This window comes from Notothenia rossii (assembly GCF_949606895.1).
Source record: "Notothenia rossii genome assembly, chromosome: 4".
Taxonomy (NCBI): Eukaryota; Metazoa; Chordata; class Actinopteri; order Perciformes; family Nototheniidae; genus Notothenia; species Notothenia rossii.
The window spans coordinates 74,942,740-75,014,828 of NC_136902.1; the positions used below are offsets into that span (position 1 = coordinate 74,942,740).

Genomic DNA, 72,089 nt, shown 5'->3' on the forward strand with positions numbered 1-72,089 from the left:
GATAAAGCTGTCAGAGAATGTACACTGGATGTTGGAGATAGAGTTCTGGTTCGTAATCTCCGGCTGAGAAACAAACATAAATTGGCAGATCGTTGGGAACCTACAGTTTATGTAGTTAACAGTCGGATGGGACACTTACCTGTTTACTCTGTGAAACCTGAAAGGGAGGAAGGAGCAAACCGGACTTTACACAGAGACCTTCTACTACCTTGTGGATTTCTTCCTGAGACTGAAAAAAAGGAAGAAAAGACCAAAAGTAGTTCCAAGAAACCCAGAACAAGACAGCAAAGTGCCATCCAACAGGATGAGGAACCGTCTGCTTCAGACACCGACAATGATGACAGCTGGTACACTATACCAGATGTCCTTGACAGGAGGTTTGTCAAAGTGTATCAAGTACCAAAACGCAACCGAGTAGCCTACCTGTCACAGGCGGAAACATGAATAGACCTTCGAACTCTCACCCATTCTGTGTCGATGCGAGTTCAGTTCCAGAAGCATTAATACAAAATGAGGGTCATCACTTTGAAAGAGAAAGTTGTTTGAGTGTGCATGACTCACCAGAAAGGGAGGATGAAGAGGGTAACATCTGTGATGAAACATCTGTCATACGAGCAGATGAGCACCCAAAGACACCAACACTCAATGAAACAGAAAACTTGGATCCACAAATCATTCCTGAAATGGAAATTCAAAACTTACCTGGAGACCTACTTGATGTTCCTTCAGCTGGAGCCAGTTCAGAACCTGTAGAAGTAATTCCTGCTGAACTGGAAGCTGCGGATTTCCCTTCTGTGGAAGATTTAACAAACCCAGACGAGGCAACTGTTCATGAGGAGATGGAGTCAAGTCAAGGAAAGACAGAGGAACAAACAAAAGCAAATAATCCTGTCAGGAGATCACTCAGACAACGTGAGCCGTCACGTCGGTTCCATTATCCTGAGCTTGGAAATCCACTAGTTTCTGTTGTTACTTCCTTGTTTCAAGGATTGAGTACTGCCATTGTTAACTCTCTTAATGATCGTAACAGTACAGATTGGTTTACAGACATTCCTAATGCGGTTACAGAACCAGTTACCCATGAGCCCTTTAAGCATGCACAGGGGCGTGCATATATTTAAGGGGAGAGGGTGTAACCCAGTGGATAAACCAAGGTTACAAGGTTAACAAAGCTTATTGCTTCATAATGCAATCATGATTGCAGTTGGACTAAAATCCGCCAAGTCCCGCCTCCTCACTCAGGTTAGTGAGGGCACGTTGAAGACGTGTGTGTGAGGGAGCAGCGTCACGCTGGAAGAACGGAGACACTTTTGATGATGATATGCAAAAAACAGCGCAAATTGAGAGTTACCGGGGCAGCGGTGGACCAATCTCAGGCTTTTGCTGGAGGTTGGAGCTGCTTTGGAAAGCGGGAGTTTTCATTGTTTTATTTTCCTCGGCTGGGTTTTTTATGATACCCTTGGATTGTGGATTCTGGATTTTCTGGATTCTGGATTGTGGACTCTGTATTTTCTCCCTGATGAGGGGAATTGCGAGCTACCAATGACAACCTGAATACCTCATCTTTCAAGTACCAGTGGTAGGATTTTGAGAAGACCTTACAGGAACTGATCAAAGAACTATTTTCTTTTGGGGGTTTATTTTTATTTTATTTGGGGTGCACCCAAGTGTCAAGCGCTTTATTTAGAAGAATGTTGTTTATTCCTGTGCCAATATATATATTTTTTCCTTTATAAAATCTCAGTATTCACTTCATTCACTCTGGTGTTCGACTTCATTTATTACCCATCCTTTAAGAACCTGGAATACTGGTCCAGTTTTCAGACACCTGACAGACTGGTTACATAACATTTCACAATTTTTAAAGAGAGATATGTGTAATTTAGGATTAAATTGACCATTGAAACAATTCAGCAAAGTTATTGTGAATTTTGGATATCAAGTGTTTGGGATTTTGACACATGTTTTTTTTATGTGAATTTAATTGGTTCACATAAAGCCTAAAGAGAAGCTGTTCCTTATTATGCAGACCATATATTTGAATTGCAGTCATCTTGTAGTCTATCACGTATTAAATTTAAATCTTAAAGTTTTAACATTAACACCGATGTCTGTGTGCAGCATCGACTCCCATGAACTGCGCTTCTCACGTGCAATGGTCTTCGCCATCGAGCAGATTAATAACAGCACAGAGCTGCTTCCGGAGATCAAGCTTGGTTATGAGATCTACGACTCATGTGCCTCGGTGTCTGTGGCGATGCATGTTGCATTTCAGCTTTCAGGGGGACTAGACCCAGTGTTTAACACCGGTGACAAATGTTTAAAGTCTGGTATGGTGATGGCCGTTGTTGGTGCGTCTGCATCCACGTCTACCATCAGTATGTCACGCATCATCGGGCCCTTCAACATACCTCAAGTAAATATTAAGAATTTATTGCAAACTGTTTTTGAGTCCATTACTTGTTTTGCCTCTGTCCCGTTAAATAACTGTTGTTTTCTTTAGGTGAGCCACTTTGCCACGTGTGCATGCCTGTCTGATAAGCAGCAGTACCCGAGTTTCTTCAGAACAATCCCGAGTGATCAATTCCAGGCTGACGCGCTGGCCAAGCTGGTAAAACACTTTGGCTGGACTTGGATAGGTGCTGTCCGGTCGGATTCTGACTATGGCAACAATGGCATGGCATCTTTCCTGCATGCAGCACGTAAAGAGGGGATCTGTGTGGAATACTCAGAGTCTTTCTCTCGGACCCACCCACGTAGCCGGATCCAGAGAGTAGCTGATGTTATCCGCAGGTTTCTATATCACTGATTCTCCTTTAATTCCTTGTACTGACACTGAACTTCTGCACAGAAAAACCAAAACAAGTTCTAAAAGTGATGGAACATGTTTTTATTACAACAGGAAATGTGCCAATATATCTGTTGCTCATCTCTTATGTTTTGTTTTTCTTCATACTTATGACTTACATTGTTATAAAAGACAATATTAGTCTTATATTATAACTATTGTTTTTGTATGTCATTGAACGTCCCTCCAGTTCAACGGCTAAGGTTGTTGTTGCATTTATTTCCCCAGGAAATATGAAAATATTGTTGGAGGAGCTGTCACGCAAGCCTTCTCCACCTCGCCAGTGGATAGGTAGTGAGTCCTGGGTAACCGACCAAGACATGCTGAGGTTCAGCTTCCTTGCTGGAGCCATCGGATTTGGCATTGAAAAATCTGTCATCCCAGGTCTGAGGGACTTCTTGCTGGATCTCTCTCTGTCTAAAGTGGCTGACTCCCCATTGCTCACCATGTTCTGGGAGGAAGCATTCAACTGCAGGCTGGTAAAAAGTGAGAAAGTTGTACCAATATTAAACATACATGATACTCACGGTAGTGTCTTGATTGTGTTAGTTTTTTTATTTTCTGTTTATTTTCCCTGAATTGATCAGCCTGTTAAAGACCAAACCCCATATTTTGACTGAAAGGGATATCTAATATTGTTAATAAAATACATGAGGCGGACATAAGGTGCATCTCGGTGATTGATCTCACAATGTGATGTTCAGGTCAAGTTTATTAACAATGCTGTCTAATATATTGTAAATAACATACATGTAAATTATTCTACTTAGGCTATTATGCAGTGATTCTAGAATGTTTATTTGTTTAGATGAAAGCTATTTATTCCTCAATGCACAACAATTTAGGGAAAGTCTACCTTCAAAAATGGTGATAAAACAAATGCTGGAAAAAAAAATCACGCTCTAGAATATGTTTATCCAAAACATATAGTGCAGAGTCAAAATGTATGTAAAAAAAAATATATATATATCAATTGTGGAATATATTTGTTGACAGGTTACAGTCATTGTAAAATAAAGAAGATGAACTGTAAACAGGAATGTAGTAAATGTATGCTTTATGAGAAGTAATATATAGATGGTATATGTACATACATAATGTAGGTGCGTCAAAGAGTAAGTACAACTATTTAAATGTAGCGGGACAGTATCAAAATCATGACTTCAAGAGTTCAGCAGTCTTATTGCGTGTTGAATCAAGCTGTGTAGGCCTGTTAGTGTGTTACCGTCTACCAGACATCAAAGGGCAGAATGTTTATTTCTAGTGTGATAAGGGTCTCTGATGATCCTTTACTGCTGGTTCTAGTGTCCATCATGCATCATTATAAAAGTCAGTATTAAATGAAAAGAGGACATATTTTGCCTTATATAATTGTAAGTATTTGTCTGATGACTGATTTGTGTGAGTGTGAGCTGCTAAAATAAACTAATAACGTAAAAAACTGATAGACATGTCCGCAAAACGTGATGTAAATCCTGCAATGCTTGTTTGGCAGGTTAAATAACACAATACTAACATAAGAATGAATGAATGTAATCATCATGGCTAAAAACACCTCCCTCTGTCTCTGTGTTTTTAGGTGAAGCCACAGACAGGAGTGTGTGTGATGGAACTGAAGATATAAAGACGCTCCAGAACTCATACACTGACACATCTCAACTTCGAATCACTAACATGGTGTACAAGGCTGTCTATGCAATAGTGTATGCCATTCATAACGCAGTGTGTCAGAAAACAGATTATACTACAAAGTGTGATAAATTCACTAAGCTAGAGTCCAAAGAGGTCAGTAAAAATAATGATGTTCTTTTAAGCTGCACGTCTATGCTATCAAATGAATGCTAATTTTATTGTAAATGATCTCTTTATCCCTTCACTATCTTCCTTTACTTCATCCCTAGGTTCTTAATCAGCTGAAAAAAGTAAATTTTTCCCAAAATGGTTATGATGTGTCATTTGATGCCAACGGGGATCCTGTGGCCACATCTGAGCATGTAAACTGGCAAAGAAATGAGAGTGGCAGCATTGAGTTGGTGACTGTGGGGCGATACGATTCATCACTGCTGGTGGGCCAGGAGTTCCTTATCAGGTGACTACACAGGACTAATCAAAGAAACAAGAGACAGGTGAGGAGGGAGGAGAAAACACAGAGGCACAAGGTGAACACAATCAGAAAATCAAAGACAGATCTAGACAAGACAAAACACAACACAGACAGATCGTGACATTACCCCCCCCCCCCCCCCCCCCCCCCCCCCCCCCCCCCCCCCCCCCCCCCCCCCTCAGGACTGATCCCAGACGTCCCTAAACACAAAAAGTCCAAAACATCCAGCAGGGTGGGTGGAGGGGGACCACCGGATGAGGGGACTCGGGCGGACAGCCTGGGGGCAAAGCAGAAGCCGAGAAGGGGGACTCGGGCGGACGGCCCGGGCAAAGCAGAGGCCGAGAAGGGGGACACGGTTGGACGGCCCGGGGGCAAAGCAGAGGCAGAGAAGGGGGACTCGGGCGGACGGCCCAGGGGCAAGGTAGAGGCCAAGAAGGGGGACTTGTGCGGATGGCCCGGGGGAACAGCAACAGAGCAGGGAAGTCCGTGGCGGGGAAACTCAGAGGGCCGAAAACAGGGGTGAAGGCCTCGTCGGGGAAAGTCAGGGGGCCGGGCGCGAGGACGGGCAAGAAGGCGGCGACGGGACAGCTCCAGAGGACGGGCAGGGAGACAGCGTAGGCCGCGATGGGGCCCTTCCGGGGTCAGCTGGATCGCCGGAGCAGGAGCACAGGGATCGGGAGCACTGGGAGCTGGAGATGGCGGAACCCCCGGTGGTACAGGCACAGACAGGACCGTGGACAGAGCATGGGCTGGTGTCAGTGGGACCCTGGACGGAGGTCAGAAGGAGGTCTACCGCCGTCAGATACCTCCGAAGAGGGCTCAGGGGCTGAGAGCAGCAGACAAGACCCCAACGATACCTCTTGTTCAGGGCCGGTTGACACTACTGAGGAGGGGGCAGGGGCCGTGGACTCAACTTGTTTTCCCCGGTGCACCGTACAAGTTAGACGGCCAATATGGTCCCCGGGCCCCCGCTAATCATGTTTTTGTTATGTCTACTGTGTATACAGTTTTTGTAAAAATCATGTGATAATTAAATAAATAATAAAACATACATATAACCTTGAAGGTTCCCAGGGGCAGATAAAGTGCCACTTTCCATCTTCCTGGAGGTATCAGACTATTTAAACAATGTTTACCCAGGATTCAGGCACCTTCCCTGGCTTGTAAAGTGCGGTGATGAGCCCTGGTAGTATCAGACTATTTTAAACAACTTTTCCCCGCCTTTCAAACACTTATTCCTGGGTTTTATTCTGTCATTTTGCACAATATCATTTAACATTGACCCTATCCTGAAAATGTACATATTTTGTGCATTACTGAGAGGTTCAATGCTAAATGATATTGTGCAAAATAACAGGCTAAAACTCTCTTCCAGACGTTTAAAAACACTTTTCCCGACCATTTAAACATGATGTCCAATTGAAGCCCATTGAGCCCTGGTAGTATCAGACTATTTAAAGGGTTACCAGGAGCATGAGAATATCCTCCACAGAAGGGGTGGTGGTGCCGTGAAGAAGGCTGAATATGGATGCTGATGGGCTGACAGAAAAGCACCACAACACCCACCTCCTTTAAGTATTACCAGGGGCATGAGAACATCCTCCACAGGAGGGGGGGGGGGGGGGGGGGGGGGGGTGGTGCTGTGAAGAAGGCCGAATATTGATGCCGATGGGCGGATGGTAAAGCACCGCAAAATCCATCCCCCTTTTAGGGTTACCAGGGGCATGAGGTTCTGGAGGGTGTGAACATCTGTGTTTAATCGGTGGGGGAGTGCTTAAGTCCGGGGGCCCGGGGACTCACGGTGTGCAAGGTTATGGAAGTGCGCATTTAAGGGAGACAGGCTGGAGGTCATTAGTCCGTCCTTTGGGGCTCTGTGAGGGGCCACAGAGAGGTGGTGTTCCCGGTCTCTGTCCTGGAGGTGTGAAATAAGCAGAGTGCCCATGTGAGGGAGACATGCTGGAGGTCATTAGTCCGTCCTTTGGTGGTCTGTGAGCCGCCACAGAGAGGTGGTTTTCCAGGTCTCTTTCCTGGAGGTGTGAAATAACCAAAGTGCCCAAGTTATGGAGGCATGCTGGAGATCATTAGTCCGTCCTTTGATGCACTATTCCCCGCCTTTCAAACACTTTTCCTGGGTTTTAGCCTGCCATTCTGCACGATATCATTTAACATTGACCATATCCTGAAAATGTACATATTCTGTGCATTTCCCGACCATTTAAACATTATTTCTGGCTTGTAAAGTACAGTGATGAGCCCTGGTAGTATCAGACTATTTCAAACAACTTTTCCCCTCATTTCAAACACTTATTCCTGAAAAAGATTAAATGTTGTACTTTCACACACGTGTCTTCGCTTCAACCTCAACAAACTCTCTCCTGTACCATCTGTATGAGGCACTATTTTCGGATACTTTTTGTTCATTTTCACCCCTTTTTCCCTGGTTCTCAAACAAATGACTCTGAAAAATTTAGACTCTGGAGGAATGCAAGGGGAGTTGACAGGGGACTCTACCCGCATTATGAGGCACTAATTTTGGATACTTTTTTACATTTTCCGCACAGCCTGCTCTCTGGGTTCACGGGTTCACTCTACCTCTATTCACACCACTTTTCCCAACGTTGCAAACCCTTTTCCTGGGTAAAATTAGGTCAGTCACTTTGGGTAACCGCACCACTCTCGGACGTCTCCCGAGACTGGACGTCCATTGCCTCTAAATAGGGTTAGGATCTGGTGACAGCGGGACCTCTGACTGAACAGGATTCGGAGCTGGCAGTACCCCCGGCGAGACAGGTGATGGCGGGACCCCCAAAAGGTCAGGGCACAGAGTTGGCAGAACTCCCAGCGGAACACCCAACGAAACAGGACATGGGGTTGGCAGGACCCTCGATGAAACAGGTGTCGGCTGGACCCACAACGAAACAGGACATGGAGTTGGCAGGACCCCCGGCAGAACAGTAGTCGGCGGGACCCCCAACAGGACAGGACAAAGAGTTGGTAGGACCCTCAGCGGAACCCCCAACGAAGCAGGACAAGGAGTTGGCAGGACCCCCGGCGAGACAGGTGATGGCGGGACCCCCAACGGAACAGGACACAGAGTTGGCAGGACCCCCAGCGGAACCCCCAACGGACCAGGACATTGGGTTGGCAGGACCCCCGGCAGAACAGTAGTCGGCGGGACCCCCAACGTGACAGGACACAGAATTGGCAGGACCCTCAGTGGAACCATCAACTAAACAGGACAAGGAGTTGGCAGGACCCCAGGCAAGACAGGTGACGGCGGGACCCCCAACGGAACAGGACACAGAGTTGGGACTTGAGAAGGGACTAGAGAAGGGAAATGAGAAGGGATTTGAGAAGGGACTTGAGAGGGGATTTGAGAGGGGACTTGAGAAGGGGCTAGAGAAGGGACTAGAGAAGGGACTTGAGAGGGGATTTGAGAAGGGACTAGAGAAGGGACTTGAGAAGGGACTAGAGAAGAGACTTGAATAGGGACTTGAATTGGGACTAGAGAAGGGACTTGAGATGGGACTGGAGAAGGGACTGGAGAAGGGACTGGAGATGGGACTAGAGGAGGGACTAGAGGAGGGACTTGAGAAGGGACTTGAGTAGGGACTTGAGTAGGGACTAGAGTAGGGACTAGAGGAGGGAACATGGCTGCTGGGGCCGGAACCAGGGCCTGAACCATGTCTTCTGGGGCTGGGACCATGGCTGCTGGGGCCGGGACCATGCCTGCTGGGGCCTGAACCAGGGCATGAACCATGGCTGCTGGGGCCGGTACTGGAGCCGGGACCATTGCTGCTGGGGCCGGTACTGGAGCCGGAACCATGGCTGCTGGGGCCTGTACTGGAGCCCAAAGCATGGCTTCTGGGGCTCGAGCTTCTAGCCTGGACTTGCGACTCCTTCTCTTAGGAGCCTTTTGGAGGCTCCGTGGACCTCCAAAAGCCAGACGAGTACCCGTGAATGGATCCTGGACAGGAGCAGCAAATGGGGAAGAAGCAGGGGCTACCTCCAGACAGAAAACACGAGAAGTATGGTGTCAGGTTGGGAATTGGGAGGCGGGGGGCTAGCATGCCTGGGGCTAGCAGGCTGGGAATCACATGTCGGGAGGAAGTCCATAATCTAGCCAGGTAAGAACTTCACTAAACATGGCTTCTCTGTTGCCATCTGGTGATGAATGAATAGGTAGAACTATGTAACTCCATCTCAAATGGATCATCTGCTGGGTTCATCTTTGGTGAGATCCTTCTGTCAGGGTAGAGCGAAGCAGGCAGGACCCAAATGCAGATTTCCAGAAAATACCTTTATTTCAAGGTTAAATAGTAACAAACAGAACTCTTCCCTGTGAACACAGTCAAAGACAAACAAGGATCTCACAAAGACTAACAGGAAAAAACTAACCTAAATGCACACAGGACTAATCAAAGAAACAAGAGACAGGTGAGGAGGGAGGAGAAAACACAGGGGCACAAGGTGAACACAATCAGGAAAACAAAGACAGAGACAAGACAAAACACAACACAGACAGATCGTAACATTAACATTTCCAAAAAAATATTAAATACTGCATAATCGTAAGAAAAGCTGTCTGAATTGCTATAACATTATTGCCATTATTTTGAATATTATTATTATTATATTTAAAATATAACCATTTTCAAAGATTGCATCTTTTGGGACACAGCATACCAACTGAAACATTTACAATACTCAGCTGTGAATAAGCCATAAGCATACGCACCATTATAAAATGCACATCAGCTTTACAATATGATGTAGCTACCAGTAAGTGTTGGGTCTGGGTTTGTTTGGTTTAAAATACATCTGATGTTTCTGAATCATCTGAGTCTAAAAGGCAACAATTAAAAATAAAATGCAATTGTTCAAATGGAATTTCATTAAGTGAATTTTGTATCATCCTTTAATGTAAATTAATGTAATGTAATTACATGCTCAAAAGTAACCTGGAATTGTTCCAGTCTTAGTAATAGACACTTAAAAACCTTTGAATACTATTGTTTGAAATGAATTTAATAATTAATCACATTATTAACAGTCAATCTCCAAACACATATCACACGAGCCGTCCGTAGTCTTCACCTATGCAATTGTTTTTCGTTGTGATTGATTAAACCAAATATTTATGGGCCTTTATAGGGTCAGTATGTACACTACAATTTGCCAGAGCTCCTGCCTGGCTGCTTATTTGTTCCTTATTTAGCCTGGTTTTTCCAGTTGTTTTGAATGTTCCCAAAAGTGTGATGGGAAGTAAAGAACTATATTAAGAGAGAGGTTTGTTGAAAGAAGAAGAGACTGTAACAGTGTAACAGAGAAACAAAGGAGTTTGGGAATACTGTAGATCAAGTGAGAGGTGTTGCATCTATCTTACCTCAGTGTGTGAAACTGGCGGACAGTGAGACTTTGGCCCTGCAGTCGGGAGGGGATGTTGTGATTGGAGGGCTGTTCCCTCTGCATTTTGTGGCTCTTGCTGAAAATCATATACTGATCCTAGAAAAACATAAAACATGTACAGTACATTGGCCATTTAAGGACATGTCTGGCTTGTCAGGGGAAGTTCTGCTGTGATGGCTTTAGATTAGGATATTTGGGCATCCATCCAAACAGCATGACTTTCTCAATGATGATTATTTGAAGAAAATGTACATATAAAATATAAAATAAAAGAAATACATCTTGTCAGCGCTGGGCATGGGCATGCTCTCTCTCTAATAGCAAAGTGACGTATGGTAGAAGGAGGGAAGTGTCTGAAAAACATTATAAACCAGTGAGAACACACAGTACAGTTTGCCCACTTGGTGACAGTTGATGATGGAGATGTCTCTTATTGGTCTGATACTGTTTATAGCTTTGTGTGAGCTGAAGTCAGTTCTTGTTCTGAATAGTTTTGGGGATGGTGTGAAACAAGCGGCTGGGCTTACAGGTGATAGGACTGCTGCTGTGCTTAGCACTAATGCTTCATCTGTGACATGTAAGCTACAAGGTACCACTCGTCAACCTGCATTCTCTATGGACGGTGACTATGTTATTGGGGGTGTTTTCTCCTTTCACTATTACATGCACACAGTGAAGCATAACTACACCACCATGCCCGAGCCACTAAGCTGTGCAGGAGGTTAGTACAGGGAGATTTTGGCTAGAATGTGGGCATATACAGTATATTGATGTGTATATTGTGAATTTGTGTTGCAATGTACTGTAAAAATAATAATCATTTATAAATCTTTTAGTTTCTTACATAATGTGGATTTATTTTTTCCATTTCATAAAAGGCAATAGTTTAACTGATGTATACATACTTAACCATTTGTTGAATGGAGATATGTGAAACTGATGATTTATTGGACCATTGCATCAATTCCTCAAAGTTATTGTGAATATGGGATATATAAAAAACTGTTTGGGTTTTTGACAGATGAAATTCCCATAAAGCCTACAGAGATGCTATTCGTTATTATCCAGACCATATCTTTGAATTTCATTCATCTTGTAGTCTATCACGTATTATTTTTAAATCTTAAAGTTTTCACATTAACACCGATCTCTGTGTGCAGCATCAACACCCGTGGACTGCGCTTCTCACGTGCAATGGTCTTCGCCATCGAGCAGATTAACAACAGCACGGAGCTGCTTCCGGGCATCAAGCTTGGTTATGAGATCTATGACTCATGTTCCTCGGTGTCCGTGGCGGTGAATGTTGCATTTCAGCTTTCAGGGGGACTGGACCCGGTGTTTAACACCAGCGACAAATGCTCGAAGTCTGGTATGGTGATGGGCATCGTTGGAGCGTCTGGGTCCACGCGTTCCATCAGTATGTCGCACATCATCGGGCCCTTCAACATACCTCAAGTAAATATTAAGAATTGATTGCAAACTGTGTTTGAGTCCATTACTTGTTTTGCCTCTGTCCCGTTAAATAACTGTTGTTTTCTTTAGGTGAGCTACTTTGCCACGTGTGCATGCCTGTCTGACAAGCAGCAGTACCCGAGTTTCTTCAGAACAATCCCGAGTGATCAATTCCAGGCTGACGCGCTGGCCAAGCTGGTAAAGCACTTTGGCTGGACTTGGATAGGTGCTGTCCGGGCGGATTCTGACTATGGCAACAATGGCATGGCGTCTTTCCTGCATGCAGCACGTAAAGAGGGGATCTGTGTGGAATACTCAGAGTCTTTCTATCGGACCCACCCACGTAGCCGGATCCAGAGAGTAGCTGACGTTATCCGCAGGTTTCTATATCACTGATTCTCCTTTAGTTCCCTGTGCTGACACTGACCTTCTGCACAGAAAAACCAAAACAAGTTCTAAAAGTGATGGAACATGTTTTTATTACAACAGGAAATGTGCCAATATATCTGTTTATCATCTCTCATGTTTTGTTTTTCTTCATACTTAAGACAATATTTTATAAAAGACAATATTAGTCTTATATTATAACTATTATTTGTATATCTCATTGAATGTCCCTCCAGGTCAACGGCTAAGGTTGTTGTGGCATTTATTTCCACTGCTGATATGAAGATTTTGCTGGAGGAACTGTCACGCAAACCTTCTCCACCTCGCCAGTGGATAGGTAGCGAGGCCTGGGTAACCGACCCAGACATGCTGAGGTTCAGCTTCTGTGCTGGAGCCATCGGATTTGGCATTGAAAAATCTGTCATCCCAGGTCTGAGGGACTTCCTGCTGGATCTCTCTCTGTCTAAAGTGGCTGACTCCCCATTGCTTACCATGTTCTGGGAGGAAGCATTTAACTGCAGGCTGGTAAAAAGTGAGAAAGTTGTGCCAATTTTAAACATACATGATACTCACGGTAGTGTCTTGATTGTGTTAGTTTTTTTATTTTCTGTTTATTTTCCCTGAATTGATCAGCCTGTTAAAGACCAAACCCCATATTTTGACTGAAAGGGATATCTAATATTTGTAATGAAATACATGAGGCGGACATAAGGTGCATCTCGGTGATTTATCTCACAATGTGATGTTCAGGTCATGTTTATTTACAATGCTGTCTAATATATTGTAAATAACATACATGTACATTATTCTACTTAGGCTATTATGCATTGATTCCAGACTGTTTATTTTTTTTGTTGAAAGCTATTTATTCCTCAATGCACAACAATTTAGGGAAAGTCTCCCTTCAAAAATGGTCATAAAATAAATACTGAAAAAAAATCACGCTCTAGGATATGGTTATCCAAAACATATAGTGCAGAGTTGAAATATATGTACAAAATATATATACATAAATTGTGGAATATATTTGTTGACAGGTTAGTCATTGTAAAATAAAGAAGATCATTTTAAAAAGGAATGTAGTAAATATATGCTTTATGAGAAGTAATACACTGTATTACATTACATGTTACTTGTTAGACGCTTTTATCCAAAGCGACTTACAAACGGTATGTGTACATACATAATGTTGGTGATTTAAAGTACAAGTATTTAAATGTAGAGGGACAGTATCAAAGTCCTGACTTCAAGAGTTCAGCAGTCTTATTGCGAGTTGAATCAAGCTGTGTTGGCCTGTTAGTGTGTTACCGTCCACCAGACGGCAGAGGGCAAAACGTTTATTTCTAGTGTGATAAGGGTCTCTGATGATCCTGTACTAATGGTTCTAGTGTCCATCATGCATCATTATAACAGGGCAAGTCAGTATTCAATAAAAGGAAAACATATTTTGCCTTATACAATAAGTATTTGTCTGATGACTAATTTGTGTAAATATGAGCTGCTAAAATAAACTAATAACGTAAAAAACAGATAAACATGTCCGCAAGACAGTGATTTGAAACGTGATGTAAATCCTGTAATGCTTGTTGGGCAGGTTAAATAACACAATACACACATAAGAATGAATGAATGTAATCATCATGGCTAAAAACACCTCCCTCTGTCTCTGTATTTTTAGGTGAAGCCACAGACAGGAGTGTGTGTGATGGAACTGAAGATATAAAGACGCTCCAGAGCTCATACACTGACACATCTCAACTTCGAGTCACTAACATGGCGTACAAGGCTGTCTATGCAATAGCGCATGCCATTCATAACGCAGTGTGTCACAAAACAGATTCTACTACACAGTGTGATAAGTTCACTAAGCTAGAGGCCAAAGAGGTCAGTAAAATAATGATGTTCTTTTAAGCTGCATGTCTATGTTATCAAATGAATGCTCATTTTATTTTAATTGATCTCTTTATCCCCTTCACTATCTTCCTTTAATTCATCCCCAGGTTCTTAATCAGCTGAAAAAAGTGAATTTTTCCCAAAATGGTTATGATGTGTCATTTGATGCCAACGGGGATCCTGTGGCCACATATGAGCTGGTAAACTGGCAAAGAAATGAGAGTGGCAGCATTGAGTTGGTGACTGTGGGGCGATACGATTCATCACTGCCGGTGGGCCAGGAGTTCCTTATCAACAGGAACTTCACCTGGGTGGAGGGTGGAACACAGGTGAGGGGCCCCAAAGCAATAGTTTAACATGCTACATTTTCATATCATCACGTTTACTTACTTAAAATAGATGAATTCCAAAACAGAAATGTAAAAGACACAAAGAAGAAAAAAACATGAATCTATCCTTTTATATTTTAGCTTCAGAGCACACCTGTCTACATGTGAGTTAATTTGTATATGACAGGTGCCTGTGTCAGTGTGCACTGACAGCTGTCCTTCAGGAACTCGTAAAGTGCTTCAGAAAGGAAAACCCATCTGCTGTTATGACTGTACACCGTGTCCCGAGGGAGAGATAAGCAATGCTACAGGTATTTGTTTTTCTAATGTATGTTTACAACATAAAATATTAATTCTAACTGCTTAAAGCTCTTTTCTTTTTTTCAGATTCCTTTGATTGTTTCCCTTGCCCCAAGGAATTCTGGCCTAATGCAGAGAGAGATACGTGTCTTCCCAAACCTGTAGAGTTTCTTTCCTTCAACGAGCCCCTTGGAATCGTCTTGGCTGCTTTTTCAATCGGTGGTGCCTGTCTCACCATTATAACAGCGGCTGTGTTCTATCGTCACAGGAGCTCACCAATTGTCAGGGCCAACAACTCTGAGCTGAGCTTCTTGCTGCTCTTCTCCCTGACTCTATGTTTCTTATGTTCATTAACGTTCATTGGAGCACCCTCGGAGTGGTCCTGCATGCTGCGCCACACAGCGTTTGGGATCACATTCGTCCTCTGCATGTCTTGTGTTCTTGGAAAAACTATTGTAGTTCTGACGGCCTTCAGAGCTACACTACCAGGTAGTAATTTGATGAAATGGTTTGGGCCTTCACAGCAAAGATTGACTGTAGTGTCTTTCACGTTTATTCAAGTTTTGATATGTACTATTTGGTTAGTTCTTAGTCCCCCCTTTCCGATGAAAAACCTCACGACATACAAGGAGAGAATCATCCTGGAGTGTGCATTAGGATCAGCTTTGGGGTTCTGGGCTGTACTTGGGTATATAGGCTTACTGGCTGTCTTTTGCTTTGTGTTAGCTGTCCTAGCTCGGAAACTACCTAATAACTTTAATGAAGCCAAGCTTATCACATTCAGCATGTTGATATTCTGTGCAGTCTGGATCACATTTATCCCAGCATATGTCAGCTCTCCTGGGAAATTTACTGTGGCTGTGGAGATATTTGCCATTCTGGCCTCCAGTTTTGGACTAATTACGTGTATATTCGCTCCAAAATGTTTTATTATTTTGTTTAAGCCAGAGAAAAACACCAAGAAACATTTAATGGGCAGGGGTTTGTAAAAAATATAGATGGCTTTATAAAGCCTATATACTGTGCACATTCAAATATGCTTTTCTTTGTTGATTTAAATATTCATATTGGAGTTTCTTTTATGCTCAATATTTTACTCATTGTAATTGAATTGTGAATTTACTAATAATACCCTATTTTACAATACATTTTTATCAATTACTGAAAATATCAAATAAAGTGAATAAATAAAGTCAACATTCAGACCGTGTTTGGTACTTGATAAACATTTCCCAAAAAATATTAAATACTGCATAATCGTAAGAAAAGCTGGCTGAATTGCTATAACATTATTGCCAAACAGGAAAATATAACATCCCATAGTCCACAAATCCTTTTTTTTTTATATTCTTATTATTATATTTAAAATATAACCATTTTCATAGATTGCATCTTTTGGGACACAGAACACCAACTGAAACACATACAATCTTCAGCTGTGAATCAGCCATAAGCATACACACCATTATAACATGAACATTACCTTTACAATATGATATAGCTACCAGCAAGTGTTGGGTCTGGGTTTGTTTGGTCTAAAATACATCTGATGTTTCTGAATCATCTGTGTCTTAAAACGCAACAATCAAAAATAAAATGCAATTGTTCAAATGAAATTTCATTAAGTATATTTTTTTATCATCCTTTAATGTATATTCTCAAAAGTAACCTGGAATTGTTCCAGTCTTAGTAATAGACACTTAAAAATCTTTGAATACTATTGTTTGAAATTAATTTAATAATTAATCCAACACAGTCTCACTCCCTGAACGTCCAGGAGCGACGCTTGGTCAGGGTCCTATGGCGTGCAGTTGTGACGCACCGAGTCTCCTTCAGCTTCATAAACGGACGCAAAGAGCTTTCAACTGATTGCAATGTATTCCCATCGGCGGCGGTATTTGACGCTCAGGGAAGGACCGCATCGGTCCATGTCGGCGGCATTTAAAGGCAATGTGATGCTGCCAGTCGGCAGCAGACAGAACAGTTTGTGGCTGGGGTGATGGCTGCTTTCTTTAAGGTTAACCTGGTATTATTACTCCACTACATTTATTTTAGTTGCTTTACATATTTGAATTAATGATGTGACATATAAACAACCCTTAAATCAGACTTTAGTTACACCTGTGTAAAATTCAGTAAAGGTGATTGTTGAGTGCAAACAATCAGGCGAGATATTTGATAGTTGGTGCTTGAGAAGACAAAAAATGTATCTGCAGATCCCTATAAAGCATATTCATTACTCGTTATTTTCTAATCGTTCATCAAAAACTGTATATAATGGCTATTTTGCACATCCCTTTCAAGATTTCCAAAGGTTTATTGACATATCATATACACAACTACGGTGTAGTTATGCAAGGATGACAAACTCGGGTCCTAGGTTCCTCAAAAAGACATCTATCAATATGTGTGTACTTCCACCATTAAACTGTCATATTCTGCATATTTATTATTCTATCTACATACATCTTATAAGAGTATAATACTATGTGTAATATCGGTTAAAATAAGTGCTTCAACATAGTTAACATTGTAGGAAAGTTGATTGTCAAGTCCCAAAACAAACCATGCAATATATGAAACGTTAAGTACTTTGTCAGGCTTAATATTTATCAGATACCCCCAAAGCTTTTTGCTTACATGTATTTAAAAGAAGACCTTAACCTAAAGTATTATTTAATATTTAAATAAAGCCTAATTAGTTTGTCTGTTCTGCACATCCTCCTATTAATATATTTGTACATCCGGTACTAAACTGCTTTATTCTAGATATAATTTACAGTATCTTCTTGATATTTTCTATTCTATATTACTATCATTGACCTTCTACTTTCCTCCTATTTTGTATGTACTGTTAATATTGAAATGTTTTAATAAAATAAACCACATTCAAAAGTGCTTTACAAAAATGAAAGGCATTAAGAAAAAGGCATTTTAAACAGTCATTAAAAAGCAACACAATCTACCTACATTGCAATTACTCTAAATGTGTAATAACTTGCTTTAACCAGTAGGTGGTTTGGGTTAAAAAGCTGTCAAGTTTACATTGTTAACAAAATAAAATGTACTGCTGTTTCCGGTTTAGTTTACGACGGATATATTTTGTTATTGTTTTGATATTTGTAACACAAAAGCGTTTGAAAAAACCTTCAGCATCACAGAAAATATGTTCTTAACATGACCCAGTGGTCTATAGTCCAGCAGGAAGGGCCCTCAGATTTTGAGATACCCCTACTCGAGGTAGAACAAATGACAACAATGATTTTTCTTATCTTTAGGGTCTCCCATTAATGAAATTGATTGTTGTCAAATTTTATTTTGGGGGAAAAAATGTTTTTGGGGTTGTTCTTTAGAACTACCCCAATCCCTGAAAAAAAGCCAAATTAGACCAGGCCGAATATGGGAAAGGTGACATGAAAGGCCATAACTTGAGAATGATCACTCTTTTCCTCTTCAGATTTGCTGAGGTATGAACCAGGTGGATGTCCTACATCACCAAATAGTCAGACAAATATTTAACAAAAAAAATACTGAATTATAGTCCTGTAAACTTAGCTTTAGTTTAGACGGAAATTGTACTTTTTGGTGATAGGAACATAGGACTCCATCACTTTTCTCTCATTTAACAGAAAAACAGAAATCCCTAAAATATATACCATTACTGAATTGTCTAGGGTGCTATTGAACACTAACCAGTAGTTGTATGGAAATATCTGGTACAGTCCTATTGCAAATTAGATTTATTTTGACATAGGCCTACCTCTACTCTGATACAGTCAAATTCCGAATGGGGGATAAGTGGCATAATAGCCTATAAGTTAAGAATGCTCACTCTGATGGTCATTATATTTGGAGAGGGAAATACCAGGTGGCTGAACTACATCACCAAATAGTCAGAATAAGAGTAACCCAATACAATAAAGTGTATTAGTTCTAAATTGCAAGCCTCTAAAACATATGTGTAAATAGTACAGGTTTTATTGAAACTGGAACCTTAATTCAAAGTACAGTATACAATTCATCAAATAATTCAGTGAGAGGTCAAGTATATAGATACTAGAATATAATGTTAAATGTCAGGTTCCTCAGAAACGTTAGGGGAAACATTTTGATATTCTGTCAATGTGTCCCCTGGTTGAATGGCCCCATCTCCGACAATCCACCCCTTGTCAACAGGACTCCATAACAAGGGTTTGGATTCGGGCTGTGACACCATCGCTGTCTGAAACATTGCTCTTTGTACATGTTGTTGAAATGCATCCTCTGTTGGCGGCAGATTTTCCGAGGCTGCATCTGTTGTTGATGCAACTATGAACCTCAGTTCATCCAAGTTTGTGCGCATCAGTCCAATTTCCTTTTTTCCATATAGCAGAAGCGCCAATTCTCTTGTGACTGGCAAAGACTCTTCCAAGCTGGCAGAGAGTGCAAAATGGGCCAGATCTTTGAGCTCGCTGAGATGGGTCTTGAGTTTGGTGAATGCTGTTGTCTTTCCTATTCTGTACAAACTACTTGTTGTGCCACAGCCAGTGAGTGCATGACATGCTGGTAGATATCATTGTAGTTGCCGCCCAGCTTCAGGACCATCTCCAACTAAACGGCCTCTTTGAGAAATTCCAGTCCGGTTTGCGTTCCGCCCACAGCACTGAAACAGCTCTGGTCAGGGTCACAAACGACCTGCTGATGGCGGCTGACACTGGTTCCCCATCTCTCCTCATCCTACTGGATCTGACTGCAGCATTCAACACTGTCGACCATAACATCCTCCTTCAGAGCCTCAAACACACCATCAAACTCTCTGACTCCGCCCTGAGCTGGCTCCAGTCCTACCTGTCTGGAAGAACAGAGTACGTCTCCTTGGGAGGTGCGAGGTCCCAGACACACCCTGTCACCCGTGGTGCCCCTCAAGGGTCGTTCCTCGGGCCCACTCTGTTCACCCATTACACTCTGCCCCTTGGCCGTGTCATCAGCAAGCATGGAATATCATTCCATTGCTACGCTGATGACACTTAGCTATATATAAAGACAGACCCTATCCTACATGCATCCTCACTGTCACCATCATCATCACCGTTCCCATCAACATCCTTTAACACCTGCCTTGAGGAGATAAAGGCTTGGATGCAGCAAAACTTCCTGCAGCTAAATAGCTCCAAAACAGAGGCTATTTTAGTTTGCACACCAAACCAGGTCCAGCCATCCCCCATAACCCACATCACCTTTTCTGGCCAAAACATGCCCCTCTCCACAGCAGTTACCAACCTGGGTGTAAGATTTGACCGACATCTGACCTTTGACAGCCACATCAAACACCTGTGCAAAACCTCCTACTCCCACCTCAGGAACATTGCAAAACTCCTGTCAGATGCTGAACAACTGGTCCATGCCTTCGTTTCATCAAGGCTTGACTATTGTAACGCTCTCCTCATCGGGACTCCTAGCGGTAGAAGCTCCAATACTTACAGAACAGTGCCGCTAGGATCCTGATGAGGGTGAGAAAGTACAACCACATCACACCCGTTGTTCATTCCCTCCACCGGCTTCCTGTCTCATTCAGGATTGAATACAAGATCTCACTGCTCACCCATCAGTGCATCCACGGGAATGCTCCATCATACCTAAAATAACTACTCACATCACAAACCTCCACACGCAACCTCCGTTCCACAACAAACAATCTGCTTCACCCCCCCCCGAGAACCAAACTCCGCACAATGGGAGATCGGGCTTTCTGTGCAGCTGCTCCTCACCTGTGGAATTCCCTCCCAGACCACCTGAGGACTCCACAGACCACTGAAGCCTTTAAGAAAGGCCTAAAAACAAATGTTTAGGCAAAAGGCAGATCTGTAATGAGGACCCATCTCTGAAGAATAACACAAGTGTTATAACCTAAAGCAAAACAAATGTCTCAAACTACAGGAAGTACTTGAGGAGTAGTGGAAACAAGACTGCACTCTGCATGTTTCTGAGAAACTACATTGTCAATGCTGCCCCACAGAGACTACACTCAGGATTTGACGAAGGGGAGGAGGTGAAGAGCATCTGCACAGCAGGAGTCAGCAGTTTGACATCAACAGTACAGTGATCAGGAGGAGACAGACACAAGGATGGTGCTCCATGCCATACATCTTGCAGAGTCATATTCCCACATCATTGTGAGGTCTGATGACACATGTGTGGAAGTACTGCTCATATATTATGCAAGCAAATACACATTTGGTTCATCTCTAGTGTACATGCATGCAGGCCATGGAATGAGAGAGAGATATGTCCCCATCAACATCATATGTGAGAAAATTGGAAAATACATGTCTAACTGTCTACCAGCATGTCGTACACTCACTGGCTGTGGCACAACAAGTAGTTTGTACAGAATAGGAAAGACAATCAGCATCAGCAGGTCATTTGTGACCCTGACCAGAGCTGTTTCAGTGCTGTGGGCGGAACGGAAACCGGACTGGAATTTCTCAAAGAGGCCTTTTAGGTGGAGATGGTCCTGAAGCTGGGCGGCAACTACATGTCTAACTGTCTACCAGCATGTCATGCACTCACTGGCTGTGGCACAACAAGTAGTTTGTACAGAATAGGAAAGACAACAGCATTCACCAAACTCAAGACCCATTTCAGCGAGCTCAAAGATCTGGCCCATTTTGCACTCTCTGCCAGCTTGGAAGAGTCTTTGCCAGTCGCAAGAGAATTGGCGCTTCTGCTATATGGAAAAAAGGAAATTGGACTGATGCGCACAAACTTGGATGAACTGAGGTTCATAGTTGCATCAACAACAGATGCAGCCTCGGAAAATCTGCCGCCAACAGAGGATGCATTTCAACAAAGAGCAATGTTTCAGACAGCGATGGTGTCACAGCCCGAACCCAAACACTTGTTATGGAGTCCTGTTGGCAAGGGGTGGATTGTCAGAGATGGGGTCATTAAACCAGTGCTATTTACAAAACCCCCATCTCCTACAGAAGTGAGAGACATTACTCGCTTGTATTGCAAATATGCAAAGTATGGAGAGAGTGGAAAGTGCCAGTGCCTCTCTGTTGGCCTTCCCTGTACGGGGTTCTGCACCTGCTGTGCAGAATGTCAACATGTGTCCCCTAACGTTTCTGAGGAACCTGACATTTAACATTATATTCTAGTATCTATATACTTGACCTCTCACTGAATTATTTGATGAATTGTATACTGTACTTTGAATTAAGGTTCCAGTTTCAATAAAACCTGTACTATTTACACCTATATTTTAGAGGCTTGCAATTTAGAACTAATACACTTTATTGTATTGGGTTACTCTTATTCTGACTATTTGGTGATGTAGTTCAGCCACCTGGTATTTCCCTCTCCAAATGTAATGACCATCAGAGTGAGCATTCTTAACTTATAGGCTATTATGCCACTTATCCCCCATTCGGAATTTGACTGTCTCAGAGAAGAGGTAGGCCTATGTCTAAAGAAATCTCATTTGCAATAGAACTGTACCAGATATTTCCATACAACTACTGGTTAGTGTTCAATAGCACCCTAGACAATTCAGTAATGGTATATATTTTAGGGATTTCTGTTTTTTTGATAGATGAGAGAAAAGTGATTGAGTCCTATGTTCCTATCACCAAAAAGTACAATTTCCGTCTAAACTAAAGCTAAGTTTACAGGACTATAATTCAGTATTTGTTTAGTTAAATAATTGTCTGACTCTTTGTTGATGTAGGACAGCCACCTGGTTCATACCTCAGCAAATCTGAAGAGGAAAAGAGTTGTCATTCGGAAGTTATTGGCTTTTTTGTCACCTTTCCCACATTCGGCCTGGTCTAATTTGGCTTTTTTTCAGGGATTGGGGTAGTTCTAAAGAACAACCCCAAAAACATTTTTTCCCCCAAAATAAAATTTGACAACAATCAATTTCATTAATGGGAGACCCTAAAGATAAGAAAAATCATTGTTGTCATTTGTTCTACCTCGGGTAGGGGTATCTGGAAAACTAAAGCCTTTTTTGAGGACTTGCTGCTGTACTATAGTAGCTAATAAAAAACAATAATACAAAAAATATATATTACTAATAACGTTATTGTGAAATTAAAACAGAATGGTAAAAGAATAGTTTCCGGTCTATTCTGAGGCCTGGGCTGCAGTCGAATAGTCCATTAGCTTAGGAACCTTCCCTAACCGAGTGAAATGACCCGGAAGTCCCTAAGTGGCAGCCATGATAAGTGCCGTTCGAATTCTCTAGAATGATAGGAAAGGAGGTTAAACTTCCTTTATAACCTCCTTTAGCTTAGGAACCACTGGACCTCCCTAACCGAAAGGAGAGGAGAAAATGCTGCCCCACAATGCCTTGCAGCCGCAGCATTTGACGTCACACAACAGTCGTCCGTTCACGGACACAAACGATTATGATGGAGAAATTATATCATGAAAGTTACGGTGCATATTAAGCATTTTAAAACGTATGTGGTAAGTTGCCAAAGTGCTTTGTTTTTTTAACGTTCATCAGTATTATAGTCAAAAAGAGAAATATGACCGTTATGGCTTTTTCTGTCTTTGGTTTCCTGTTTTATTTTCAAAAGTGTTCACCTCCTGTCTTGCCTGTTGCTTTCTGTCTGTTTTTCCTACCTGATTACCCGATTGTGTTCACCTGGTGCCCCTGTTTTCTCCTCCCTCCTCACCTGTCTCTTGTTTGTTTGATTACTCCTGTGAGCATTTAGGTTCTGTGTTTTCTGTTAGTCTTTGTAAGTTTCTTGTGGATCTTGACTGTGTTCACGGGGAAGAGTTCTGTTTTGTTTCCATTTTGACCTTGGATTAAAGGTGTTTTTTCTGTGAAATCCGCGTTTGGGCCCTGCCTGCTTCGCTCAACCCTGACAGAAGGAACTCACCAAATATGGGCCCAGCAGATCCTTTTGAGCAGGATTTATTTAATTTTTCTGCTCGGATAAGTGGAGGGGAGCGTCCAGATGGCAATGGAGAGACCAGGTTTGGTTAAATTCTTATCTGGTTGGATTTTGGACTTCCTCTCAGTGTGTGATTCCAGGCTAGCAGCCCGAGCCCCAAGAGCCATGGTTCCGGCCCCAGTTCTGGCCCACACAGCCATGGTTTCAGCCCCAGTTCTGGCCCCTGCAGCCATGGTTCGAGCCCCAGTTCTGGCCCCAGCAGCTATGGTTCCGGCCCCAGTTCCGGCCCCAGCAACCATGGTTCCAGCTCCAGTTCCGACTCCAGTACCGGCCCCAGCAGCGTTGATTCTGTCTCACGTTCCGGCTTTCCGGCCCACTCCAGTCCCTTGGGTTCTGTCGGTGTTCCGACCCACTCCAGCTCCCCGTGTCCTGTTGAAGGTCCCTCCGTCACCTGTTCCGCCGGGGGTCCTGCCGACATGTCCTGTTCCGCTGAGGGTCCTGCCAACTTCGCGTCCAGTATGGTTGGGGGTCCCGCCGACTACTGCTCCGCCGGATTTCCTCCCAGCACCATGTCCTTTCCCGTTGGGGGTCCCGCCAACTGCTCTCCTGCCGGGGGTCCTGCCAACCCTGTGTCCTGTCCCGTTGGGGGTCCCGCCGACTACTCTTCTGCCAGGGGTCCTGCCAGCCCTATGTCCTGTGGCGTTGGAGGCTCCGCTGGGGGTCCTGCCAACCCTTTGTCCTTTCCCGTTGGAGGTCCCGCCGACTACTCTCCTGCCGGGGGTCCTGCCAGCCCTATGTCCTGTGTCGTTGGAGGTTCCGCTGGGGGTCCTGCCAACCCTGTGTCCTGTCCTGTTGGAGGTCCTGCCGACTGCTCTCCTGCCGGGGGTCCTGCCAATCCTATGTCCTGTTCCTCTGGGGGTCCCGCAATCAACTCTTCTTCCGGGGGTCCTGCCAACCCCTTGTCCTGTTCCGTTGGAGACCCCGCCATCACTTGTCTCGCCGGGGGTCCTGCCAACTCCTGGTCCTCTTACATGGGGGATCCTGCCAAAGCCTGTCCCACTGGCTCTGGTTCCTGTTCAGCCGACACCGGGTCCTGCCCGGCCTCCGGAGCTGTCTGGTCTTCGCCCTCGAGCCCGCCCCCCTGAGAGCCACGGTCTTTGCCCTCGAGCCCGGCCCCCTGAGAGCCGCTGCCTTCGCCCTCATGCTCGGCCCCCTGATTTCGCCCGCTGTGGCCTTCGCCCCACCTTGGACTCTGCCTTGCCCCCGAGCCGTCCGCCCGAGTCCCCCACCTTGGACTCTGCCTTGCCCCCGGGCCGTCCGCCCGAGTTCCTTTAAATGCCGCCGACATGGACCGATGCGGTGCTTCCCTGAGCGTCAAATACCGCCGCCGATGGGAATACATTGCAATCAGTTGAAAGCTTTTTGCGTCCGTTTATGAAGCTGAAGGAGACTCGGCGTGTCACAACTGCACGCCATAGGACCCTGACCAAGCGTCGCTCCTGGAAGTTCAGGGATTGAGACTGTGTTTGATTATTCACATTATTAATAGTCAAAACACATTTCACACGAGCCGTCCGTAGACTTCACCTATACAATTGTTTGTCGTTGTGATTGGTTAAACCAAATATTCATGGGCCTTTATGGGGTCAGTCGTCTTAGGTCTTTTGGGGCGAGCAGAGAAATTATTCTGTTCTTTACATCTGTGATCTTGTCTATTCTGCAGTACTGCAATACTACCTGGTACAAATGTTTGTCAGCAGCTTTAAAATCAAAACTGCTCCACCTGTTAAAAATCTGCTCAAAGATTGTTGGTCAACCCTGTCAGAGGCTCTATGACTCAGCCTATCATAACAACCTAGTGAGGCTGTCCAACAACATCTTCTCTGACCCAAACCATGTTCTGAACAGTGAATATGAACTGCTGCCATCTAATCGGAGATACAGGGTCCCACGTTTCAATAAAGTCAGACTGAAGCACTCCTTTGTGCATCAATCAATCCTCACAGTAAATACAGAGCTAAATCCCAGATCAAATGCACGCTGAAGGCACTTTGAGCATGTTTTCTCTCACTGATTGTGCTGTCATGTTAAATGTTTGTTGTTTGTGTTTCATGTATTGTGTCTGGATACTTGTCTGTTGATGTTGGACATGGAGCTGCTGTGACGCAAGTCAAATTTCAGACTTGTTCTGACAAATAAAGTATTTTCGTATCGTAGTATGTACACTACAATTTGTCCTTGCCGGAAGTCCTGCCTGGCTGCTTATTTGTTCCTTATTTAGCCTGGTTTTTCCAGTTGTTTTGAATGTTCCCAAAAGTGTGATGGGAAGTAAAGAACTATGTTTAGAGAGAGGTGTGTTGAAAGAAGAACTGTAACAGTGTAACAGAGAAACAAAGTAGTTTGGGAATACTGTAGATCAAGTGAGAGGTGTTGCATCTATCTTACCTCAGTGTGTGAAACTGGCGGTCAGTGAGCCTTTGGCCCTGCAGTCGGGAAGGGATATTGTGATTGGAGGGCTGTTCCCTCAGCAAACCCTGGCTCACACCTAGTGGGTAAGTTTGAGGATACTGATGATATCTTATACAGCCCCATGTTGATGCTTTTGGTTACAAATCAGACTCTAAAAACAATGATTTGTCCTTGTTCAGGCCTGTTTTAGGTAAAACAACCTCTGTTAAAGAGGCAACTTATGAAAACTATAAAGGTGCAGCTGAAAAGCCTTCACTGGTTCAGAGGATCTGCACAGCACAACAAATAGCATTGTTCTGAAACCACTAATCAATGGTCACAAGAATCTCAGCCAAGATGTTTGCTTTAAAAAAAACAAAACCATAAAGCTTAAAAAGATGGGGAACAATGAGCAAAACAAGATTATTTCTAATCATCCACCCACCTCCTTTTCTAAAAATAATATACTGATCCTAGAAAAACATAAAACATGTACAGTATATTGGCCATTTAACCCTTCTCTTGCGTTTCGGGTCAAAAGTGACTGAATGACTTTTATTTTAATCATAAATATTGTGTTTTTCATCCAATTGCCTCAATACCTTATGTTATCCTCCACACTAGGCCTCTGAACAAATACACTTGATGATCACCACTTGCATTGAATTTTGAGTGATTTAGTCAACAGTGAAACACCCTTGACGTTTTCAGTCAGATTTAACAGCCATAGAAAAATGAATGAGTGTATTATGTTCATCCTGCAGATGGAAAACATCTATATGCACACACACACACACACACACACACACACACACACACACACACACACACACACACACACACACACACACACACACACACACACACACATTACGGGAACCTCTCCCTTTCTCGTGCTGTATGATACAATGTATCATACCTTCTCACAGGTGTGAGCTCTGTGCCCCTCGAGAAACACAAACCTCTCTCTTTCTCGCGCTAAATGCACCTCCCTTACTGTCTCTCAAGCAGTTATATTTGTGCCTTGCACACATTTGACTCATTGACACAATGAGAAGGCAACCGATTAGGCGATTTTCTGTACGAGCGGCTCTGGACACATTTTTGAACCAGATGAAGAGGAGATTGAACCAGATGAAGAGGAGATAGAGGAAGATGTCTCAGAAATGGAAGACAACAGCGATCCAGACTATGAGCCTACAACAGACCAGGAAGAGGCACCTGAGGGAGAGGCCCCTGATACAGAGGCCCCTGAGGGAGAGGAGCCTTAGATAGAGGCCCCTGAGGGAGAGGAGCCTGAGGTGACATTCCACAATTTTGCATTGCCAACTATGTGCGTGAACACACGTGAACACACATGAACACATGTGAATACACACACACACACACACACACACACACACACACACACACACACACACACACACACACACACACACACACACACACACACACACATGTTCTGTTATGGTATATTTCTCTTTCAATAAATATTCATTGAAGAAAACAGTATCAGTGTCTTATTTTATATTCATCACAGTGAATGCTGAACTTTGAACTTGATGGGCCCACCGGTGGGTCCGGACCATGACATGAAACACTGGCTTGCTTGTATCAAATCAATACAACCCATACATCATTGGAACGGGAAGAATCTCAGCTATAACACCAACTAAATCATTTCCATCTCCAGTAAAGACAGCCTACATGGCAAGCATTTTATAATATACAGCAATGTAAAATAAGCACTATCTTTGAACCTACTTCCAAAAATAATATGAAATTCACCCCTGGTGTCATTCTGTCTGTCATCCCTTAATTTTACTTGCTTTGACTGTTCAAATGAGATGTCAACCATCAAAATTGGATAAGGGGTTCCAGAGATATCACTGTGCAAAACACACCAGTCAATTTTGACCGAAAATAGCATATGACCTAACGCAAGAGAAGGGTTAAGGACATGTCTGGCTTGTCAGGGCAAGTTCTGCTGTGATGGCTTTAGATTAGGGTATTTGGGCATCCATCCAAACAGCATGACTTTCTCAATGATGATTATTTGATGAAAAGTTACATATAAAATAAAATAAATACATCTTGTCAGCGCTGGGCATGGGCATGCTCTCTCTTTAATAGCAAAGTGACGTATGGTAGAAGGAGGGAAGCGCCTGAAAAACGTTATAAACCAGTGAGAACACACAGTACAGTTTGTCCACTTGACGACAGGTGATGATGGAGATGTCTCTTCTTGGTCTGATACTGTCTATAGCTTTGTGTGAGCTGAAGTCAGTTCTTGTTTTGAATATTTTTGGGGATGGTGTGAAACAAGCGGCTGGGCTTACAGGGGATAGGACTGCTGCTGTGCTTAGCACTAATGCTTCATCTGTGACATGTAAGCTACAAGGTACCACTCGTCAACCTGCATTCTCTATGGACGGTGACTATGTCATTGGGGGTGTTTTCTCCATACACTCCAACATGCACACTGCGAAGCATAACTACACCACCATGCCCGAGCCACTAAGCTGTGCAGGGAGGTTAGTACAGGGAGATTGTGGCTAGACTGTGGGCATATACAGTATATTGATGTGTATATTGTGAATTTGTGTTGCAATGTACTGTGTTGTATGTACAAACTTAACAAATAATAATCATTTATAAATCTTTAAGTTTTTTACATAATGTGGATTTATTTTTTCTATTTCATAAAAGGTAATAGTTTAACTGATGTATACTAACAATGTTTTGAATGGAGAAATGTGAAAATTGTGATTTATTGGACCATTGAATCAATTCATCAAAGTTATTGTGAATATTGGATATATAATAATATAAAGTGTTTGGGTTTTTGACAGATGCAATTCCCATAAAGCCTACAGAGATGCTATTGGTTATTATCCAGGCCATATAATTTCATTCATCTTGTAGTCTATCACGTATTATTTTCAAATCTTTAAGGTTGAACATTAACACCGATCTCTGTGTGCAGCATCAACCCCCGTGAACTGCGCTTCTCACGTGCAATGGTCTTCGCCATCGAGCAGATTAACAACAGCACGGAGCTGCTTCCGGGGATCAAGCTTGGTTATGAGATCTATGACTCATGTGCCTCGGTGTCCGTGGCGGTGCATGTTGCATTCCAGCTTTCTGGGGGACTGGACCCGGTGTTTAACACCGGCGACAAATGTTTGCAGTCTGGTATGGTGATGGCTGTCGTTGGGGAGTCTGGGTCCACGCCTTCCATCAGTGTGTCGCGCATCATTGGGCCCTTCAACATACCCCAAGTAAATATTAAGAATTGATTGCAAACTGTGTTTGAGTCCATTACTTGTTTTGCCTCTGTCCCGTTAAATAACTGTTGTTTTCTTTAGGTGAGCCACTTTGCCACGTGTGCATGCCTGTCTGATAAGCAGCAGTACCCGAGTTTCTTCAGAACAATCCCGAGTGATCAATTCCAGGCTGACGCGCTGGCCAAGCTGGTAAAACACTTTGGCTGGACTTGGATAGGTGCTGTCCGGTCGGATTCGGACTATGGCAACAATGGCATGGCATCTTTCCTGCATGCAGCACGTAAAGAGGGGATCTGTGTGGAATACTCAGAGTCTTTCTTTCGGACCCACCCACGTAGCCGGATCCAGAGAGTAGCTGACGTTATCCGCAGGTTTCTATATCACTGATTTGGTTCACTGTGCTGACACTGACCTTCTGCACAGAAAACCAAAACAAGTTCTTTAACCCTTATGTTGTGTTCGGGTCTCCCGTGACCCGTTTCAAGTTAAAATGATATAATAACTACCCTCTAGTTTTTTGTATCGGAACAAGGCTTCATGATATCCTCCACAATAGCTATATAAACACTACAAACCTGACTTTGACAATTGTAGCCAAGTCTGAAGGTCTCTAAAAAAAAAGTGTATAATTTGGTATTCAGGTCCAGGAAGACCCAGCAGAATTGTTTTGGGTGATTCGGGGTCAAATTTGGCCCAATTAAGATTCATTTTTTTGAGTGTTTTGGACTGAGATAAATCATGGGTCAAATTTTACCCGCGAACACCATAAACGGTAACAGCTTTCGAACACAACACAAGGGTTAAGTGATGGAACATGTTTTTATTACAACAGGAAATGTCCCAATTTATCTGTTTATCATCTCTCATGTTTTGTTTTTCTTCATACTTATGACTTATATTGTTATAAAAGACAATATTAGTCTTATATTATAACTATTATTTGTATATGTCATTGAATGTCCCTACAGGTCAACGGCTAAGGTTGTTGTGGCATTTATTTCCCCTGGAGATATGAGAATTCTGCTGGAGGAGCTGTCAATCAAGCCTTCCCCACCTCGCCAGTGGATAGGTAGTGAGTCCTGGGTAACCGACCGAGACATGCTGAGGTTCAGCTTCTGTTCTGGAGCCATCGGATTTGGCATTGAAAAATCCATCATCCCAGGTCTGAGGGACTTCTTGCTGGATCTGTCTCCCTCTAAAGTGGCTGACTCCCCATTGCTCACCATGTTCTGGGAGGAAGCATTCAACTGCAGGCTGGTAAAAAGTGAGAAAGTTGTGCCAATATTAAACATACATGACACTCACAATAGTGTCTTGATTGTATTATTATTTTTTATTTTCTGTCTAAAAGTGAACCTCCCTGAATGTATCAAACTATTAAAGACCAAACCCCAGATTTTGACTGAAAGGGAAATCTAATATTTGTAATGACATACATGAGACGGACATAAGGTGCATCTCAGTGATTGATCTCACATTGTGATGTTCAAGTCATGTTTATTAACAATGCTGTCTAATATATTGTAAACAACATACATTATTCTACTTAAGCTATTATGCAGTGATTCTGTGACTGTTTATTTTTTTAGTTGAAAGCAATTTATTCCTCAATGCACAACAATTTAGGGAAAGTCTCCCTTCAAAAATGGTGATCAAATAAATGCTGAAAAAATATGCTTATCTAAAACATATAGTGCAGAGTTAAAATTATGCAAAAAATATATAAATTGCGGAATATATTTGTTGACAGGTTACAGTCATTGTAAAATAAAGAAGATGAACTGTAAAAAGGAATGTAGTAAATGTATGCTTTATGAGAAGTAATATATACACGGTATATGTACATACATAGGTGAGTTAAAGTACAAGTATTTAAATATAGAGGGAGAGTATCAAAGTCCTGACTTCAAGAGTTCAGCAGTCTTATTGTGTGTTAAATCAAGCTGTGTAGGCCTGTTAGTGTGTTACCGTCTACCAGACAGCAGAGGACAGAAAGTGTATTTCTAGTGTGATAAGGGTCTCTGATTATCCTGTACTGCTGGTTCTAGTGTCCATCATGCATCATTTTGACAGGGCAAGTCAGTTTTAAATAAAAGGAATACATATTTTGCCTAATTCAATTGTAAGTATTTGTCTGATGACTGATTTGTGTGAGCTGCTAAAATAAACTAATAACGTGAAAAACAGATAGACATGTCCGCAAAACAGTGATTTGAAATGTGATGTAAATCCTGCAATACTTGTTGGGCAGGTTAAATAACACAATACACACATAAGAATGAATGAATGTAATCATCATGGCTAAAAACACCTCCCTCTGTCTGTGTGTTTTTAGGTGAAGCCACGGACAGGAGTGTGTGTGATGGAACTGAAGATATAAAGACGCTCCAGAGCTCATACACTGACACATCTCAACTTCGAATCACTAACATGGCGTACAAGGCTGTCTATGCAATAGCGCATGCCATTCATAACGCAGTGTGTCAGAAAACTGATTCTACTACACAGTGTGATAAATTCACTAAGCTAGAGGCCAAAGAGGTCAGTAAAAATAATGATGTTCTTTTAAGCTGCACGTCTATACTATCAAATGAATGCTCTTTTTATTTTAAATGATCTCTTTATCCCCTTCACTGTCTTCCTTTACTTCATCCCTAGGTTCTTAATCAGCTGAAAAAGGTACATTTTTCCCAAAATGGTTATGATGTGTCATTTGATGCCAACGGGGATCCTGTGGCCACATATGAGCTGGTAAACTGGCAAAGAAATGAGAGGGGCAGCATTGAGTTGGTGACTGTGGGGCAATACGATTCATCACTGCCGGTGGGCCAGGAGTTCCTTATCAACAGGAACCTCACCTGGATGGAGGGTGGCACACAGGTGAGGGGCCCCAAAGCAATAGTTTAACATACTACATTTTCATATCATATAAAAGGGTATGATGTCTCATACCTCGGTACCTCTTTAGAATTCCAATGTTACGAATAATGAGAGAGTATTTTTAACATGAAATTTACGTTTTATTGTTTAAAATACATGTTTAGCCTACTTACTTTTTTTTTTTTTTTAACAAAAGACAAATGTAAAAGACACAAAGAAAAACATTGTGTTGAAAAAAACATGAATCGATCCTTTTATAGTTATAGCTTCAGAGCACACCTGTCTACATGTGAGTTAATTTGTATGTGACAGGTGCCTGTGTCAGTGTGCACTGACAGCTGTCCTTCAGGAACTCGTAAAGTGCTTCAGAAAGGAAAACCCATCTGCTGTTATGACTGTACACCGTGTCCCGAGGGAGAGATTAGCAATGCTACAGGTATTTGTTTTTCTAATGTATGTTTACAACATAAAATATAAATTCCAACTGCTTAAAGCTCTTTTCTTTTTTTCAGATTCCTTTGATTGTTTCCCTTGCCCCAAGGAATTCTGGCCTAATGCAGAGAGAGATACGTGTCTTCTCAAACCTGTAGAGTTTCTTTCCTTCAACGAGCCCCTTGGAATCGTCTTGGCTGCTTTTTCAATCGGTGGTGCCTGTCTCACCATTATAACAGCGGCTGTGTTCTATCGTCACAGGAGCTCACCAATTGTCAGGGCCAACAACTCTGAGCTGAGCTTCTTGCTGCTCTTCTCCCTGTCTCTATGTTTCTTATGTTCATTAACGTTCATTGGAGCACCCTCGGAGTGGTCCTGCATGCTGCGCCACACAGCGTTTGGGATCACATTCGTCCTCTGCATGTCTTGTGTTCTTGGAAAAACTATAGTAGTTCTGACGGCCTTCAGAGCTACACTACCAGGTAGTAATTTGATGAAATGGTTTGGGCCTTCACAGCAAAGATTGACTGTAGTGTCTTTTACGTTTATTCAAGTTTTGATATGTACTATTTGGTTAGTTCTTAGTCCCCCCTTTCCGATGAAAAACCTCACGACATACAAGGAGAGAATCATCCTGGAGTGTGCATTAGGATCAGCTTTGGGGTTCTGGGCTGTACTTGGGTATATAGGCTTACTGGCTGTCTTTTGCTTTGTGTTAGCTGTCCTAGCTCGGAAACTACCTAATAACTTTAATGAAGCCAAGCTTATCACATTCAGCATGTTGATATTCTGTGCAGTCTGGATCACATTTATCCCAGCATATGTCAGCTCTCCTGGGAAATTTACTGTGGCTGTGGAAATATTTGCCATTCTGGCCTCCAGTTTTGGACTAATTACGTGTATATTCGCTCCAAAATGTTTTATTATTTTATTTAAGCCAGAGAAAAACACCAAGAAACATTTAATGAGCAGGGAAAAAATGTAGATGGCTTTTAAAAGCTTTTACTTTAGACATTCAACATATTCTTTCATTGTTTGTTCAAATATTCATATTGGAGTTTCTTTTATGCTCAATATTGTAGACATTTTAATGTCATTTTGTGAATTTACTAATAGCCTATTACCTAAATACATTTCTATCCATTGCATTAAATATAAAATAAAGTGAATAAATAAAGCCAACATTCAGACCATGTGTGGTACTTAACTGACATTTGAAAAACATATTAAATACAGCATGGTTGAAATGCTATAACGTTTATTGCCATCGCATAAAATGAAACATCCCTTACTGTAGTTCACAAATCCTTCAGCAAGTTGTTAAAATCTGTTTTGAATTTCCAAAAATTGAAAAGGTCATTTAGTTTGAAAAATAAAAACACACACAGTTAACTGATTGAATAATCCAATTTTTTTTTTTTAAATAACCATTTTCATAGAGGGCAACTTTAGGGACACAGCACACTAACTGAAACACCAAAAATGCTCGGCTGTGAATTAGCCATAAGCATACACACCATTATAACATGCACATTAGCTTTACAATATGATGTAGCCACCCGTAAGTGTTAGGTTTGGGTTTGATTAATCTAAAATATTCTGTAATTTCTGAATCAACAATTTCTGGCAACAATTAAAATAAAATGCCATTGATCAAAAGGAATTTCATTAAGTACATTTTTATATCATCCTTTAATGTATTATAAATATATATTATACATAATATGTATATTATCAAAGGTAACCTGGAATTGTTCCAGTCTTAGTAATAGACACCTTTCAAATGAGCCGTCCATAGTCCTCACCTGAGGACGTGTTTCATTGTGATTGGTTGGACTGAAGATGACTCATGATCTATGAAAGCATATTAGCAAAACAGTTGTTATATGCTTAATTCGCCTTTCAGATAATTGTTATAGACCATTGTCTCCTGCACGCATATGCAGCCTTTATGGGGTCAGTATGTACACTACAATTTGCCCTTGCCGGAGCTCCTGCCTGGCTGCTTGTTTGCTCCTTATTCAGCCTGGTTTTTCCAGTTATTTTTAATGTTCCCAAATGTGTGATGGGAAGTAAAGAGCTATGTTTAGAGAGAGGTGTGTTGAAAGAAGAAGAGACTGTAACAGAGAAACAAAGAAGTTTGGGAATAGATCAAGTGAGAGGTGTTGCTTCTATCTTACCTCAGTGTGTGAAACTGGCGGACAGTGAGCCTTTGGCCCTGCAGTCGGGAGGGGATGTTGTGATTGGAGGGCTGTTCCCTCTGCATTTTGTGGCTCCTAAGCAGCAGAACAGCTACCACAGCAAACCTCAGCTCACACCTTGCAAGGGGTAAGTGTGGGGATACTGAAGATATATTATACAGCCCCATAGATGTTATCCATTTTTTTTTAAAATATTTTCATTTAACTGTGGTAGCATCGCTATATTGCTCTGACACTGTTATACTGTCTTTTCCTATGGCATGATGAATTACATGGATTGCACCAAACTTTTCAAATCGTTGCAGCTTTGATCATAGAGCTTTCCGCTGGATGATGACCATGGTCTTTGCAGTGGAGGAAATTAATCGTAATACCAGCCTGTTACCAGGTGTTAAACTAGGCTACCGGATAATGGACAGCTGTGACCATGTACACACCAGCCTGCGAGCTCTTATGTCTTTAGTCAGTCACTCTAAAGCGTGGATGGGAGAGTTGAAACAAATGGTAAAAACTGAAAAAATATTGGATAAGCCAAAGGAAACTTTGCCCTCATGTCTGGTGGATTACCCCGTACCTGCTGTGATTGGCCTTGCATCTTCTACCCCAGCAAGAGCTGTAGCTCATACACTCGGTCCTTTCAATATCCCACTGGTAAGAAAGGAAAGAAACATTCACAGTACTTTTTTTTTGCATGAGCTGTACTCAAATTAATACTGTTTTTTGTTTCGGTTTTCTCTTATCTTACTACATTGTATCTCAATAGGTGAGCTTTTTTGCCACCTGTACTTGTCTTACTAACAAGGACTCATACCCGTCATTCTTGCGGACTGTACCTAGTGATCTCTTTCAAGTTAGAGGTCTTGTTCAGCTGGTCACCTTCCTCAACTGGCTCTGGGTAGGCACAATTGGCACCACGGTGAGATAAAACCTTTTTTTCTCCCATTTCAGTCAATCAAAAACACTTCAATTATTAACAAAACGTTTCTCTATATATTTCAGGATGACTACAGTCAATATGGCATCCAAGCATTTTCTAGTCAGTTTAAAAAACAGGGTGGGTGTGTGGCATTTCATCTGATTATCCCAAAATCACCCTCTGTGACTGAGTTACAAGACATTGCCAACAAGCTGCAGAGTTCAACTGCACAGGTAGTGGTGGTCTTTGCAACAGAGGGACAGCTGCTGGATCTGTTCTTAGAGGTTAGTCCTCTAAACTCCAATTATTGTATCTGCATAGGCCAATATTTATATGATGTATTTTTCAGATTTAAAATAATAAGAGTATTAGGAATATTAAAATAATGTGTGTGATCATGATCATATTTGCTTTCTCATCACATTTGTAAATGTGTTTTATTTTCCAGCTGGCTGAGAGAAATGTGACAGGGATTCAGTGGGTAGCTAGTGAAGCCTGGGTCACAGCTAGCCTGCTGACCTCTCCCCACTTCCACCCTCTCCTAGAAGGCACACTGGGATTCTCCTTCCCTGGAGTCATGATACCTGACTTGGAAGAGTTCCTGTTGAATGTCCGTCCCTCTCCCAAACCGGGACATGAATTTGTCAATATGTTCTGGGAAGAGCTGTTTGGCTGCAGGCTAGAGTTTAGAGGGGAAGGCTCTAAAGAAAGGGAAGCAGACACTGTGAATAATGTGGAATTGGATGCTTTTGGTTACAAATCAGATTCTCGAAACAATTCCTTGTCCTTGGCCAGGCCTGTTATAGGAAAAACAACCTCTGTTAACGGGTCAACTTATGAAAATTACAAAGGTGCTGCTGAAAAGCCTCTATGCACTGGTTCAGAGGATCTGAGGTTCACTGAAAGCAGTTATAATGACGTATCTAAGGTCAGAATATCATATAATGTATATAAAGCTGTATATGCCATCGCCCATGCTCTGCACACTTTACTGAAGTCTGATTCTGCAGGACATAGCAAGTCATTTACTTCTAGTCAGGTGCGTTAAACCATTACATAATATATTTATATCAATCATTTATTTAAATAATGTCATTCTCTAATGTATTATTTGTTTGTTTTCTCTTTCCTTTCTCTCACAGTTGCTGCAACATCTGAAGAAAGTTAATTTCACCAACCAGTTTGAGGAGAAGGTATATTTTGACTCAAATGGTGAGCCGGTACCTCTCTATGACATCATTAACTGGCAGAAAGACAGCGAGGGTAAAATAAGGTGGAATACAAATCGAGATTGAGTATATTTATATCTATATTTATATTTGTTGTGTCTATCTAAGCATGTACCTGTAACTGGGTAATCATAGTGTACCATTGTTGGGACTGGTTGCATTTAAAACATTTTTATGCTGTATTTAGATTTGTCAAAGTGGGAAGCTATGACGGTTCGGCTCTATACAGACAACAATTGCAGATAGATCACAGCACCATTGTCTGGACCGAAGGACAGTCACAGGTGGGTCATACATCACTTAAAATGTTTTTACCGGATATACAATTTCAAGTATTACCTGATGATTAAAATGATTGTAATTTTTCTTCAGTGAAAAACTCTTGGTTCTATTGAAGCATCTAGTCTGAAGCAAAGCAATTATTGTTGTGTAATTTGGCACCTTTATCTGTTTAGGTTCCTATATCTCAGTGCAGTGCTCCCTGCCTCCCTGGCACCAGGCAGGCCAGACGTTTAGGAGAGCCACACTGCTGTTTTGATTGTTTGCCCTGTGCAGATGGAGAGTTCAGCAACCAGACTGGTATCCCAAAAATGTACCAGGACATGTTTGATGGATGCAAAGATGTAGAATTAAGTTTTTTGTGCATTTATACAGTTTCCACTTTCTGTATCTCCATAGGATCCACTGAATGCACAAAATGCCCCGAATATCATTGGCCAGACAAAGAAAAGGTGAAATGTGTGGCCGGGGTTGAAGAATTCCTGTCTTTCCACGACGCCATGGGTATCATTTTGGTTGCACTTACACTGCTGGGTGTTGTCCTGACAACTATCGTCACTGTTGTCTTTCACCGTTTCCGTACCTCACCGATTGTGAAAGCAAACAACTCAGAAATCAGTTTCCTGCTTCTTCTGTCACTCAAGCTCTGCTTCTTGTGTTCCTTGGTGTTTATTGGACAGCCCTCTGTTTGGACATGTAGACTCCGCCAGGCAACATTTGCGATTAGTTTTGTCCTCTGTCTGTCTTGTCTCCTTGTTAAGACCATTGTGGTTCTCTTGGCCTTCCGGGCTAATGAACATGCTTCCAGGGCTCTCAAGCTGTTTGGTCCCTGTCAACAGAGGTCTCTGATCATCTGCACTATACTTCCTCAGGTAGGAGGGCGTTAGAACCGATGTATGACCTCAATTTGTGACTTGTTTTTTGTTTGTTTTTACAGAATTTATAATATTTTCACCTTGCCCTCAGGTTTGTCTGTGTGCTGGTTGTCTTTTTGGCGCACCTTCCTTCCCATTCAAGAACCCAAACTACCAAGCCTCAACTGGAAAAGTAAGAATTACAGTGTGCAAAAGTGATATATTTGATACTATACTATTAGTAGTCCCTTAACCAGTTTAGCCCAGAGCCTGTTTTTCAGGTCTCAGGCTCGAAAATGACATTCCCAGAACAAATGACCATATATTCCCTTCTAAAAGGGTTAAATTAATCATATTTTTTCTCAAAGTAATGATAAACCTGTGAGTTGGATGTAGAAGAGTCATAATCAATATAGATGTTTTTTATTTAAAAAAAAATTCAGATTGAACAAATTAAAAAACTGTAAATTATAGTGTCCGTCCAAAGATAATTCTTTACTTATAGTGAAAACTACCCTTGGATGATGGTAAGGTAGACTAAAAGCTTTAGGAATCCAAAGTACAACATATAAAAAGTACCCTGTATCAAGATTGATGCAAAACAAGTGACATTTGACCTTTTTAGACAGGTTTAGCAAAAACAAACTCCACCTCTGAGGTGATTTGGGTTAAAATGGGGGTTTTACCGTTTCTCTGGAACCCATTGGTCGATTTAGGTGATTGACATCTCTTTCTGACCGTTAAAGCCAATAGAATCGAAGGGGAATCTCCCCACTCACACATGGTAAAACAAAAAGGTGGGGGCTTCGTGCACACAGTTTTGCACCAGAGTGAAGCTGTCTCTAGGTCTGACTTCTAGAAACGGAAACGCTGGTTTATTGCTCATGGATTATCAGAAATCATTTCAAAGGGACACAGACACATTGGATTAACCTATGGATTAACTTCAGCAGCGTTTTTTTTGTTTTAATGCCATTGAAGACCACTTTTGATCAGACTACGACACAGATGAGCCATGTTAGCGTTTTTAGCTACCTAGCGCCATATATTTTGATTTGTCATTCCACGTAATTTAATTGTCTCCCTGTATTGTTGAACATATTTAGATCATTGTGGAATGTAAGGAGCCATGGCCCCCTGGATTTTATCTGGTCCTGGGCTACATTGGTTTTCTGGCCTTCATCTGCCTTCTCCTGGCGTTTCTCGCACGCAAGCTTCCCGATAGCTTCAATGAGGCGAAGCTCATCACTTTCAGCATGCTGATCTTCTGTGCCGTTTGGATTTCTTTCATCCCAGCTTATGTCAGCTCTCCTGGGAAGCTCACTGTGGCTGTGGAAGTCTTTGCTATATTAGCGTCCAGTTTTGGACTGTTACTTTGTATTTTTTTCCCCAAATGTTATATAATTTTATTGCAGCCTCAAAGAAACACAAAAAAAGGCATGACTGGAAGAACTTAACAGTTATGTCGTAATTGGTCATTTTAAAGAAACAGAAGCACAACCTTTTTAATTTAAAAATATAAAAATAAATGTGATAATAAATAAAAACTGTTTGAATAATTGAAAGTGAAATAAAATAAATTGCCACATGTAACAAGTTTACATTTTTTTTTAAAACATGCTTCAGGTAGGGACTACTTGACACTGTCACTTGATTCGCCTTACACTTGATTGGGTGACGGGTCATGATCATGATCATGAAGCCACTTCACAAACTACAGACCTATCTCTTTACTTCCCCAATTTTCAAAAACACTAGAACAAGTATTCAACTACAGACTGGACGCGTTCATAGAAAAGCACAAATTAATCACGGACAGTCAATACGGATTCAGATCAAACAGATCAACATCACTGGCAATTATGGAATCAATCGAGGATATCACAGATGCCCTTGAACACAACAAATATGCAGTAGGGATTTTTATAGATATTAAAAAAGCTTTTGACACAATCAACCATGACATCCTACTATATACATTAGAAAGGTATGGTATCAGGGGTATAGTTTTGGACTGGATTAAAAGCTATTTAAGCAATAGATAGCAGTATGTGAAGTTGGCAAATGAATGTTCTTCATGTTTGGACATTGCTTGTGGTGTCCCCCAGGGGTCAGTGTCGGGTCCTAAATTATTTATACTGTACATCAGGGGTCGGCAAAAGGCGGACCGCTGTCCGGATCCGGACCCAGACGCCGACCTATACGGACCCGGACCTATAATCAATACATTAATAGGGGATTTCAATTTTGACGGGACGATTCTATTTTAACCGCCGCCGACAGGGGGCGAAAGAGACGACTGAGCGATACAGGGAGAGAAACACAGAAGATGAGATGAGAGCGTGACAGAGAGAAGCGGAGAGGTAAGTGAGTGAAGAGAATAATTAGCGATACAGGGAGAGAAGACGGAGAGGAGAGTGAACAGGCGTGTTAGCGGCAGACAGGGAGAGACAAATAATTACACATGGCGCTCTCCAAGAAGAGGAAAGTGGACAGTGAGAACAGAGCTTTTAACCCTGAGTGGACGGACTCATTCACGTTCATCCTGCTCACTGGGAGCACATAACCAGTGTGTCTCATTTGTTCAAAGACCGCGGTGCTCATTAAAAGTGCCAAAACACAAATTGTTTGACCAAACATTCCCTCTCAAGTCAGAACTGAGGTCACAAAAAATAAGCAGTCTCAGAGCCCAATATGATCAGTCGACCAGGATCAAAATTAAATCTAAATATCGTTCCAGGGCAGGCTAACCGAGGCTAACCAATGAGCACCTGCATGTGTGTATGAGAATGGCCCTGACACAATTTCAGACCAGATTTACAAACTCCGGGCAAGACAAGCTCAAGCTCAATTCTCGCACTGAATAAAAAAAAAGTGAGTGAGGGTCTGCAATATAAGAGGGAAAGAAAGAGAAACTTTAAAACTGTTCAATTGTTATGATGTGTAAAGACAGATATTGTTCTATAATCGTCTGAAACTGTTACGTCATAATGTGAAACGGTTAACAAAGAAAAAGGGAAACTCAAGCTGCTGCTACACTTTATTTTATTTATCAAAAATTAAGCACTTTTAAGATGCACATATTTTCAAAAGCTATTTTATTTATTTTTTCTATTTTATTTTTAAATGCAGCCCGAGAGGAACATTCAATATATCCACAGTATTTACTGTATATCTGTATAGTTCAATGTTAATTGACAATAAATATTGTTGTTTTTGAACAGTCAGTTGTTGACTACATGCAGACGTTGATAAAGCTACAGGCTACTTCAATATATATCACACTAATTCATAAAGCAAGTTAGACATTTTGATGTTCCGAACCTTTGCATGGGGACATTTTCTCTAACTGGACCTCGTTGAATTGTAGTTGAATACCCCTGCTGTACATCAATGACATCTGTAGAGCATCCAATGTACTGAGGCTAGTTTGGTTTGCTGATGATACAAATATATTCTGTTCTGGGGAGAATTTAGAACAGCTAGTGGAGAACATAGAAAATGAAATGCACAAATTAAAAACATGGTTAGACAAAAATAAACTTTACTTGAGTAAAACAAAATTAATGCTGTTCGGTAAACATAGAACAAAAACACAAATGGAAAAAAATAGATGGGGTTGAAATGGGTCCATGAAATTAAATGTATTGGGGGTAATAATTGATGACACAATAAGTTGGAAATTACACACAAAACATATACAATCAAAGCTGTCAAGAAGCATTTCCATACTAAACAAAGTAAAACAAGTTCTACATTGGAAATCACTTCACATTCTCTACTGTTCACTAGTCTTACCATATCTGAATTACTGTGCTGAAATCTGGGGCAACAACTACAAAAGTTCTATACATGCAGTATCTATTCTACAAAGCCATACGGATCATTCACAATGCCAAATATCTTGATCACACTAACAAATTATTCCTGCAGTCAAAATTGTTAAAATGTACAGACCTGGCATAATTCCAAATGGCACAAATCATGTTTAAGGCAAATAATAACGTTTTACCAGGAAACATCCAAAAAGTATTCACTCAACGAGTGGGGGATATATAGTTCAAGGAGACAATTTCAATTCGAAATTCATAGGGTCCGTACAACCACAATAACTTTTTGTATCTCAGCCTGTGGAGTGAGACTATGGAACAGTGTGAATGTGGAGTTAAAGCAATGTCCAAATATTAACCAGTTCAAGAGGAAATACAGAGAAATTATTTTCTCGAGGTACAGGGATGGGGAAGGTGTTTGACTATGTGTATGTGTATATGTGTGAAAATGTAGGTGTGTATATATGCATATATGTATATATGTGTATGTATGTATATGTGTATGTACATATGTGTATATGTATATAGGTCAATCAACAGGTGAAGCAGATTAATAATAATAAAAACAATAATAATTAATAATAATGATAATTATTGCATATTATAGATTATCAAATCAAATCAAATCAGGTTTTATTTGTATAGCACATTTTAAAAACGATTTTTGGTCGAGCCAAAATGCTGTACATGCAAATAATTAAAAAAAAAAAGTGTACGTATATTGAAAAATGAGTATCTCCCCTGTATAAAGCCTGTTTGTTCCTCAGAAATTATTTCTGGTAGGAATACATCCAGCCGTCATGCAAGGACCTTAGCCAGTATTTTGACATCAACATTAAGGAGACTGAGCGGCCTATAAGAGCTACAAAGAGTCGTGTCCTTATCCTTTTTTAAGAGGAGAGCTATTGAAGTCTGCATCAAGGTGGGTGGAAGTGAGCCATTACCAAACGATTCATTGTACATGGCAAAAAGCAGAGGGGCCAACTTAGAATCACATTTTTTTAAGAATTCGGCCTTTCCGCTCTGCATTGACCTGATAGGTTGCATAACCTCATCAAGAGTGAGAGGGAAATCAAGGTCATCCCACAACCTCAGGTGGAACTGAGGAAATCGTCAATTCTTCCAAAAACTGAGTCATATTGGTGGTGTCTGATGGCATCTCCGACTTATACGAGCTAGAGTAAAAACTTTTAAAGGCATCATTAATCTGTGCTGGGTCAGAGGTCAAGTTGTTAGAGGAGTCTAGAATTTGAGAAATTAATCAGGAGGCTGCTTTGCGTTTTAATTGGTGCGCGAGCAATCGACTAGCCTTAAAGGCATGTTCATAGTATTCCCCTTGAGTGCAGTAGCAAACGCTATGCGTCTTGAGTAGATAGAAGATTGCATTTAGAATGGAGATTCAGGCGCTGTTTATAAAGATCTGGGGACGGGGTCGAAGCATATTGGCGGTCTAACTCAAGTATCGCCTTAGAGAGCTCGTCCAGCATAGCTTTACAGGTCCTGTTAAAATGTGAGGCATAAGAGATTATTTGCCCTCTGAGGTAGGCCTTGAGCGACTCCCATAAGAGAGAGTGGGAGGTGGAACTCGTCTTATTAGAAAACAGAAAGTCATCGATGGTAGTGGAGATTGTACTACAAAACTTGGCACCAGAGAGCAGAAGTGAATTGAATCTCCACCGTGAAGGTGTACGAGGTTGAGTAGACAGAGATATGTCCAGAATTAAAGGACCATGGTCAGAGATGATGATTGGTAAATATTCTGAAGAGGTAACCTTGGGTAGCAATTTATGGTCAATGAAAAAATAGTCAATGCGAGAAAAATAATTATGTACATGAGAGAAAAAGGAGTAATCATGAGACTGAGGATTATTATTTCTCCAGGGGCCGGCAAGGCCATTCAGCGACATAAACTCAGAAAATGACCTTGCCATAGAGGACGGAGAGAACGTGGTGGGAGAAGAGCGGTCTAAAGATGGGTCAATAGCACAGTTTAAGTCCCCTCCCAGTATTAAACGGTGAGTGTTAGACATGGGATTTTGCTCAGCAAGCTGTTAGAGAATGCAGCATTATCAGAATTGGGAGCATATACATTCACCAATACAACAGGAGTTTGCCAAATCATACCAGTAATAATTCAATACCTCCCATTTCTGTCAGAAGAAATGTTAGTGGTGGAAAAATGTATCCTCTTATTTATGAGGATTGCAACACCTCTGGCTTTGGAGTCAAAATATGAGTGGAAGACCTGACTATAATTTTGATTTTTTTAGCCTATGGTGGTCTTTGATGCGCAAGTGTGTCTCCTGTAAAAAAACGACATCTAAATGTAACTTTCTGAGGTGAGAAAAAAACTCTTGACCTTTTGACAGGGCTGTTCATAGCCTTTACATTCCAGGACAAGAATGTTGTGGAGTTGGGTCTATCTGGAGTCACACCATTGTTTGCCATCTATGCCATACAAACTGGAAAGTGCAGTGGCCCAGGCAATTGCAAAGTGGAGAAAAAAACTAAAACAAAAAACTAAGAAAACGGAAAAACAATAAAAGCAAATATACAAACATACCCTCAACAGACAACAATATAACAACCACCCAAATCCTGTGTGCAGGTCCCCATCCCCAAACGATGGAGATGGCAGGCAAGAAAACCTTGCGGTTTCCGGTGCGGAGGTGAAAAGAACACATAACTGGTAGCTCTGCAGCTTGTTTAACATAATCTAACTAGAGTATGGAATACACATAAGCATATAACAAAAAGTGAGCCCATTTGAAAGATGGCTGATAAAAAGTATTGTAAAATATGTCTCGATCAGACCTTTAAGCACATCAAAGCCCTGAGTATAGACCCATTTAAACATAATATTCCAAAACATCTCCCTTAAAGGGATGACGTCACTTCAGGTTTCACGCTAAAAATGATTACAGCCGTTAAAATGCATTAAATAAAAAGTCATGAATGAGAATGAGGAGAAAAGGCGTGTGTAGTTATACAATGAACACACAACGTCTAAATCCTCTGATTTACGCGATATCAGACACAGAATAACTCGAGGGGGGAGGTCCCCCTTTCGTCAGAGCCGCCAATGAGAGGAGGAGCCAGTAATTGGATATTAGCTCGCTCCACCCAGAATCGCTCTCTCTTCTCCCTCCCCTCACGAACATGGCGCTGTGTTCCTGATTTGCTCTGTTTGTTTCAAAACCTTCGTTACTTCATTAAATTACCCATTTGAAATTTGAGACAACATTGTCTCTTTTTAACTTCCTCCTGGACGCGAGAACAACAATCACAATCTACAAGAATCATCAATAACAGCTTGGTTAAAAAAGATGAAGCTATCCCTGATTACGCACAAAAAAAACACACACAAAATATCATGCAAATGTTAGACTTTTAGGAGCATTTTAATCACTATTTACTTAAGTATTATTGGTTTTCTTGACTTGTTTTTACAAAACTATTAAACATTGACCATGGATCTGGCAGTGTCCTTGGTGTTATGGTTTAGGTGTTTTGCTTTCTCCTCCTCCCCTCTGTCTTCTCTCTCTCTCCTGTGCAGTGTGGTGATCGTTAGAAGGCTCAGTTGATTCACAATGATGAGCACCTGTACTCATCTAATCAACTCCTCCATAAAACCCTGGTCATGTTCACACTCCAGTGCCAGATAATTCCGTCTCACGCGGTAGAGCTGAATGTCGTAGTAGCCTAGCTTAGTGTGATTTTCTCTTGCTGTTTTTGTTGAAGAGTAACCTTGTTTTTTCCTCTGTTTTTCCAGTGTCTGCTCGAGCCAGCCTGAGTCCTGCCGCCCCCACGAGCGTGAACTAGATCCACCTTCATTTTGTGGATAGTTTTTTAGTTCCTCCTTTTTTCCTTTATTACATTTTGTTAAAAGACTGAATCCATCTGGTCTCTGCCATTGTAGGTCCTGAACTTTGGACCCAGCCTTAACACTTGCGCTGTTTATTTAATCTCAATTCAATTCTCTTATGAGCGGCATCAGGAGCCACCTTTTAGAGACTGAAACTGTTTTACTTGTCCTCTTAAAAGACAGACTCCATATTTATCCCGCTCCTTTGAGGTTCTTTCTTAATGTGTTGGATGATGATTTTAAAGACTCTAGGCCTGGATTATTTAAATATTACTTTCCATATTTTATTCTTTATTATTTCCTTTTTTTGTTGTATCAATCAGTGTGCTTCCCAGCAAGAAGAAGAAAGTCAAAACACACACTGTTGCAGAATCATCAATAACCGTTTGGTATAAAAAGATGAGGCAATCCCTGATTATGCACAGAAAAAAATAACACACAATATTATGCAAATGGTCTTTTGGGAGCATTTTAATACATATTTACTTAAGTATTATTGGTTTTCTTGACTGGTATGTACAAAACCATTAAACATTGACGATGGATCAATCTAAACTAAAGCCCAAAAGTTTATCAAGGTAAAAGATCAGTAGACAATATTTTCCCAAAAAAATTCAGCCTACAAAATTCCAATGAATATTCACCACTAAAGCTTTTTTGCTTATTTAATACATATCTTTATTTATGCTATACATTACAGTAATATGCTCCTTCTAGGTATACTTGATTATTTCCTTGTACACTGTACTATGGTTGCTCAGCTGCAATATATAAGTATTATACAAATATCCAGTCAATACAATTGTGAAATACATAATTAAATAATAATTATAATTAAAACAATTATAATAATAATAACAATGTTGCACATTGATTAGAATTTCAAATACATTTCAACTTGTGATAAGTTACTTTTATTTCCCCATTAGGTGCTGTCTTGTATTTTTCTCTGGATTTAGTAAAATAATGAAACACTTTGGAGCAAACAGGCAGAACAACAAGCCAAAGCTGGAAGCCAGAATGGCAAATGACTCCACTGCATCAGCATATTTCCCAGGAGAGCTGATATAAGCAGGGACGAATGATAGCCACACAGCACAAAATATCAACATGCTAAAAGTGATGACCTTGGCCTCGTTGAAATTGCCAGGCAGTTTACGTGCTAGAAAAGCCAGTATAAAGCACAGGCAAGCCTGTAGACCAATGTATCCCAGAACGCACCAGAATGCAAGACTGGAACCTACGCTGCACTCCAGTATGATCTTTGATATTTCGTATTGTGTATTTCGGGATGGAAAAGGGGGAGACTCAATGAGCCAGGCAGCACAGATAACCACTTGAATTAAAGTGCAAATGAAAATAATGGCCCTCTGCTGCTTGGGCCCCAGCCACTTCATGATGTTGTCCCCTGGTCTGGTGGCAGTGAAAGCAGCCAATACCACCAGGGTCTTCCCCAGAATACAGGATATGCAAAATGAAAACGTTATACTAAAAATAGTGTGTCGCAGCATACAGGACCAATATGTTGGCTCTCCAATGAACACCAGGGAACACAGGAAACACAGTGTCAGAGCAAAGAGGATGAAGAAGCTGAGTACAGAGTTATTTACACGGACGATGGCTGTGTTTCTATGGTAGAAAAAGACAGCAAAGACAGCTATAGTGAGGCTGGCACCCACCACAGAGATCACTGTCAGGGCTATACCCAAAGAATCATAGGCCAAGAACTCCACTATCTTGAGGACGCAGACGGTTCTGTCAATATTTGACCAGAAGTCATCAGGACAAAATGTGCACTCTATGGAATCTAAAGGGAAAATAATCAAATATAACATGTTGGTAGTGAAATACAAGAATTGCATTGTGATTCTTTTATTTCAAGATTTTAAACTCACTTGTCTGATTGCTAATTTTGCCGCTGTCACATGGTACACAGTCAAAGCAGCAGACAGGCTTCCCACGACGGACAGCTTTCCGGGACCCTGGAAGACAGCTGGTGCTGCATACAGACATAGGCACCTATAGGGAGTAAACAATGGCTTTCAGTTCTGCAGTGTGCCAACATATTTTGTCAGTTCCTTGATAAGGCCTTTTAAAAAGAAAAAAGGGACAGCTTTGATAACTGCATTGTCAGTGTTTGCGGGTTCTAGCTATTTAAATCGGAAAAAATGCTTCATTTTCTAGTGAACATCAGTGAAGAGCTTCGCATTTTGTATTGTTGCTTACACTTTACAAGCAACTAGCTTCTGCAGAAATTAGAACTCTTTAAAAATGTCTCATATTGTGGCATTTTATATAAGGGCAGAAAACAGTGGAGGTGCAGATGTTATTTTCACATTGGGGATAGGGTTATTATCTATAAGCTATTCAACAATTTGTAGCTTTAAAATAATAACTATTTATTTTTATGTTAGAAGAATTCTACCAGAAGGAATATAATGTGTCATGATTTTAGTTTTGTCTGTTTAGTCATGGCTTTATTTTTAAATTCTGACTCCCTGTGTCTGGTCTTCCTTCCTGTTTGCCCTCCTGTGTCTGATTGTCTCATTGTGTTCACCTGTTGCCCTTGTGTTTCTTCCTCCCCTGCCCAGAGGCCTGTGGGCTACTACGAAGCCGGATTCTCGTTTAGCGAGCTAACTTCAGGGAAAAACTCTGGGTGAACGTGGAAATTAATAAAATATCACCTCCCATCTTCAGAGCAATTTGACTAATATAACATTGGCGTTAAGAAAGCTTACTTAAATATCTGCCAAAAGTTAACATAAGTACCAGGATCAAAGTAACATTACGTACAGTCCGCGGCACTGAGAGTGCAGACTGTCAGGGTGCGTGGAAAGGATTGCGGGAAAAGGTAGGACCCAAATGCAGACTACAAAAGCGGAAAAAGGTTTAGAAACAAAAAACGAGCTTTATTGCAAAGCTGATAACAAAAACATGGGATGAATCAAACGGTAGCTCAGGAAAATAATAACATAAAAACTGACCGTGAAAAACATGGAGGAAGACTGGAGAGAAAAACATGAGACGTCTCGTGAAGGGAGGACAAATAAACAAGAACCGACGGGGAACACAGGAAGAGACAAGACTAAATACAGGGAGGTGTAATCACGAGACGAGAAACAGCCGGGCAGGGGAGGCGAGAGGGGTCTGCCTGCAGGCCTGCACTCTCAGGACAGTTCCGGTGTAGGCTGCACTCTCAGGACACCTGCACTGTCAGTACAGGAAGTGACGATTCTGACGAACACATCTTTTCCCCGCCCCCCGAAAGAATCGTTTGATGGAAGTTTTCAAATCACAATGGAGACTCATCATGGAGGTGATGAGTCCGCCCACCGTGCACTTTGGGTCGGCCTTGGTCAAGCCCTTTTGACCCCCCCAGCCTGGTTCTCGTAAAAGTTGACTTTTCGCTCAAATGACACCATGGAGGAATGTAACGGGAGTTGACAGGGGACTCTGCCCCCCTCACGAGTGCCTATTTTCGGAAACTTTTTTAAACTTTTCACCCTATTTTCCCCAGTTTTATTTTTTTTTATTTGTTTGGCTATTTTACCCGGTTTCTACCGGGGACACTGCCCGGTCTAAGGTTTCCTCCCACGGCCTGTGTCCAGCCCCCCCCCACTCATCCATATATTAGCGGATTTTGAGCATTTTGGTTGCATTTTTCTCCTCTACTCTCACTGATCGAATGGCAAATGCGACCCACTGTCGGAGGGCCTCCGCACCGGCCCGGCTTAGTGCCGGTGCTCTGGCGGTCGGTTTCTCCGAATTGCGGGTTCGACTCTGATGGCCGGGAGAGTGTGCTGCGTTGGGGTGGGGGAATCCCCCCACTCTGCGTGTCTCTTCCTTCCCGGGCCGGCCGATATGAAGCGTGACCAAAATGCACCGTCTGACTCAGGGGTCCCACGGGTCCGCAGCGGGGTGGAGGTTCCCAGCTGGAACATCCTCACCTCCGCCGCGGTGCACCCGGCAAACACGGTTGTTTCTCGAACCCTCCACTGTTGTCTAGCGGGTGTAACTAAAATACAAAATGTCGTATTTATATATATAAATATATATATATATCTATATAGGCTATAGATATATATATAGATAATAAGTGTCAGTGCGATTTTATGTTGTATTAGCGTGCATTTCCTGTTCGGAAAGTGGCGCTGCGGCTACACTGATAGTAACTACAATCCAAGGTGTCCGTATATATCTATATATATATATAGATATATACATATGTATATAATAAGTGTCACAATACGATTTTATTTTGTATTTGCGTGCATTTCCTGTTTGGAAAGTGGCGCTGTACTGATAGTGGCGATTTTATTTTGGAATTCTTAGCGTGCACTTCCTGTCCTGAGAGTGGAGGTGTCCTCAGACTGCAGGTGTCCTGACACTGCTGCCTGCAGGCAGGCTCCCATGGGGGAGGCAGACACACAAGGGCAATAGGTGAACACAATTAGACAATCAGACACACCAGGGAAACTAACAACATGAAGGAAAACACAGGGAGAAGGACCAGACAAGAAACAAAAAGGAACACATGAGACAGGGAGAAAAGAACCACAAAACACCCATAACATGACAAACAAAACTAAAAACGTGACATAACATCAGAATCGTGACACAGACGTTGATGTGTCCCATTATCATTCATATCACATCATAATGTATCAAATATTTCCTTATCTGAGTCAGCTTCTTTTGCCGTATCTGGCCGTGCAACACTCACAGTGTCACATACTGTATGCAGAAGTATTATTTTAAGCAACACATTAAGTTGACGAAACACTTGAGTCAAATGTAATTAAAGTCAGATCCACTCATGTCTTAGACGGGGCAGCGATATCATAAAACTGTTAATGTACGCATTCAAACACTTTTTTTACCAGCTGTATTCACCTTGCAGGTGCAAATGTTGCTTTTATCCTGGATAAAGTGTTTAAGTCATGTATGTTTAAAGTTTAACGTCTTAATATGTGTTTAATATTATAGTTCACTTTTCATTCAGGAAGTATGACGCTTATTTACCCCAAGTGAAGGAGTTCAAGTATCTCGGGGTCTTGTTCTCGAGTGAGGGAACAATGGAGCGTGAGATGGGCCGGAGAATCGGGGTAGCGGGAGCGGTACTGCAGTCTCTTTACCGCACCGTTGTGACGAAAAGAGAGCTGAGCCAGAAGGCAAAGCTCTCTGTCTTCCGGGCCATTTTCGTTCCTCCCCTCACCTATGGTCATGAAGGATGGGTCATGACCGAAAGAACGAGATTGCGGATACAAGCGGCCGAGATGAGTTTTCTCCGCAGGGTGGCTGGTGTCTCCCTTAGGGATAAGGTGAGAAGTTCAGTCGTCCGGGAGGGACTCAGAGTTGAACCGCTCCTCATTCGTGTCGAAAGGAGCCAGTTGAGGTGGTTCGTTCACCTAGTAAGGATGCCACCTGGCGCCTCCCTAGGGAGGTGTTCCAGGCACGTCCAGCTGGGAGGAGACCGAGGGGTAGACCTACAACCAGGTGGAGGGCTTATATCTCTTAGCTGGACTGGGAGCGCCTTCCCAGCTAGCAGGGAACGTTCTCACAACTTTGGCTAACATTACCTACAGGTTATAATAATGTTTTAATGAAAGGTTTTAATCTGATGTTCAAAGAACATTTTTAGGATGTTTATTCTTTCAAATAGGACGTATAAAAACGAATTTGCATGCCAATATTCGCTCACATGCACTTATAATCACACTAAGACACAAAAGTCCAAAAGGGTAAACCTTGCATTGTCATAAAGAGAGACACAAAACATTTTGTGGAGCAGGGTTTTGTACATGATCTGTTTGATTTTGATTGGGGAAAAATCGATCTGTTTGCTGATGTTGAAACTGCATGGTCTTATTCTTATGAAGGGACGAGACAATCCTTGGTTTTCTGCTGAACTGTCTAGTCTCCTACATGAGAGAAACAAGGCCTGGGCAAAGGCTAGGAAATCAGGCTCAGAGATAGAATGGCTGCGATTTAGACAGCTAAGGAATAGCTTCACATTGCATATCAAAAGTGCTAAATCGAATTATTATCTGTCAGTTACCACAAAAAACCTGAATAATCCTAGAATATTTTGGAAAGCCATAAAAATCGATATCCACCGGTGAGATCCGTAATAAGCTACCTCCTTGCCTTACCACAGCATCTGTTACTATATCGGACAGGGCCACCATGTTAAATTGTTTTAATGAGCATTTTGTGTCCTGTGGCTCTCTGTTCAATTCTGTTACTGACTCTGCTTCTGTGATCACCACAGTCTGTGACTCTGAACAATGTGCTGCAGCGCCGTCTCTACACACTTTGAAAAATTGCGAGGAGCCAGGGAATAACCGAACGGTAGACGGTTGTACTGGTACGATATTCCCTGGAATGAGAAACGCAGGAATTTCCTATGTTTTGGGATGATGGGTACGTGGAAGTATGCATCCTTCAGGATACGGCCAACGTAGGACGGCCAACGTAGGACGCCGTCTGGCGATCATGTTGGCCTGTCTTACCCCAAAAAACGCTGTCAGGTTTGACTCCAGAGAAGGGGTGGCTGGGAAACCAGCATCTGTGAACCCATCCACCTTGGTGAGGGGAGCAAATGTGGCCACCGGAGCCTTCAGGGCCCTTGGGTTCGCTGCCGCCCCCTCCTGATACCTCCTGATGGCCGGGAAGCGTGGCCAGATCGGGTCACTCCTGACCGTCTGCACCCGCGAAAAAACTGGGGGAGAAGAGGGAGGGGAGAACCGAACAGTGAACCGTGGAGGGAGTAGGAGTCTTCCGACTCCTGCCCGGCAGTCAGCTCCAGGAACATGAGGCCCTCGTCCGCGGGCTCGTAAGCCTAGACGGGCCAATCGTCCTCCTCGGCCGCAGCAGCGAGGGCGTTCGCTCTTCGCTTCCTGTCGCCCGAGGGGAGACGGGGACAGTGGGTACATGCTACCTGCTGGTATAGAGCCGCGTACGCTTACTCTGACCCCAGGCAGGATTTGCATACTGTGTGCTGGTCATAGCTCATTATATACCCTTAGCCACATGAGGGACAATCTCTGACACAATTGTTATTCATGTTTCTCTGATGAAGTGTCTCTCTTGCTTCAGTAACGGGGTGCTGAAGAAAAGAGGGAGCAGATTGTCGGGCCTCCTTCCTATCTATACCGGAAGGAGCCGAGGGTGGGGTCCACCTCGCGGGTGGGCGTGGACCACAAGTGTTTCAGTGCTGCGTGGGTGCACAGGGGATTACCCAATAGCGATAGCCTTAGAGGGCGAAGCCATATACGAAATAGAATGGTAACATTCTCAGAATGTTTTTAGAACCACAAATGTCTAGCTGGGTTGGAATCCCCCAGTCAGAGCTGGTTGATGTGGCCAGGGAAAGGAAAGTTTGGGGCTCTCTGCTGGAACTGCTACTTCCGCGACCCGACCATGGATAAGCGGGAGAAGATGGATGGATGGATGGAAGTATGATGCTGCGCTGTCAGTACGCTTCTCCATGTTTGTGATTGGTCAAATGTTGCTAACCCTGCCCCTTTTATTTGAACGCGCACATAACTAGATAGGGCAAAGCTGGCTTGAGTTAATGAGTTGATAACCAGCGTCGTAGGACCGCTTAGCGAGAGCGCATTTGTTTTGGATTAGGTAAACCGGGTAACTCAAACATTTCCAGGTTATGTTGAACTGGCTTCGTAGTACAGGCCTCGGCTGTGTCTTGTCCTATGATTACCCTTCTGTGTGTTTAGTCTTCTCTCCCCCTTTGCTCCTTGTTCGGTCATTGTCTTTCTGTCCTGGTAACCTGTCTGCCCATGCTTGTAAGTTTGTTCATGTTTGTCTTTTTCCCCGGTTTGTTAATGTTTAGTAGTTTCTTGTTTTTTTCTGTCATCTCCTTTTGTTTAATAGAGCTCGGTTTCTGTTGATACTTCTTAGTTCCCTTTTTTTACTCCGTCCTCATACCACTATCCTGAGAATGTGGAACATTTAATCACAAAACATGTCACACTGTATCGTAGACTTTCAACTTATTTTCACTGTAATGCAAAGGGACTCACATCTTATCCAGCTTTTCCTGGCCACCTGACTTACCTCCACCTAAACTTACAGGATTTCAAAAGCTGGCATCTGATGGATGAAGGTAAAAACACAGTGTGAGCAGCTTGCCTCACTCTGATGCCCTGCCCACATGATCCTGTCCTCCTGGATTAACAGCTCCTTTCCGGCAGGCTTGGTTCCATCAAACAACCCCACGTTGACATATTCAATGTTCCCGCCCATGCCTCTCTGCCAGTTGAGAATGTCATAATAAGATATAGAGTCGCCATCAAGGTCAAAGTTCACTTCCTCCCCAGCAATGTTAAATGTCACTTCCTGGAGGTAGTGCTGGAGCTTGAACACCAAAAGATAATATGAAATGTGAAAACAAGTTAAAAAAGACAGTTAAAGTGAAATGACTGTAAGAAAATGTAAATATACCTGCCAGGGGTATATGTTGTTGCTTTGAGCACATGAGTTGTATTGGAAAGGGCCACTGCCCGGTTGACAGAGAAGAAGGTTGTGCAGGGAATGAGCAAATGCATACACAGCCTTATAGACGTTATAGGCCACTCTAGGGCTGGATGTATTCATGTAGGCTGAATGCTGCTCTAACAGGGACTCCTGTCCTGAGCAGGAAGGCAACAGGGATCCAGACGACAGAGAAGGGTCACAACCATACAGGGCCTCCCACAGCTCCTTAACTAGAGTATTATTACGATACATTTGAGGGTTGACTGTCCGCAGGTAGTCACTGAGTCCGGAGATTTGACCTTTTCTGATGCCAAACCCGATGGTGCCCCCTAGGTAGGGGTAATACTCACTGGCTGTAAAGACGGATGCTGTGATCAAGGCTTCACTGGCAACCCACTGGATTCCAGTGATGTTCTGTGTCATATAGTCACTCAAGAAAGGCGTCAACTCCCCCTCAGTCGAAAATACCACCACCACTTTTGCAGTAGAGCTACGCATCACCTTCACAGATAAGGCAAACAATGATGGAGGAAATCGTTTCATATGGAAAGGAAAATAAAAAATAAAGTAGGTTAAAAAATGACTAATAGGTAATGTCTGTAGAGTCATTATATGTTAAAAAAAGTATATAAAAAATATACTTTGAAAAACAGCAGTGCCCGCTAATGAACCCTATCTACTTGTTAGCCTATTGTTATGAAATAAATAATGTAAACATTCCCGATGTAGGGAATTTACTATAAAGTTATATTTGTGTGATAAGAGCTCTCTAATTCTATAAAACCTGCCATTTACCTGCAATATCTCCAGAGTCCTCTGCCGATTGTAGAGCATAGGTATAATTTCTTGGTACGCTACACACACATTGGTACCCTGTAATTCTCTCAGTAAACCTTGCACAGCAAAGCGCCCATATTCATGGTCTCCTCGCACCAACCCCACCCAAGTGAAGTTGAAGCGTACCAGCAGCTGAGCAATGGCTTTCACCTACATTCAACAGGAAATAGTTACACTTGGCTCAAAACACACACATAAAGAACATTTTACAGACTCAATTTGAATAATATACAGTTATTTTTTTCACTGAATAATGATCAACAACATATTAAGGCCAAACTCTCACCTGATAATCATCGTTGGGGATTACTCTGAAGAAGGTGGGATGGTTTTTTCTGTCAGTAAAACATGCACACGAAGAAAAGTAACTGATCTGTTTAAAGAAGAATAACAAATTGAGTACAGTAAAGCAATTAAATGTTTGGGGGATAACAGATAAAAGAAAAAATCATTACCATTGGGATTCTGAATGGTTGCAGGATTCTTGACACCACCATAGATTGAGCAGAACCAGATTCCCCGATCACAGCGAGGAGTGGAGAGGCACCGCTGCACGTGGGAGAGTCATCCTCACTCAGCCCATTTAACACAGCCAGAGCAGCCCTCTGGCCGGTCAGTGGATATGCACATGAATCAAAGATTTTGTACCCAAGTGTGTAATTGGGTAATAGCTCTGCACTCTGGTTTATCTCCTCCACTGCCAACCTCATAGTCTGAGCCCAGCGGAAAGCCCTGGGATCGAATCTGCAGCCAAACAGACACAGGTGCACACAAGAAACACATCACAGATGCACACAAAATACACATTCAAACTTATTGTGTGCAGAAAAGGTACAATTAAAGGCAGAGATTATGTTAATTTTAAATACTTTTAAATTGTAGCATTGCATCTTGGTTGATGTGATAAAATAACTGATCTGTTTCTTTGTCAGCATGTTCTCATTATTTTTATAATATGTTCCCAGGATATGTCTTTAATAAGTTCCCTATAATTGACATGTTGTTATTATGAAAGACCGATGTACATTTGAAGTTATTTAGAAGAAAATAGAGACATTGTTCAAACGCTACCCTTCTAAGTCATTCAAGATCTTTTATTTTTGTATTATGGAGCAAATTATAATTTTCTAATACAAAGAGTATCAAAATACATATCTTTCTATGAATCTTCTTTAAATTATTTTAGAAATAATTAGGGAATTACCCACCCAAAACAATGTCAAAGTCAGTTTTTGCATGTCTTTCTCTGGATAAAAATAGGTTTTTAAAGCAATTAATTCAAGCCAACACTGGATACATGTTTTCCAACATGTCACGCTAAATTATCAATGAATACTAAAACCTCTTCAATACAAGTATATTCTGTTTAATCATTCAATAAAACAAGAATGCTAGTTGCATACAATGTTTCATACACAGGTTATATACTCACACTATGGTTTCCACATCAATCAAAACTCACCCATTGCATTTTACTGGTGGTGGCCTGTAGGTGCAGTCCAGGTCTGGCATCTCCTGGTTATAGTGAAGGGGGAAGATCCCTCCAATTATATAGTCACCTTTGGCCACAAAGCCTGGCTCAAAACTGTTTTGGAGTTTGCATACTTTGGCTGAAGATGGTGGTGAGGGGTTGCTGGATATTGGGGTATACATTAGAGTTAGGACACATTGAAAGTAAAGCAAGTGAACTAACACAAGTCGATTCATATTACACATCCCAATAGACAGAGAGAGAGAGAGAGAAAGAGAGCAAGAAATTAGGCAAGTTATAAACACTTTGTCACCTAAGTGTTACATCTTATTGATGACAGAGTGTGACTGGATTGGACATCAGCAGCTCCGCCTGATTTACTAAAGGGAGTTAACATGGACTGAATCATGAAAAATAAATAATGTAAGAGGAAAATTATTATGGATATAGTCTCTCATTAAGAAATGTTACACTTATAGAGACAAACTGTTGTTGATTTAACTCCCTGGTGTCCATGGTGACCAAAACACATTTCAAATATTCCAGTGAAAAGAGCAATAGGGTTTTCATTTAAAACAATGTTTTAACGTTTTGATTTAGGCTTGGAAATAAAACTTGAGATCGAGTATATTTAAATCGATATTTATATTTATTTTGGCTATTTAAGCATGTACCTGTAAATACGTTATAGTGAACCATTGTTGGAACTGATTGCATTTAAAACGTTTTTCATGCTGTATTTAGATTTGTCAAAGTGGGAAGCTATGACGGTTCGGCTCTATTCAGACAACAATTGCAAATACATCACAGCACCATTGTCTGGACAGAAGGACAGTCACAGGTGGGTCATAAATCCCCTAAAATGTCTTTAACGGATATAGCATTTCAATTATTACCTGATGATTAAAATGATTGTAATTTTTCATCAGTGGAAAAACTCTTGGTCTATTGAAGCATCTAGTCTGAAGCAAAGCAATTCTTGGTGTGTATTTGACACCTTTATCTGTTTAGGTTCCTAAATCTCAGTGTATTTTTCCGTATATTTAATTGTAGAGTCAAAACAGCAGTGTGTAATAAAGGGATCCCTCTCTTCATACCATTTTGTGTGGCTTTGGTGTAGCTTACCTCAGTTGTCATGGAGGACGAGATGCAGCGGGCGACAGTATAAACTGTTCCTTCACCAGATGGAGCCTTCATAACCTGGTGGACCACAGAGCTCCAGAGATCCTGGATTTGATGTCGCCCTCTATCCCCATGGTCCCTCAGACAAACCAACTGGCCAACTTTGAGATGTGCCTCCCGGACTCGCTGGTCATGCCACTCTTTCCGGCGGCCAGTAGAAGCCAATAACCGTTCACGAGCACCCTCTAAAACAATTCTGAGTCTGGCTTGGTGTTCAACCACTCAGTCCTGTACCTTGCCAGGTACCGGAGCCTGGACTCGACCCAGGAGAAAGTCTACAGGAAGCTGAGGTTCCTGTCCAAACATCAGGTAGAACGGTGATTCACCAGTGCCCTGATGAGTCGTAGTGTTGTAAAAAAACAGCACCTGAGGCAAACAGGACGGCCATTCATGCTTGCGAGATGCTGGTAAGGTGCGAAGGAGATTATGGAGGGTTCTATTGAACCGTTCACATTTCCCGTTACCCGCAGGATGGTATGGGGTAGTACGGGATTTCGCAACACCGTACAAAGAATGAAGTTGCTGGATCAAAGAAATCTCGAAGCTCCTTCCTTGGTCCGAATGAAGACGGCTTGGGACGCCAAACTTATAATAACATTCGTATATCAGAACTTGGGCCCGTTTATCCGGAGTAGGAACAGCTACTCTGAATTTGCTGAACACGTCAGTCATGACAAGGACTTTCTCAAGCCCGTTCCGGGAAGGGTCCAACAAGACGAAATCTATGGCCAAGATTTCATTGGGTCGGGAGCAAGCGGCAAACTCTGGGGCAGAGCTGGGAAGCCAATAAGGAAGTGCCACAAACTGCAGGTAATCTATTGGCCGATAGGCGATGACTGCAGAAAGGATCAATTTCCATTGACCCCTATGTTAAAATGCCCAACTTTACAGCAGAAATAAACATGTTTCTACTTAAATTGGCTATGCTCAAGTATGTAGACAAGCTAATGTCAAAATAGTGTATGTGAAATCAACCTCACAATAAGATGTGTGTATATTACAATTATTAATGTCATATTTCAAGATGATTACTATTACAATATGGTTGGTTGAGCTGGAGTTCATTATTGAGCTTACACGTTAATTTAACAGCCATATCTGAAGAACGAAACCCAAACCTTGTTGTTCTTATTAATTGCATTCCCAAATTGGTATCAAATAAACAGTAAGCATTGATAACACAACTTCCAAAGTTACAGTAAAATAAAAAGGACCCTGACTCGGACAATACACCATCCAACATGTTCAACAGAAGATAATAAGTTATATTGTTTGTACATATGGTACTTTACATATATCTGTTTGTTTAAATTTTACAGGTGATGCAGAAAGGCTGGACCAGAGAGTGAGAGACAGAACGCCGGGTTACATATTGTAACCCTTGTTATATTAACACAGGCGGAGCCCTCTACTCTACACGTTATTAACGCGTTAACTTGACAGCCCTAATTATAACAGATAATGTTACTATCCTTAATTGTCCAGCATTCAGGCTTAACAACACTACTCTTTAACCTCTTAAGCCCTGAGCCTGTTTTTTCAGGTTTCAGGCTCGAAAATGCTATGCTCAAAACAAATGACTATAACTTAACTTCTAAAACGGTTATATGAATAATTTATTTTATCAAAGCAAGGTTACATCTGTGAGTTGGATGTAGAAGTATCAGAATCAATATAAATGTTTCTGTGTCAGAGTAAATTCAGATGGAACATAGTAAAAAAAGGTATATTCTTACCTCCGCCTAAAAAAAAAACCATTACTTATAGTGAAAACCACCCTTGAATGATGGTATGGTAGAATAAAAGCATTAGGAATCCAAAGTATAACATATAATAAGTACTCTGTATCAAGATTGAGGGAACACAAGTGAAATTTGACCTTTTTAGAGAGGTTTAGCAAATACCATCAGTGCCATTTGACCTTTTTCAGGTACCATACTGTACAAATAATTGTATTATCACTATAGGTAATCATTCCATCCAAATACAAGAGTTTTTATTAAAAAAAAATAAAAATAAAAAAAAGTTTAAATTACATAGCTTTTTTTATGTAAATGGTGTGTGTGTGTCTGTGTGTGGACTTTGCCACAGTCCTTAGATGTTTATCACCCGACTAACACTTCTAGGAAGGTTTACTTACACAATAAAAATTAGGAAACATAGGATACATTTGTCTCCAACAGGAGCAGATTTATTTAAAGAATAACACACTACAAAACTACACTAAAACCGAAATAACACCACAAGCATTTTTTTTGTAAACACTGGCAAAAAATAAAAAATGTACACAACCTGATTGTGTTTAGTGTTTTTGAATTGAGGCACCAGGCACTTAGTGCAGTAAATAGGTCTTCACCGTTGTGTTGCCAGCATCAGAGCACCTCCTGAGCGCGGTGGCATCTTCCCCATAATACTCGGGAATGCATACGAGTGATGATGGGGGGGAGTGGTGGTGGTGCTGCAGGGACTTCACCCCTCATGTCTTCAGCAAGCTGCTCCATGAAGGACTTCTGGGTGTGTGGCTTCGTCCTGCCGGGGTCACCCCTCATCTTGTGCAGCTCCTTGTGGAGGAGGAAGCTGTTCACCACTGCAATGTCCAGCTGCGCTGCGCTGTGCTGGTTGTGCAGCTGGCTGTGCTGCGTCATGTGCGTAAAGGTGCCGCTGCTGGCATTATTCATACTACGCAGAGTCCTATCTCTTGAACCCATTGGTCGATTTTGGGGGTTGACACCTTTTTTGAAACTTTAGAGACAATAGAGTCGAGGGGGAGTTAGTAAATCCCGCTAAACTCTTACGTCAAGGAGAGAGAGGCTTGCGTAAACAGCACATGAGACAGCATTAGCCCCGGACTGCAAAACGTTATACTTACCCTGCGTCCATGAATATAATCAGGGGTGCACCGGGGATGGGAGACCACAGAGCGTGTGAACGTTGTGATCAGCTGTTTTAGCGCAGTGCTGCTGTACAGGCCGACGTTAACAGCAGCCCTGTCTGTGCACACGGAAACCGACTGTCGTCCGGGGATCTAACCGCCTTCTGGAAAAGCTTCACAAGTACGTCGGTACGCAAATGCGCTTTGTGACACAAGTGACGGTACGCATTTCAGATTGTTGCCGCGCATGCGTACCTGCGTACCACTTATGTGCACCCCTGAATATAATGATGGATTATCAGGAACAATTCTAAAGTGACTAAGAGACATTGGATTAACCTTGAGCAGCGTTTTTATTCCCTTGAACACGACTTTTGATCACAAAACAGCAACGGTAAGACATAATTATTGTTATGGTTTAGAACACTGTTGTTGATTTCTTGCTCTGTTCTGGCTGCTTGCTCAGTGAGTTTGTGTCCTACAGTGATGATACTTATATCAACATAATCTGTGGAGTATCAGCTTTCAGGTGATATGTAGTTTGTGCAGACAACTACCGTTTCTGTCTAAAACACTTGAACGCACTGTCAACTCTCCTGTTATCTCCATCAGAACAACCTGCTGGATCCGCATCAGTCTGGTTTTAAGGCAAGTCACTCACACAGAAACTGCTCTCCTTGCTGTCACTGAGGAACTGCACACTGCTAAAGCAGCCTCCCTCTCCTCTGTCATCATCCTTCTGGACCTGTCTGCTGCATTCGACAAGGTGAATCATCAGATCCTTCTTCGCACTCTCCAAGAACTTGGAGTTTCAGGCTCTGCACTTTCCCTCCTCACCTCATACCTTAAAGACCGCACCTACAGGGTTACTTGGAGAGGGTCGGAGTCCGACCCTTGTCAATTAACTACAGGGGTCCGTCAGGGCTCTGTTCTCGGTCCCCTCCTCTTCTCCCTGTACACAAACTCGCTCGGGTCTGTCATTAGCCCGCATGGTTTTTCATACCACTGCTACGCTGACGACACCCAACTAATTCTGTCCTTTCCCCGCTCAGAGACCCAGGTCGTCGCACGCATCTCTGCTTGCCTAGCAGACATCTCTCGGTGGATGTCTGCTCACCACCTCTAGCTCAACCTTTACAAGACTGAACTGCTTTTCCTTCCGGGAAAAGATTATCCCACTCTTGACCGAACAATCAACATCGGCACCTCTATTGTTTCCCCGACTCAGACTGCAAGGAATCTGGGTGTGATCCTAGATAACAAACTGTCCTTCACTGCAAACATCGCTGCAACAACCCGCTGCTGTAGATACACTCTTTACATCATCAGGAGGATACGTCCCCAGCTGACCCAGAAAGTGACGCAGGTTCTGGTTCAGGCTTTCGTAATCTCACGCCTAGACCAGTGGTTCTCAAACTTTTTTCACTAATGTACCCCCATTGAAAATAAATTCAGCCAAGTACCCCCTGATCAGCGCAAAAACAATTGATAAGGAAAAAATGCCTATATAAAGAGGTACAGTAAAACAACAACCTTGTAACTGAGAAACACTTAACTGCTACATTTCAAATGTTTACAATCCATCACTAAATTCATGGCAAACCAATTTTAACATCATAATAATAATAATAATAATAATAATAACTTTTATTTATATAGCGCTTTTCAATAACCCAAAGTCGCTTACAAAAAAAATTGAAAGTACAGAAAGGGGGTGAACAGGCAGAAGACAACATATTGGACAAGAAAATTGAACATGAACATTACATGAACAGGCAAAGGACAACACAGGGGGGGAGCAAGCATAGGACAACGAGCAAAAGACAACATAATGGAAAAGAGGAAAGAAAAAGTTGATGAATGTATGAATAAGAGATGGAGCGTGGGGTGAATAAGAGATACAGCGTGGGGTGTGAGTGAAGTCAGTGGGTTGGGGGGTAGGGTAAGTTGAAGGCTTGGGAGAAGAGGTATGTTTTCAGCTGGGTTTTGAAGGTAGACAGTGTGGGAGAGTGGCGGACAGATTGGGGGAGGGAGTTCCAGAGGCGGGGTGCTGATCTGGAGAATGCTCTGTTGCCAAATGTTTTGAGTCTTGATGGTGGTACTGTGAGGGAGAGAGTGGAGGAGGATCGGAGGGCTCGGGGGGGGTTGTAGGGGATGAGGAGGTCAGAGAGGTAGGGGGGGGCTAGGTGGTGAAGGGCTTTATAGGTGAGGAGGAGTGTTTTGAAGATGATGCGTTGTTTGATGGGGAGCCAGTGAAGAGAGCGGAGAACGGGAGTGATGTGTTCACGGGTCCGGGTGTGGGTGAGGAGGCGGGCAGCAGAGTTTTGTACCATTTGGAGTCTATGGAGGGAATGGGAGGAGATGCCAGTGAGGAGGGCGTTGCAATAGTCGAGGCGGGAGGTGATGAAGGCATGGATGAGGGATTCAGCAGCACGGGGGGGGAGGTAGTGTTTGATTTTGGCAATGCGGCGGAGGTGGAAGTAGGAGATCTTGATGATGGAGCTGACATGGGGGTCAAAGGAGAGGGTGGGGTCCAGGATAACGCCAAGATTGCGTGCCAGGGGGGAGGGGGTGATGGTCGAATTCTCAATGGTGAGTGAAATGGGTCCTGTTTTATTGAGGGTTGATCTGGTGCCTATGATGAGTAGCTCTGTTTTATCACTGTTGAGTTTAAGGAAATTGTGAGTCAGCCATGTTTTTATTGAAGAGATGCAGGTTTCGATATGGGTGAGGGGAGGGTTGTGAGGGGATTTGGTGGTGATGTAGATCTGGGTGTCATCGGCGTAACAGTGGAAATCAAGGTTGAGGTTGCGAATAATGTGACCAAGGGGGAAAAGATAGCAGATGAAGAGGAGGGGGCCGAGGACTGAGCCCTGGGGGACCCCCTGTGTGACTGGGGAGAGGGCGGATGTGTGGCCAGAGAGGGAGATGAATTGTTGCCTGTCGGTGAGGTAGGAGGTGAGCCAGTCGAGAGCGGAGCCCTCAACACCCTGTTGGCGCAGCCTTTGTAGGAGGATTGAGTGATTCACAGTGTCAAAGGCTGCGCTGAGGTCTAGTAGTAGCAGGATGTTGAGGGCACCGGAGTCTGCAGAGGAGAGGAGATCGTTGATTACTTTGACCAGGGCTGTTTCAGTGCTGTGGAGTGGGCGAAAACCAGACTGGAGGGGTTCATAGAGGTTGTTGGACTGGAGGTGGGTGTGGAGCTGGGTGGCGACAATACGCTCCAGTGTTTTGGAGAGGAATGGCAGGTTGGAGATGGGGCGGTAATTGGAGAGGTTGGCTGGGTCAAGGGTGGGCTTTTTGAGGATGGGGGTGATGGAGGCAAGTTTGTAGATGGAGGGAACAAGACCAAGGGATAGAGATTGGTTGAAGAGGGTGGTGAGGTGGGGGATGAGGACAGGGAGGCAGGCCTTAGTTAGGGTCGTAGGGAGGGGGTCAAGAAAGCAGGTGGTTGTTTTGGATGAGGTGATGATGGCTAGGATGTGGGAGGAGTCAACAGGAGAGAAGGCAGTGAGGGGAGGGAAGGGCGGGTGGACTGGGAGAGGAGGGGGGGCGTGGGGGTTGGAGGAGATAGTGGTCATGGCAGTTAGGGAGCTGTTGATTTGTGAAACTTTGTTGTTGAAGGCGAGGAGGAAGGAGTTGCATAGGTCAGGGGAGGAGGGTGGATTGATGTCAGGTGGCTGGAGCAATTTATTGATGGTGGAAAACAGGATGCGGGGGTTCCGGTTGGTGCTGTCGATGAGGGTGGAGAAGTGGGCAGATTTGGCGGCTTGGAGAGCATCACGGTAGGAGGAGATGTGAACTTTATAGGCTTCGGCGTGGACGGTGAGGTGGGTTCGTTTGAACAATCTTTCAAGTTGACGGCCGGTCTGTTTCATGGTACGGAGTTCCGGGGTGTACCAGGGGGCGGGGTTGGTGAATGAAACAGAGGAGGTTTTCCAGGGGGCCAGAGAGTCGAGGGAGTCAGAGAGAATTGAGTTGAGTGTGGTGGCATAGTCGTCAGGGGAAGAGGGGGCAGAGTCGGGCGGGAAGGCAGAGGATATGAGCTGGGAGAGCGTGAGGGGGTTGACTGCCTTGATGTTGCGGTAGGAGATGGTGCGTTTTTTGGGGTTGTGGGGGGAGGGTAGAGGGGCGGAGAAGAGGATGCAGAGATGATCAGAGAGTGGGAAGGGGAGGGGCTGGGGGTTAGATAATGGTAGAAAGGAGGAGCAGACTAAGTCCAGAATGTGGCCTTTGGTATGGGTGGGGAAGTCAATGTGTTGGGTGAGGTGGAAGCAGTCAAGGAGGGAGAGGAAGTCAGATGTCAGGGGGGCATTGGGCTGATCCATGTGGATGTTGAAGTCGCCGGTAAGTAGGAGGTGGGAAGATAGAGAGGATGCAATGGTGAGTAGTTCAGACAGTTCAGAGAGGAAAGAGGGGTGTGGCTTCGGGGGACGGTAGATTAGAACAGTAGTGATAGAGTTGGGGAGGGAGAAAGCAAGGTGTTCAAAGGATGAGATAGGTGGGAGGTTGAGGTTCAGTTCAGTGATGTGTAGGGATTGTTTGTGGAGAACAGCGAGACCACCCCCGCGCCCGGAGAGGCGGGGTCTGGCAGTGAAACTGTAGTTGGAGGGAGTGGCTTGGTTGAGAGCGTAGAAGTCCAGGGGCTGTTGCCATGTTTCACAGAGGAGAAGCAGATCAATGTTATTGTCCAGTAGCAGTTCGTGTATAACAGGTGATTTGTTGGAGAGGGAGCGGCAGTTCAGGAGTGCGAGGGAGATGGATGATGGAGCAGGGGAGGGGGTACAAAGGTTGTTGAGGTTGGCAGTGCGGTGGATGGGGATGGCGGGGGGGTGGGGGATAGTCCAGAGTGAGGGGATGGGTGAACCGTCAGGGAGGTGTCGGTTGCGGGGGAGGCCAGCGCCCCGGTGGATGTAGCGGCGTCGGCGGAGGATCCCAGCGGCGCTAGCTGCGGTGGCAGTAGCAGCAGGGAGACGATGGTTGTTGTTGAGGCTGTGGAGGTCAGCAGCAGTGTAGATGAGAGGGCGAGAGGTTGGTGGTGTAGTAGGCTGAAGCAGCGGGAGAGATAGTCCAAGCAGCAGATGAAAGGTAGCAGCAGATGAGAGTAGCCAAGGTAGTGTATTTGCAGTGGTTATTAACTGATTGGCTAGGAGTTGGTAGGCAGTGAGATATGTGAAAGCAGCAGTGGACCAGGTGTTGGAGTGAGTGATGCGTGTGGTGTTGGTTACCCCAGACCGTCCCTGCGGCACCATGTCTGGACCTAGCTACCCAACAGTAGACGAGCTGGTGGGGAGTGGAGGCTCCCCGCAAGAACGCCGGCTGGGCAGCCAGACAGAGTGAGTGTTGTTGTTGTTGATGTACGGCGCACAACAGGTCGGTCCAGGTTGGCACAATCACCATCACAAAACACACAGCGTACTCACCCGAGTCCAGAGCAGCGATCAACACACCCAGAGCCAGGAAAAACAATCCAGTGGTGTAATCAGGTAGTCCAATTGTGACGGGAGCCAGCTGTTAGCTTCGGTGGCTAACGTAGCATACAGACCGGGTAGTCAAGGTGACGGAGTGGAGCCAGCTGTTAGCTTTGATGGCTAACGTAGCATACAGTCCAGTAGTGAGGGAGCCTATGAATGGAAACGGAGCTGGAGAGATGCACAACGGAGTGAAGAGCAGCCTTGGATCGGCGAAAACCAGCATAGAGACCCGTAGACAAAACAAACAAACATCCAGAAACAGTCCGGGGGTAGAAGCGGCAGTCAACAGACAAGACGCCAGCGTTGCTCTAGCACCGGAGTGCAATAACACTAAGATGACATTAGTTGCATTGAACTGATCTTTTTAATAAGTTGTACATACAATGTAGTGAGAAACGTGGGCTTGAGCTTCACTGAGGACCTTTGTCATTGTGACATGAGGAAACTGCAGTTATTATACTTTGCGTTTTGAAATATATGAAACTCTGTTCATATAAAACCCACACTGCTCAAACTTCGTTACTTTTCCTAAAAATTGGTATATTTATTTATGTATTTATTTTGGGGCGTGGGGAATGAAGAGAAACAAATATATGAGCATTTTATGAGCATGGGATTTTGACCCCTCATATAAACATAGGCCTATGCATAATGCTGCGCTATACTTTGCAGCCACATGCTGTTGCCAAGCAACGCTTATTGTTTAGGTGTCCTTTGATAAGCGGGCAGTCATATCATTAGCTAGATCTGATAGATTTTGACAAAAATGCGAGTGAAGTATAACCGGACGCGAGAGAGGGATCAGAATTCAGATCAGCTGCAGCTGACGGAGAACACGCAGCTCTACCGGATCACAGCTCCGCCGCTGTGACGGACCGTTGAGTGGAGCTAAAATAAATACACTAAGAGTTAGACCTAACACACTTATTTAGTTTATCTACTCTGGAACTAGCTATACTAGTTATACATATGTGTATTCTTTACTGTCGGGTCACTTATTACAGGTTCAGCGAGCTGCACGAGACTAACAGGCTGTCAGGAGAGGGAGAGGAAAAGAGAGCACCCCGTTTATTTTCCCATTTTATTATCCAGAATTACTGTAAACCTTTGAATAAAGTAGTTAATCTACTATTAGTAGTTTGTTTAAATGCATGTTGTTTTTTTCATTAACATCAAATAAATCTCACGTACCCCCTGCAGTACTCCAACGAACCCCTAGGGGTCCGCGTACCCCCATTTGAGAACCACTGGCCTAGACTACTGCAACTCCCTCCTGGCTGGACTACCTGTATGAGCCATCCGACCTCTGCAGCTCATCCAGAATGCAGTGGCTCGTCTGGTCTTCAACCTTCCTAAATTCTCCCACACCACGCCGCTCCTCCGCTCCCTTAACTGGCTTCCGGTAACTGCTAGAATCCACTTCAAGACACTGGTACTTGCGTACCATGCTGCGAATGGATCTGGCCCTTCGTACATCCAGGACATGGTTAAACCATACACCCCAAAGCGTGCACTCCGCTCTGCATCAGCCAAACGGCTCGCTGGACCCTCACTGCGAGGGGGACCCAAGTTTGCATCAGCAAAAACATGTGGGTTAGCTATCCTGGCTCCAAAATGGTGGAATGAGCTCCCCATTGAAATCAGGACAGCAGAAAGCTTACACATCTTCAGACTGAAAACTCATCTCTTTCGACTCCACTTCGAGCGATAGAATTATTAACCAAGCACTTATATACTAATAAAGTACTGGCTTATCTAAAGCCAGTTGAGTAGCACTTGAAATGTTTTAGCTCTATGAAACCTGATGTACTTGTATGATTCTGTTTTCTTCAAGTTTGTATTTTGTTGGTCGAACGCACTTATTGTAAGCCGCTTTGGATAAAAGCGTCAGCTAAATGCAATGTAATGTAATGTAACATATTCAGTTTTAAAGATCGTTTTTGCTAGTTAGCACCGGAAGTAGCATCAGCCTGTTTTCACTAAGAGTTAATGCTAACGCTTCTGGTAAGACTTGTGTTTTCTTTCGGTAAAAATGGCTCATATCGTCAGGTTGCCGAGTTTTTTCCCGTTATCTGAGTATAAGACATTCATAGGTTTTTAAATATTAAGAAGCCCCCAGACGCTGTCACCAGGCTTAATGTATTGCACAACCTGATCACCTTACCGCAAAGGTTCTTACTTTTAAACCCTTAATACTTAATGTATTACCCATGCACAGACAGACCTAAAATTATGTTACAAGTTTTAAGAATGTTTAATCCTTCCTTTCCAGGTTTTTACAAAAGTCTTTGAATATTTGCCTAACTATTCCTTTTCAGATTGTTAAACATTTTGAGAATTGTTTAATTTTCCCTTCAGATTTTGAAATGACATAATTATTTATAGTTGAAGTAATGTAATTATGTTATCATGCCATAGTCTTTTGATTTAATATGTAATGAAGTAAATTTAAAGTAATTCTAAAATTGAAGACACTGCAATTTTGCAGATTACAGATTGATCAAAATCACAACTGTGAATTGTATACCTTATTTTTTATTAGCTTTGGGGCGTGATTTTAAATGCCATTTTCTTAAGGTCTTTCATTTTTTGTAAAGCACTTTGAATTGCCTTGTGTTGAAAAGTGCTATATAAATAAACTTTTTTTGCCTTGTCTTGCCTTGCCTTGCCTTGCCATAGCTGGATCTCTTATGATCCTGAGTTTAAAAATGCTTTTGACTAGTGATTGCCTTGAAGTAAATCTTTACACTGCAAGCTGGTTTTGATTTTATAGTTTGATAAGTGAGATTAACTAATGGTCAAATGTTAAAACATATTATTTTAAAATAGATGTTTTTGCTATTATGCATCTATGTTTTATGTGTGTTCATTATTGTGCTTTTGACAAAAGATGATCCAAACACTGATGAGAGATGATTTTTCTATTATGATTGTCTGTATCAATCATTGTGATTTATTGTTTCGATCTTATTCTATTTTGTGATTGTTATTGATGTAATAATTGATGTTGATGTAACCTCTCTGAAGAACCAGCACCTTACCGTGGTAGAGAGGTTTGTGTGCCCTGATGAACCTGGGGGCTGTGTTGTCTGGAACCTTGTGTTCCTGGTAGGGTCTCCCATGGCAAATTGGTCTCAGGCAAGGGGCCAGACTAAGATTGGTTCACAAGACCTCATGAAAGACGACACACAAAGTGAGGATACCCGGCCCGGAGGAAGCCCGGGGTCCCCTTCTGGAGCCAGGCCCAGAAGGAGGACTCGTCGGCGAGCGTCTGGTGGCCGGGCTTGCCACGGAGCCTGGCCGGGCACAGCCCGAAAAGGCAACGTGGGCAACACCTCCGCTTCTCCGTCCCGCGGGCCCACCACCTACGGGAAACAGCAATGAGGTCGGGTGCGCTGCCAGAAGGGTGGCAGTGAAAGCAGAGGGTCTCGACGGACCAGACCCGGGCGACAGAAGCTGGCTTTGGGGACGTGGAACGTCACCTCTCTGGGGGGGAAGGAGTCGGAGCACTGCAAAAATCATCCATCTTATAACAAGAAAAAAAATATGTGATTTGAGTTTATACAGACTTGAAACAAGTGTAATAATCTGCCAGTGCAGTGAGATAATTAGACTTATTAAGAATTCTTAAAATAAGAATAATAATTCTTGAAATAAGAATAATTCTTGAAATAAGAATTCTTAAAATAAGAATAATAATTCTTGAAATAAGAATAATTCTTGAAATAAGAATTCTTAAAATAAGAATAACAATTCTTGAAATAAGAATGCGTGAAATAAGAATTCTTAAAATAAGAATAATAATTCTGGAAATAAGAAATATATGGATGCTAGAAAAGTGGCAAATGTCCTGAATTAAGCAGAAAAACACTTATTCCATGCACAGGTATAAGCCAAATATACTCAAAACAAGTTGTCAAATTTTCTTTTACCATTTGTTTATTTCTGAATTCAAGTAGACAGATCTCAAAACAAGAACCTTGTATGCATTTTACAAAACGTATGAATTAATCATGACGATAATTTTAAACTTAAATTATAACATTGAAAACCACTCAACATTACTTTGTGTTAGATAACCAAAACTGAAGAATTATAACTTAAGAGCTTCAATATTACTGTTTTCTCTTATTGTTGAACACAAATTATCAAACACTGAATGATAGAAAGTCATGTCTCTTGTGTCCAAAGTATCAATGCAAAAACAGATACTGGTACCAGTATCAATTGTTAACAATAACTAGCCCAACTACCGCCTAGCTCACCCACATTGTATATGTCGAAGCGAGCATGAGTTGTGCCCAGCAAATGGGCACGACTCAATATATAGACCTAAAAATGACTCTGGCTTTTTAATTACATTACAAAGAGCAAAGTTGCAATTTTCAGCTGATCATTTGTAAAGTGCAATGATTACATTTGTATTGCTAGTTGCACCTTCAAAACAAAGGTGGGCATCCTGCTGGCTGAATGTGGGCAATGCCCACAGAGAGGTGGTTATGGCAAGTGACCCTTACTTTGAAGGTGCAGCTACCTGCAGTTTGAGGAAAGGAGGGCTGGAAGGAAATGATGGGCTGAATATTGCAACTTTGTTTTTGTACGTGAGTTGTTTTCTGGGATGTTATTCTCTCCCAACCTCGACAGACATTGCGGGTGAGCATTGTAGAAACAGGTTGGGAACCTAACTACCACCAAGATCTACTCCCCAATGAAAGCTTTCCACTCAGCCATGGCTTTTTTGTATGAGGCTGTGGCGTCTCGGTCATGGATAGTGTCCTTCAATATTTCTGTTTGAATAACAGAAAGGATGGTTGCAACACACTTCGAATAAGTGAGATGTATTGTGTAGTAATAGGCCATTAGATATAGCAAACCCTCATGCAGGTCTTGCTTGGCAAATGTAGTGATGGGAGTGGTTCCTATGGCGACAAGGCAGTTGGAGTCATCAACAAGTAAGACGGGGCTGGACAGAGATCTCTTCTGGAGGTAGACGGTGGGATCTTCTGTAGGCTAAAGGAGATAGCAAAACTCTAATAAACATCCATAACATAGAACTACTAAAGCAGACCCTCTACTACCATTATTGCATCTATGATTGAAGTTATAATGCTTTGCATGTAGTTTGTGAATCCCAAGACAGCACCATTTTATGTACTAATGAAAATACAAAAACATGTCTTCCAATAAAATAATGAAAACAAATTGCTTAACCTCCTGCTGAAAGCTGGCTTACATGACCAGCAGTAAAACAGCTCTGCACTGATGTGCCGCTTTCTTCCAATGGATGGAACGGTGCCAACAAGCTCCAAATTGCCACAGTGCTTACGCTTAAAGTTAAATTATTTAAACTTTACTATCAATTGCCGCTGAGAGAATGTCCTTTCATGACAAGGCAGCTTAAAAAACAGCAACATATTTTGTTAAATGTTGTCCTAATTGTGAAAAGCGACCCCATTATAGACTTACAAAAAGGATAAAGCATGGAAGTAAATGGCTTTATAGACACAAGTAAAAAAAACATCAAGATTTGAATGTGACACAATTGCTCACCTGAAGAACATGTATCAATGCCTCACTGGCATGTCCCAATTTCTTAGGCGGTGCAGCTGGTGAAGGAAAGAGTGTAGGGAGTGCCTTGAACAAGGCAATCGAGAATTCCACTATGAGAAGAGAGAAGAGAAAACGCGAACAGGTGGATGGAAAGACAGACACTGTATTAACTGTTTTAGCTCACACAATCTGTATTAACATAACTACAGTTTAGACACATGAAACAAAGGATAATGCATATAAAGTCTATAAATATATAACTGACTTAAGGTCAAAGTTATTCAAGTTTAGGAGACATGCACTGTGAGGTTAATTTTGGGTGCATCAGATGACATGCTCCCTGGAGGTAGCCGATGTCTGTCGTTTAGTTGGTTGGTGT

General features: G+C 42.5%; 6 protein-coding genes across 6 annotated transcripts in view; 4 read left to right on the forward strand and 2 right to left on the reverse strand.

Annotated features, from left to right (window-relative positions):
- Window positions 1-2,155: 2,155 nt before the first annotated feature.
- On the forward strand, window positions 2,156-5,782 carry LOC307034909 (extracellular calcium-sensing receptor-like; the record flags this gene model as incomplete). Its single annotated transcript, XM_079673833.1, has 7 exons — window positions 2,156-2,416; window positions 2,504-2,793; window positions 3,039-3,334; window positions 4,428-4,633; window positions 4,750-4,937; window positions 5,184-5,307; window positions 5,420-5,782. 7 exons carry the CDS (start codon window positions 2,156-2,158, stop codon window positions 5,780-5,782), a joined length of 1,728 nt encoding a protein of 575 aa, XP_079529959.1.
- Window positions 5,783-11,443: 5,661 nt separating this feature from the next.
- Window positions 11,444-19,732, forward strand: LOC307034911 (extracellular calcium-sensing receptor-like; the record flags this gene model as incomplete). The annotated part of the gene is made up of 8 exons (XM_079673835.1): window positions 11,444-11,816; window positions 11,904-12,193; window positions 12,437-12,732; window positions 13,879-14,084; window positions 14,201-14,422; window positions 14,610-14,733; window positions 14,810-15,707; window positions 19,363-19,732. Exons 1-8 carry the CDS (start codon window positions 11,556-11,558, stop codon window positions 19,730-19,732), a joined length of 2,667 nt encoding a protein of 888 aa, XP_079529961.1. The 5' UTR covers window positions 11,444-11,555.
- Window positions 19,733-29,057: 9,325 nt separating this feature from the next.
- On the forward strand, window positions 29,058-33,639 carry LOC307034912 (extracellular calcium-sensing receptor-like; the record flags this gene model as incomplete). The annotated part of the gene is made up of 7 exons (XM_079673836.1): window positions 29,058-29,336; window positions 29,424-29,713; window positions 30,311-30,606; window positions 31,678-31,883; window positions 32,001-32,222; window positions 32,535-32,658; window positions 32,735-33,639. The coding sequence occupies exons 1-7, from the start codon at window positions 29,076-29,078 to the stop codon at window positions 33,637-33,639; spliced, it is 2,304 nt and encodes a 767-aa protein (XP_079529962.1). The 5' UTR covers window positions 29,058-29,075.
- Window positions 33,640-34,719: 1,080 nt separating this feature from the next.
- Window positions 34,720-39,590, forward strand: olfcu1 (olfactory receptor C family, u1; the record flags this gene model as incomplete). The annotated part of the gene is made up of 11 exons (XM_079673837.1): window positions 34,720-34,982; window positions 35,161-35,506; window positions 35,619-35,771; window positions 35,855-36,055; window positions 36,220-36,810; window positions 36,914-37,044; window positions 37,188-37,284; window positions 37,456-37,579; window positions 37,679-38,151; window positions 38,246-38,326; window positions 39,240-39,590. The coding sequence occupies 11 exons, from the start codon at window positions 34,720-34,722 to the stop codon at window positions 39,588-39,590; spliced, it is 2,811 nt and encodes a 936-aa protein (XP_079529963.1).
- A 6,693-nt stretch (window positions 39,591-46,283) lies between these two features.
- Window positions 46,284-57,888, reverse strand: LOC307034914 (extracellular calcium-sensing receptor-like; the record flags this gene model as incomplete). The annotated part of the gene is made up of 9 exons (XM_079673838.1): window positions 46,284-47,635; window positions 47,724-47,847; window positions 53,980-54,204; window positions 54,292-54,825; window positions 55,120-55,311; window positions 55,448-55,534; window positions 55,617-55,905; window positions 56,624-56,794; window positions 57,833-57,888. 9 exons carry the CDS (start codon window positions 57,886-57,888, stop codon window positions 46,743-46,745), a joined length of 2,571 nt encoding a protein of 856 aa, XP_079529964.1. The 3' UTR covers window positions 46,284-46,742.
- An 11,887-nt stretch (window positions 57,889-69,775) lies between these two features.
- The window catches only part of LOC307037477 (uncharacterized protein), a 3,016-nt gene continuing 702 nt past the window's right edge, over window positions 69,776-72,089 (reverse strand). Inside the window, exons 2-3 of the mRNA XM_079678366.1 lie at window positions 71,711-71,820; window positions 69,776-71,170 (exon numbers count right to left, since the gene is read on the reverse strand). Coding sequence (XP_079534492.1) covers window positions 70,859-71,170; window positions 71,711-71,820 — 422 coding nt within the window. The 3' untranslated portion in view covers window positions 69,776-70,858. The remainder of the gene's footprint in view (window positions 71,171-71,710; window positions 71,821-72,089) is intronic.